The sequence below is a fragment of the Salvelinus namaycush genome, chromosome 37 (genome assembly GCF_016432855.1).
Source record: "Salvelinus namaycush isolate Seneca chromosome 37, SaNama_1.0, whole genome shotgun sequence".
NCBI lineage: Eukaryota > Metazoa > Chordata > Actinopteri > Salmoniformes > Salmonidae > Salvelinus > Salvelinus namaycush.
The window spans coordinates 29708141-29777941 of record NC_052343.1 but is presented as its reverse complement, the minus strand read 5'-3'; the positions used below and the strand labels follow the sequence as shown (position 1 = coordinate 29777941).

The 69801-nt window shown below is 45.1% G+C and overlaps 2 protein-coding genes across 2 annotated transcripts in view; one reads left to right on the top strand and one right to left on the bottom strand.

The window, feature by feature from the left end:
• Positions 1-8024, top strand: part of LOC120030968 (centrosomal protein of 192 kDa-like) — a 52013-nt gene extending 43989 nt beyond the window's left edge. Inside the window, exon 18 of the mRNA XM_038976474.1 lies at positions 7970-8024. Within this exon, the coding sequence (XP_038832402.1) occupies positions 7970-8024 (55 nt within the window). The remainder of the gene's footprint in view (positions 1-7969) is intronic.
• A 19311-nt stretch (positions 8025-27335) lies between these two features.
• On the bottom strand, positions 27336-59975 carry nek11 (NIMA-related kinase 11). The gene is made up of 13 exons (XM_038976473.1): positions 59971-59975; positions 58850-59015; positions 46906-47024; positions 46633-46697; positions 44549-44675; positions 41165-41314; positions 40457-40535; positions 37000-37085; positions 33070-33189; positions 31395-31488; positions 30916-31045; positions 27664-27683; positions 27336-27446 (listed from the first exon to the last, which is right to left on the bottom strand). The coding sequence occupies exons 1-13, from the start codon at positions 59973-59975 to the stop codon at positions 27336-27338; spliced, it is 1272 nt and encodes a 423-aa protein (XP_038832401.1).
• Between the last annotated feature and the right edge of the window lie 9826 nt (positions 59976-69801).

Below are 69801 nucleotides of genomic sequence, written 5' to 3'. Positions count from 1 at the left end.
CAGTAATCTAGTGCTTGGACACACAGGAGGAACTAGTCTGTCTGTTGTTAGTGACAGAACAGACAGTATCTAGTGCTTGGACACACAGGAGGAACTAGTCTGTCTGTTGTTAGTGACAGAACAGACAGTAATCTAGTGCTTGGACACACAGGAGTAACTAGTCTGTCTGTTGTTAGTGACAAGAACAGACAGTAATCTAGTGCTTGGACACACAGGAGTAACTAGTCTGTCTGTTGTTAGTGACAGAACAGACAGTAATCTAGTCGCTTGGACACACAGGAGTAACTAGTCTGTCTGTGTTAGTGGACAGAACACAGTAATCTAGTGCTTGGACACACAGGAGTAACTAGTCTGTCTGTTGTTAGTGACAGAACAGACAGTAATCTAGTGCTTGGACACACAGGAGTAACTAGTCTGTCTGTTGTTAGTGACAGAACAGACAGTAATCTAGTGCTTGGACACACAGAAGGAACTAGTCTGTCTGTTGTTAGTGACAGAACAGACAGTAATCTAGTGCTTGGACACAGGAGTAACTAGTCTGTCTGTTGTTAGTGACAGAACAGACAGTAATCTAGCGCTTGGACACACAGGAGTAACTAGTCTGTCTGTTGTTAGTGACAGAACAGACAGTAATCTAGTGCTTGGACACACAGGAGTAACTAGTCTGTCTGTTGTTAGTGACAGAACAGACAGTAATCTAGTGCTTGGACACACAGGAGTAACTAGTCTGTCTGTTGTTAGTGACAGAACAGACAGTAATCTAGTGCTTGGACACACAGGAGTAACTAGTCTGTCTGTTGTTAGTGACAGAACACAGTAATCTAGTGCTTGGACACACAGGAGTAACTAGTCTGTCTGTTGTTAGTGACAGAACAGACAGTAATCTAGTGCTTGGACACACAGGAGTAACTAGTCTGTCTGTTGTTAGTGACAGAACAGACAGTAATCTAGTGCTTGGACACACAGGAGTAACTAGTCTGTCTGTTGTTAGTGACAGAACAGACAGTAATCTAGTGCTTGGACACACAGGAGTAACTAGTCTGTCTGTTGTTAGTGACAGAACAGACAGTAATCTAGTGCTTGGACACACAGGAGGAACTAGTCTGTCTGTTGTTAGTGACAGAACACAGTAATCTAGTGCTTGGACACACAGGAGTAACTAGTCTGTCTGTTGTTAGTGACAGAACAGACAGTAATCTAGTGCTTGGACACACAGGAGGAACTAGTCTGTCTGTTGTTAGTGACAGAACAGACAGTAATCTAGTGCTTGGACACACAGGAGAACTAGTCTGTCTGTTGTTAGTGACAGAACACAGTAATCTAGTGCTTGGACACACAGGAGTAACTAGTCTGTCTGTTGTTAGTGACAGAACAGACAGTAATCTAGTGCTTGGACACACAGGAGTAACTAGTCTGTCTGTTGTTAGTGACAGAACAGACAGTAATCTAGTGCTTGGACACACAGGAGTAACTAGTCTGTCTGTTGTTAGTGACAGAACAGACAGTAATCTAGTGCTTGGACACACAGGAGGAACTAGTCTGTCTGTTGTTAGTGACAGAACACAGTAATCTAGTGCTTGGACACACAGGAGTAACTAGTCTGTCTGTTGTTAGTGACAGAACAGACAGTAATCTAGTGCTTGGACACACAGGAGTAACTAGTCTGTCTGTTGTTAGTGACAGAACACAGTAATCTAGTGCTTGGACACACAGGAGGAACTAGTCTGTCTGTTGTTAGTGACAGAACACAGTAATCTAGTGCTTGGACACACAGAAGGAACTAGTCTGTCCGTTGTTAGTGACAGAACAGACAGTAATCTAGTGCTTGGACACACAGGAGTAACTAGTCTGTCTGTTGTTAGTGACAGAACACAGTAATCTAGTGCTTGGACACACAGGAGTAACTAGTCTGTCTGTTGTTAGTGACAGAACAGACAGTAATCTAGTGCTTGGACACACAGGAGGAACTAGTCTGTCTGTTGTTAGTGACAGAACACAGTAATCTAGTGCTTGGACACACAGGAGGAACTAGTCTGTCTGTTGTTAGTGACAGAACAGACAGTAATCTAGTGCTTGGACACACAGGAGTAACTAGTCTGTCTGTTGTTAGTGACAGAACACAGTAATCTAGTGCTTGGACACACAGGAGTAACTAGTCTGTCTGTTGTTAGTGACAGAACACAGTAGTCTAGTGCTTGGACACACAGGAGGAACTAGTCTGTCTGTTGTTAGTGACAGAACAGACAGTAATCTAGTGCTTGGACACACAGGAGTAACTAGTCTGTCTGTTGTTAGTGACAGAACACAGTAATCTAGTGCTTGGACACACAGGAGTAACTAGTCTGTCTGTTGTTAGTGACAGAACAGACAGTAATCTAGTGCTTGGACACACAGGAGTAACTAGTCTGTCTGTTGTTAGTGACAGAACAGACAGTAATCTAGTGCTTGGACACACAGGAGGAACTAGTCTGTCTGTTGTTAGTGACAGAACACAGTAATCTAGTGCTTGGACACACAGGAGGAACTAGTCTGTCTGTTGTTAGTGACAGAACAGACAGTAATCTAGTGCTTGGACACACAGGAGTAACTAGTCTGTCTGTTGTTAGTGACAGAACAGACAGTAATCTAGTGCTTGGACACACAGGAGGAACTAGTCTGTCTGTTGTTAGTGACAGAACAGACAGTAATCTAGTGCTTGGACACACAGGAGTAACTAGTCTGTCTGTTGTTAGTGACAGAACAGACAGTAATCTAGTGCTTGGACACACAGGAGTAACTAGTCTGTCTGTTGTTAGTGACAGAACACAGTAATCTAGTGCTTGGACACACAGGAGTAACTAGTCTGTCTGTTGTTAGTGACAGAACAGACAGTAATCTAGTGCTTGGACACACAGGAGTAACTAGTCTGTCTGTTGTTAGTGACAGAACAGACAGTAATCTAGTGCTTGGACACACAGGAGTAACTAGTCTGTCTGTTGTTAGTGACAGAACAGACAGTAATCTAGTGCTTGGACACACAGGAGTAACTAGTCTGTCTGTTGTTAGTGACAGAACAGACAGTAATCTAGTGCTTGGACACACAGGAGTAACTAGTCTGTCTGTTGTTAGTGACAGAACAACAGTAATCTAGTGCTTGGACACACAGGAGTAACTAGTCTGTCTGTTGTTAGTGACAGAACAACAGTAATCTAGTGCTTGGACACACAGGAGGAACTAGTCTGTCTGTTGTTAGTGACAGAACAGACAGTAATCTAGTGCTTGGACACACAGGAGTAACTAGTCTGTCTGTTGTTAGTGACAGAACAGACAGTAATCTAGTGCTTGGACACACAGGAGTAACTAGTCTGTCTGTTGTTAGTGACAGAACAGACAGTAATCTAGTGCTTGGACACACAGGAGTAACTAGTCTGTCTGTTGTTAGTGACAGAACAGACAGTAATCTAGTGCTTGGACACACAGGAGTAACTAGTCTGTCTGTTGTTAGTGACAGAACAGACAGTAATCTAGTGCTTGGACACACAGGAGTAACTAGTCTGTCTGTGTTAGTGACAGAACAACAGTAATCTAGTGCTTGGACACACAGGAGGAACTAGTCTGTCTGTTGTTAGTGACAGAACAGACAGTAATCTAGTGCTTGGACACACAGGAGGAACTAGTCTGTCTGTTGTTAGTGACAGAACAGACAGTAATCTAGTGCTTGGACACACAGGAGGAACTAGTCTGTCTGTTGTTAGTGACAGAACAGACAGTAATCTAGTGCTTGGACACACAGGAGTAACTAGTCTGTCTGTTGTTAGTGACAGAACAGACAGTAATCTAGTGCTTGGACACACAGGAGTAACTAGTCTGTCTGTTGTTAGTGACAGAACAGACAGTAATCTAGTGCTTGGACACACAGGAGGAACTAGTCTGTCTGTTGTTAGTGACAGAACAGACAGTAATCTAGTGCTTGGACACACAGGAGGAACTAGTCTGTCTGTTGTTAGTGACAGAACAGACAGTAATCTAGTGCTTGGACACACAGGAGGAACTAGTCTGTCTGTTGTTAGTGACAGAACAGACAGTAATCTAGTGCTTGGACACACAGGAGTAACTAGTCTGTCTGTTGTTAGTGACAGAACACAGTAATCTAGTGCTTGGACACACAGGAGGAACTAGTCTGTCTGTTGTTAGTGACAGAACAGACAGTAATCTAGTGCTTGGACACACAGGAGTAACTAGTCTGTCTGTTGTTAGTGACAGAACAACAGTAATCTAGTGCTTGGACACACAGGAGTAACTAGTCTGTCTGTGTTAGTGACAGAACAGACAGTAATCTAGCGCTTGGACACACAGGAGTAACTAGTCTGTCTGTTGTTAGTGACAGAACAGACAGTAATCTAGTGCTTGGACACACAGGAGTAACTAGTCTGTCTGTTGTTAGTGACAGAACAGACAGTAATCTAGTGCTTGGACACACAGGAGTAACTAGTCTGTCTGTTGTTAGTGACAGAACACAGTAATCTAGTGCTTGGACACACAGGAGTAACTAGTCTGTCTGTTGTTAGTGACAGAACAGACAGTAATCTAGTGCTTGGACACACAGGAGTAACTAGTCTGTCTGTTGTTAGTGACAGAACAGACAGTAATCTAGTGCTTGGACACACAGGAGGAACTAGTCTGTCTGTTGTTAGTGACAGAACACAGTAATCTAGTGCTTGGACACACAGGAGTAACTAGTCTGTCTGTTGTTAGTGACAGAACAGACAGTAATCTAGTGCTTGGACACACAGGAGTAACTAGTCTGTCTGTTGTTAGTGACAGAACAGACAGTAATCTAGTGCTTGGACACACAGGAGGAACTAGTCTGTCTGTTGTTAGTGACAGAACACAGTAATCTAGTGCTTGGACACACAGGAGTAACTAGTCTGTCTGTTGTTAGTGACAGAACAGACAGTAATCTAGTGCTTGGACACACAGGAGTAACTAGTCTGTCTGTTGTTAGTGACAGAACAGACAGTAATCTAGTGCTTGGACACACAGGAGTAACTAGTCTGTCTGTTGTTAGTGACAGAACAGACAGTAATCTAGTGCTTGGACACACAGGAGTAACTAGTCTGTCTGTTGTTAGTGACAGAACACAGTAATCTAGTGCTTGGACACACAGGAGTAACTAGTCTGTCTGTTGTTAGTGACAGAACAGACAGTAATCTAGTGCTTGGACACACAGGAGTAACTAGTCTCTCTGTTGTTAGTGACAGAACAGACAGTAATCTAGTGCTTGGACACACAGGAGTAACTAGTCTGTCTGTTGTTAGTGACAGAACAGACAGTAATCTAGTGCTTGGACACACAGGAGGAACTAGTCTGTCTGTTGTTAGTGACAGAACAGACAGTAATCTAGTGCTTGGACACACAGGAGGAACTAGTCTGTCTGTTGTTAGTGACAGAACAGACAGTAATCTAGTGCTTGGACACACAGGAGTAACTAGTCTGTCTGTTGTTAGTGACAGAACAGACAGTAATCTAGTGCTTGGACACACAGAAGGAACTAGTCTGTCTGTTGTTAGTGACAGAACAGACAGTAATCTAGTGCTTGGACACACAGGAGTAACTAGTCTGTCTGTTGTTAGTGACAGAACAGACAGTAATCTAGTGCTTGGACACACAGGAGGAACTAGTCTGTCTGTTGTTAGTGACAGAACACAGTAATCTAGTGCTTGGACACACAGGAGTAACTAGTCTGTCTGTTGTTAGTGACAGAACAGACAGTAATCTAGTGCTTGGACACACAGGAGTAACTAGTCTGTCTGTTGTTAGTGACAGAACACAGTAATCTAGTGCTTGGACACACAGGAGGAACTAGTCTGTCTGTTGTTAGTGACAGAACAGACAGTAATCTAGCGCTTGGACACACAGGAGTAACTAGTCTGTCTGTTGTTAGTGACAGAACAGACAGTAATCTAGTGCTTGGACACACAGGAGTAACTAGTCTGTCTGTTGTTAGTGACAGAACAGACAGTAATCTAGTGCTTGGACACACAGGAGGAACTAGTCTGTCTGTTGTTAGTGACAGAACACAGTAATCTAGTGCTTGGACACACAGGAGGAACTAGTCTGTCTGTTGTTAGTGACAGAACAGACAGTAATCTAGTGCTTGGACACACAGGAGGAACTAGTCTGTCTGTTGTTAGTGACAGAACAGACAGTAATCTAGTGCTTGGACACACAGGAGGAACTAGTCTGTCTGTTGTTAGTGACAGAACACAGTAATCTAGTGCTTGGACACACAGGAGTAACTAGTCTGTCTGTTGTTAGTGACAGAACAGACAGTAATCTAGTGCTTGGACACACAGGAGTAACTAGTCTGTCTGTTGTTAGTGACAGAACAGACAGTAATCTAGTGCTTGGACACACAGGAGGAACTAGTCTGTCTGTTGTTAGTGACAGAACACAGTAATCTAGTGCTTGGACACACAGGAGTAACTAGTCTGTCTGTTGTTAGTGACAGAACAGACAGTAATCTAGTGCTTGGACACACAGGAGTAACTAGTCTGTCTGTTGTTAGTGACAGAACAGACAGTAATCTAGTGCTTGGACACACAGGAGGAACTAGTCTGTCTGTTGTTAGTGACAGAACAGACAGTAATCTAGTGCTTGGACACACAGGAGTAACTAGTCTGTCTGTTGTTAGTGACAGAACAGACAGTAATCTAGTGCTTGGACACACAGGAGTAACTAGTCTGTCTGTTGTTAGTGACAGAACAGACAGTAATCTAGTGCTTGGACACACAGGAGGAACTAGTCTGTCTGTTGTTAGTGACAGAACAGACAGTAATCTAGTGCTTGGACACACAGGAGTAACTAGTCTGTCTGTTGTTAGTGACAGAACAGACAGTAATCTAGTGCTTGGACACACAGGAGTAACTAGTCTGTCTGTTGTTAGTGACAGAACAGACAGTAATCTAGTGCTTGGACACACAGGAGTAACTTGAGCAATTTCTTCAAATATCAAATGGAGAACTTGAAAATAGAGGCAAAATAAGTGCTTACAGGAAATGCATTGAATGGGGTTGTGGTGAGCATGCTGGACGGTGAGAGAGGAGGATTTACACCTACCTATAGAACACACAACATCAACGTGTTCAACACGTCAGGAGGAAGAGGATGTAATGCAGGGAAAACATCCAAGCCCTATCCAGACATCGATATGAAGGTAAGCACAGTACATCTGATATAGCTACTCTAGCACCGGTAAATAGCAGCACAGTGAAAGACCTGATCAATGCTCCAACCAGACATGCTCTCAGCCCACCACAGGCCTTCCAGTACAGTTAATGTGAGAGTGTGTTCACGGCGTGGAAACACATCAATATCCTTCACATCGGTAGGCTGCAGCTACATCAATTACCACTGCAGAGCACTTGTAACCTGGTTTCTCACTACTCTGCTACCATTAGGACAAGTGCATTGACCCCCTGCATGGTGTGTTTGTGCGCACCTGTGTGTCTAACTCACCGCTGAGCTCTCCTTCCAGAACCTGCTCCATGTGTCTCATCATGGCCTCCAGGTCGCTGTCCTGAGGAAGAACAAAGGTCAGAGTTCACACTCAGTTATCGTTTATTATATTTACAGCTGTTAAACTTGGCATTTCGATGCAAACGACATGGTCAAACGGTCATCATAATACATGTGCTGGAGTATCCTGAGTATGTTTCACCGGTATAAAACAAACCTAGAGAATCATTTGAGCAGGTGTCCAAACAGTCCAACTACACACAGAGCGGTAGTGGATCTCAGGAGATGGAGGTCAGTGAGCTGAGCTGTACAACAACAACAAGCACACAGCAGCTCTCTCAGGGATTCCCCCGACCCTGTCAGATATGTCAGGTAGGGGTTCCGATCCCCTCCCCCTAGAGACAGCAACAGCCAATCACACTGTCTGTATAGACCTCACATCCCAGCATCCCCCTCTCTCCGTGGCCCCCAGGGTACCACACCACCAGGGCACCGCTGCTGAGGAGAAATGCAAACATCAGCCATGAGACATCTTTCAGCTGTCAGATTGTCAGAAGGAGCTCCTCTCCGTGGCGTCACAAGACAATTTCTCCATTGATGAGGCTCCAAGGGGCCAGGAAACAGCAGCTGCTGCATGGCCTCAGTGTGTGTTAGACCCTGGCTGGACTCTCGTGGGTACAGCAGTGTGATGTGTGCCACATCCATGTGACAAAGGAGGGGAAAGAGGGAGTCACCCCCGTTACCCTGCGTTACTGTCATCCAACAGGACGGCGTGGAGAGCCAAATGTCGCAGCGCAAGCTAAAAGGAGCTGGAGAAGATGAGTGAGTATTTGGATGAAGCCACACTGGCACCATCTCAGAGGTGAGGTGAGGCGTGCAGTGCCCTACTATAGAACTAATGAATCTGTGGGAAATGTGTCTTCATCTAGGAGGACAAACCTGTACAAACAGGGAGTGCATGGTTAAGAGAGAACTAGTCTAAACCGTCTCCACTGGATTCACTCTGACACCACCACAGCTGAAAGGCTACATCCAACTACCTGCCATGCGTATCCCTGGCAACACACTAATTTACCAACTCCCAAAGCTGAATTCTTCTTTTTTATTTGCTCGCTTTGTTCTTTTCTACCTTTCTCCTTTCTCCTGTCCTTTCTCCCAATAGTGACAAATAGTTTTAATCTAGCTTGGCCTTCCTTCTCTCATGGTGCAGTGGGAAGAGATTGGGTTGCAGCCTTGAGATATCCCCTTATGTGTGTGTCAGGGGAAAGAGGGAATATATTTTTTCTCTGCAAGGGGGGGGGGGGGGTAGAATGCTGAATGCAAATCATTGCATAAATAAATTAAGAATGAACTAGCTTCTCTCGGTTTGATGCAGTCAAGACAGGTATTATGTAATCAGATGGGATGATAAATAACTAGCAAGAAGTTAGTCTACTAGCGCGAGTTAACAGTACTTGCCTTCTCTCTGTCTCTCTCTGTGTCTCGGTCTCTCTCTCTGTCTCGGTCTCTCTCTCTGTCTGTGTCTCTCTCTGTCTGTGTCTCTCTCTGTGTCTCTGTCTGTGTCTGTGTCTCTCTCTCTGTCTCTGTGTCTCTCTCTCTGTCTCTGTGTCTCTCTCTCTGTCTCTGTGTCTCTCTCTCTGTCTCTGTGTCTCTCTCTCTGTCTCTGTGTCTCTCTCTCTGTCTCTGTGTCTCTCTCTCTGTCTCTGTGTCTCTCTCTCTGTCTCTGTGTCTCTCTCTCTGTCTCTGTGTCTCTCTCTCTGTCTCTGTGTCTCTCTCTGTGTCTCTAAGTCTCACTGTCTCTCTGTATTTCTGTGCCAGCTCCCATGTCACTCACATTGCACACACAAACACACCCACACCCACACAGCCTCTCCCCTGCTCCCTAGCAGCATGCTCTGTTTGTCTCCCTTCCTCTGCTCTGGTTAATAAAGTACCAAAAAAAATGCTTTTCTACTACTTCCCTCACTCAGATCGGACCGGACCTGGTGTGGACCCGGTTGAATGTTTTAAAAATGAATTGTGTCCAGCTGGGAAAGCCCCAAGTCCATTTCAAAACGGGACCTCTAAGTCCCATCAGCATTTATTCTCATCATTCAGACTATACAAATTAAAATCATGAAGTGTTTAATGTGATGTGATTTTCATTTAATTTGCATTGATGTCAGAGTGATTAGAGGGACAATAGAGTGCTGAGTACCAGACCATTCATTAGCAACCTGACAGAATAGGAGGAGACTACCGTGACTCAGTGGCAGTAGCGGTGCATTGGTAAAATCACTGGGGAAGCCCACACCCTCAAAAAGACCCATATTACAACCTATATGTTGTGATAATTGCGTTATTTGCTCTATGACCTGCTAGTTCACATGCCTTGCTACAGTGATATACAGGCCTAAAGGCCAAGACAATAAGAAGACACAGTGGCAGAATAAATTCAACCACACCTTTGTTTTATCACAAAACTGGAGAGCAACCTCTGTCTAGTGAAGTACACAAAGCATATTGCATGTACAGTAACAGACAGTTACATGACCTACAGCATGGTAAACCAAGTTAATGTTCCCGACATTTTCGGACCACTAAACAACTATTGCTTTAGAACCACAGAGTTACTGCAAGTCGCAAAGAAAACAGGAGCCTCCACTGTTCCAGCACCATTTCAACATCATCAAATCACCTCTGCTTAGTCTAATACAGTGACAACTAAAAGATACCAAAAAACAATTTAGTCCAATCAATGTAAGCTAAATATGATGTGGCTGTCCATGGTTCTGTCCATGGTTCTTGTGTGTGTGTGTGTTCATGCAAGTAGAAAAACATGTTGACTCACCCTACTTGTAGAGAAACGTCAATGCCATCCTCCTCTCTTTCATGTGGATGAAACTGTCTATCACTCTGTCATACAGTACACACTTTTATTATTTGTTGTCCTAGGCTACCTGGCTAAAATGCTTGCTCGCTTGCCTAACTTCTATTCATGGGCAAAGTTAGCTACTTAAAACTTCTTAGGGCTAGGTGTCCCTCCACCGGCACAGGTTCATACATTCACATACAACGATTAAATATTCACTTACTTTTTGAAAATCTTCCTCTGATTTGTCATCCAAAGGGTCCCAGCTAAAACATGTAGTGTCGTTTTGTTAGATAAAATCCTTCTTTATATCCTAAAAAGTTATTTTAGTTGGCGCCATCGATTTGAGTAATCCACTCGTTCAACTTGCAGAGAAAGGAATCCGAAAATCTACCCCTAAACTTTGTTTCAACAAGTCAAAATACATTTCTATTTACTCCTCAGACACCCTAAAATGTAATCAAACTATAGTATTTCTTTCGGAAAGAAGTATGTTCAATAGGAAACTGATTTTAGCAGGTGCATAATTCTTTAGCAGGTGCGATATTTCTTATTCGTTTTTGAAGTTACAAGCCTGAAACCTTGAACATAGACTGCTGACACCCTGTGGAAGACATAGGAATTGCATCCAGGGAGCTAATTGTCAATATGACCTTTCTCTTGCATTTCTAAGAGGATGTTCTCTCTCAAAAAAATTCCGCTTGGTTTTTCTTTGGATTTTCTCCTACCATATCTATTGTGTTATATTCTCCTACATTATTTTAACATTTCTACAAAGTTCAACGTGTGTTCTTTCCAATGGTACCAATTATATACATATCCTGGCTTCAGGGCCTGAGCTACAGGCAGTTTACTTTGGGCACGTCATTCAGACAGGAAGTGGAGAAAAAAGGGGCCTAGCCCTAAGAAGTTCATTGGCCTTCTACACCTAGCTACATATTGAAAACCAGCCCCGTCGCGGACCAGGATGTCTTGCTCCCAGACAGGCTAAATAACTTTTTTGCTCGCTTTGAGGACAATACAGTGCCGCTGAAACGGCCCGCTACCAAAACCTGCGGGCTCTCCTTCACTGCAGCCGAGGTGAGTAAAACATTTAAACGTGTTAACCCTCGCAGGGCTGCAGGCCCAGACGGCATTCCCAGCCGCGTCCTCAGAGCATGCGCAGACCAGCTGGCTGGTGTGTTTACGGACATATTCAATCAATCCTTATCCCAGTCTGCTGTTCCCACATGCTTCAAGAGGGCCACCATTGTTCCTGTTCCCAAGAAAGCTAAGGTAACTGAGCTAAACGACTACCGCCCCGTAGCACTCACTTCCGTCATCATAAAGTGCTTTGAGAGACTAGTCAAGGACCATATCACCTCCACCCTACCGGACACCCTAGACCCACTCCAATTTGCTTACCGACCCAATAGGTCCACAGACGACGCAATCGCAACCACACTGCACACTGCCCTAACCCATCTGGACAAGAGGAATACCTATGTGAGAATGCTGTTCATCGACTACAGCTCAGCATTTAACACCATAGTACCCTCCAAACTCGTCATCAAGCTCGAGACCCTGGGTCTCGACCCCGCCCTGTGCAACTGGGTCCTGGACTTCCTGACGGGTCGCCCCCAGGTGGTGAGGGTAGGTAACAACATCTCCACCCCGCTGATCCTCAACACTGGGGCCCCACAAGGGTGCGTTCTGAGCCCTCTCCTGTACTCCCTGTTCTCCCACGACTGCGTGGCCATGCACGCCTCCAACTCAATCATCAAGTTTGCGGATGACACTACAGTGGTAGGCTTGATTACCAACAACGACGAGACGGCCTACAGGGAGGAGGTGAGGGCCCTCGGAGTGTGGTGTCAGGAAAATAACCTCACACTCAACGTCAACAAAACAAAGGAGATGATTGTGGACTTCAGGAAACAGCAGAGGGAGCACCCCCCTATCCACATCGACTGGACAGTAGTGGAGAAGGTGGAAAGTTTTAAGTTCTTCGGTGTACACATCACGGACAAACTGAATTGGTCCACCCACACAGACAGCGTTGTGAAGAAGGCGCAGCAGCGCCTCTTCAACCTCAGGAGGCTGAAGAAATTCGGCTTGTCACCAAAAGCACTCACAAACTTCTACAGATGCACAATCGAGAGCATCCTGTCGGGCTGTATCACCGCCTGGTACGGCAACTGCTCCGCCCACAACTGTAAGGCTCTCCAGAGGGTAGTGAGGTCTGCACAACGCATCACCGGGGGCAAACTACCTGCCCTCCAGGACACCTACACCACCCGATGTCACAGGAAGACCAAAAAGATCATCAAGGACAACAACCACCTGAGCCACTGCCTGTTCACCCCGCTATCATCCAGAAGGCGAGGTCAGTACAGGTGCATCAAAGCAGGGACCGAGAGACTGAAAAACAGCTTCTATCTCAAGGCCATCAGACTGTTAAACAGCCACCACTAACATTTAGCGGCCGCTGCCAACATACTGACTCAACTCCAGCCACTTTAATAATGGGAATTGATGGAAATTATGTAAAAATTTACCACTAGCCACTTTAAACAATGCCACTTAATATAATGTTTACATACCCTACATTACTCATCTCATATGTATATGTATATACTGTACTCTATATCATCTACTGCATCTTGCCATCTTTATGTAATACATGTATCACTAGCCACTTTAAACTATGCCACTTTATGTTTACATACCCTACATTACTCATCTCATATGTATATACTGTACTCTATACCATCTACTGCATCTGGCCTATGCCGTTCTGTACCATCACTCATTCATATATCTTTATGTACATATTCTTTATCCCTTTACACTTGTGTGTATAAGGTAGTAGTTGTGGAATTGTTAGGTTAGATTACTTGTTGGTTATTACTGCATTGTCGGAACTAGAAGCACAAGCATTTCGCTACACTCGCATTAACATCTGCTAACCATGTGTATGTGACAAATAAAATTTGATTTGATATTGAACTTCCATCATCTCAGGCCAGGGGCACAACAATGTATTAATTCATGGTTGGATCAGAATCACCATTATGATCATTGGCCTGTACGGAGAATTAAGTAAAAGCACAACTCCAAATCCTTATCTCAGTCTAGGGCTGGGCGGTATACAGTTTTTTGCGATATACTGGTATTGATGCACGGACCGGTTTGGGTTTTTACTTTACCTTCTATAACGGTATTTGAATGTTTGGTTTGTTCAAATGTGATACGCAGTGTGTAATGTCCATTTTTATAGTTTACTACGCTACTTGAGTCATCTCTCAATGCTTTCCACACAGACCTAGCCACGCCCCCTGTCACTCAAGGAGCGCATTTGTTCCTCGTCCAGGAGACACATACAGTCTGCATGGTTAATGCAGCAAATGCAACAATGTTGACAACAACGATGCAGTTGTCACTTTGCTTCTTAATATAAATCTACTAGCATTCTATAATTACACTATTAGCTTGTGTTTCTTACATCTGCAAACAGCTAGTTTGTCTTTTCTTAGCAAGTTGTTCCTAAATCATGTTAGCCGCTAATGCTAATTGCTAGCTAGCTAATAAATGTACTGAGTAAGAGCAAGCGTAATTAGCTATACAGCCTGATAATACCAGTGATGGTGTAGACCTAAATCAGCAACAGTGTCTTCTAAATTAAATAGGTAAACGCAAAGCAAGAATATGTTAGCTACATGAAGTAGCTAAGAGAAAACATTCAATGTAGCCAAAGATAATAGGTCCCCTAGAAAACACATTACTTCCTACCCTGTCACAATAACTCCTCCCTTGCATTTTCATTCGTTGTCATGTCAAATAACACTGTATTAAAAGTGCCCACTATTATATTCTAACTATATAATTTGAATAGACATTCTATTTCCATGATTCCAACAGTTAACCCAAGTGTTTTTCTAAATCGCAAGTCAAATTGCAACATTTGGTTAAAAATAAGGCCCAGATTGCTTGCCCATATCGTGCAGCCCTACGTGGCAGTGTGGAAATGATCTCAAATGCAGAAACTGATGACAATGGGGTTTTTGGGGTTGAAGTTGAATTGAACAGTATAAAACAATCAGAATGGAGAAAGACCCATTGAAATCACTTAGAGTGTATGTGTTGCCAACCTAGAGTCACGCACTACTCTTAAAGCTAATTTAGAACTTTTATTATTAAAAAACATAAAATACCGTCAAATACCATCATACCGTCATTTTTCTATTTAAATACCGTGATATAATATTTTGACCATATCTCCCAGCCCTATCTCAGTCCATGACTAACTTAGGAAAGGGCCAATTTTAGCTAGCTGGCTAGCTAGCCACCGGAGGACAACAACACTACGAGATGCAACAATTCAAGATTTTCTGTCAATGATTTATGCTCTGAATGGGATTTGATAGGAGTGACGCAGTCTTTTTGGTGCGCCAGGACCATTCACATTTGAGCTCGCTCAGTTTAGCTCAACGCTGATTGGCACATTTTTTATACTTTTTTTGTCAAGGCAGGCCAGATGCTCGCTGGCTTCCCTTGCCTTCAATGCTACGGGCGGCATCAATGTCATACTCTTTATGACCAGACAGCATCAGAAAGATGGCCTACACGTAGAGAGACAGAGGGACACTGTTTCGCTCGCTCTGATGCTTTCTCCTGTGAGATACCTTCAGCCTCTTGCGAATTGAAGGAAAATTATGAAACACAGACAAAAGATAAATTATTTTATGTTTTTTCATTTTTTTCTTGGTACATTTTTTGGGGGAAGCCTGGCTTCCCTTGGCATCCATGAATGCACGCCACTTCTCAACGGTCACATGGAATTTGACTGCGGTCATGACAACAACCCTAGATGGTCTTGCCATTATAAAAGTTATGGTATTAAATGTATAAGATATTAAGGTTAAAATACTGATATTGACAAATGTACAGATGTAGGATCTTCATTTGATCACTCTTTTGTTGATGAGAATTTTCCTGCAAAGCAGGAAATGTCCATTAATTAAAATCCATGTCCATTAATTAAAATCCAAATAATAATTCACATTTCCTTTGGCTGCAGGATTATTTTCCTGCTGTAGCAAACTAGCTCAAATGAAGATCCTACATCTGTACAGTATATCCTGTGTCAGGGATTTGTTATCAGAGGTGTTCTGTTACTAAATGAGCTTGCAGTCTGGCTAGAGAAGCCTCAAGTCGCATAAGGTTTTGTATTGTGTTGTGTTCTATTGTATTGTATTGTGTTGCATTGTATTGTATTGTATTGTATTGTGTTGCATTGTATTGTATTGTATTGTATTGTTTTGTATTGTATTGTATTGTGTTGCATTGTTTTGTATTGTGTTGCATTGCATTGTATTGTGTTTCATTGTAGTATATTGTGGTGCATTGTATTGTATTGTGTTGCATTGTATTGTATTGTGTTGCATTGTATTGTATTGTGTTGTATTGTATTGTATTGTGTTGTATTGTCTAATAAGCCTGCAATTAGTAGGGATTAGATTGATCTGAATAATGTGGGATCATTACATTTCCATAATGCTGCATATGGGAGTTTGGACCCACAGCAGAGCGCAGCACATTAACACTCATTAACTACACAGTGAGGCTCGTGGCCTTAGGCAAGGTCTGGTGCTATCATTGTAGATGTAGGTCTTCAATTAATCACTCTTTTGTTACTGAGAATGCAAACTTGTAGTGTATTTAAGGTTTAAAAAGGCTTCTAAAGTTTGTAATATCCACTTCAAAATGTATCAACCCCTACAAAAAACAATCCATTCATAATAATCACATAATAATTCACATTTCCTGTTGCTGCAGGGTTCTTTTCCTACTGTAACAAACTGGCTCAAATGAAGATCCTACTGTACATCTGTAATGTAAAATCAACCTATAAAGACCAAATGTGTAAAGCACTTGTGTCGTGTTTATGACCAGGACAAGCAGAGGGAATAACCACCATGGTCATGTGTGATTTGAATATATTTATCATGCTAATCCAATGATGATGAGAATGTTGGTGTGTGTGTGTGTGTGTGTGTGTGTGTGTGTGTGTGTGTGTGTGTGTGTGTGTGTGTGTGTGTGTGTGTGTGTGTGTGTGTGTGTGTGTGTGTGTGTGTGTGTGTGTGTGTGTGTGAGAGTGTGTGTGTGTGTGTGTGAGAGTGTGTGTGTGTGTGTGTGTGAGAGTGTGTGAGTGTGTGAGTGAGAGAAATGAAAGTCCTCACACACCAGGACTACAAAGCCGGGAATCCCTGGGTAAAACCATAGAGTCTCATCCTGCCAAGGCGCCTTTCTGACATCCTGCCACAGAGGAAAATGACTCTCTGAATTCACATTGTTCTCGTTTGGATTTCATCAATGATGATTAGTGGTTGGCTTTTGTGCAACTCTGGATAGCAAAACCTGAGAGCCAGCAGAGGCAAACTGATTCAAATATTATCTCACTGATAAAGAGGCAAACACTAAAGTGTGCCAGTGAACAATGCTCCAAAATGCTCTGAGCCCCCTGAGCCAGCCCTCACAACAGACACATGTATCCCCCTGAGCTAGCCCTCACAACAGACACATGTATCCCCCTCAGCCAGCCCTCACAACAGACACATTTATCCCCCTGAGCCAGCCCTCACAACAGACACATGTATCCCCCTGAGCCAGCCCTCACAACAGACACATGTATCCCCCTGAGCCAGCCCTCACAACAGACACATGTATCCCCCTGAGCCAGCCCTCACAACAGACACATTTATCCCCCTGAGCCAGCCCTCACAACAGACACATGTATCCCCCTGAGCCAGCCCTCACAACAGACACATTTATCCCCCTGAGCCAGCCCTCACAACAGACACATTTATCCCCCTGAGCCAGCCCTCACAACAGACACATGTATCCCCCTGAGCCAGCCCTCACAACAGACACATTTATCCCCCTGAGCCAGCCCTCACAACAGACACATTTATCCCCCTGAGCCAGCCCTCACAACAGACACATGTATCCCCCTCAGCCAGCCCTCACAACAGACACATGTATCCCCCTGAGCCAGCCCTCACAACAGACACATGTATCCCCCTGAGCCAGCCCTCACAACAGACACATTTATCCCCCTGAGCCAGCCCTCACAACAGACACATTTATCCCCCTGAGCCAGCCCTCACAACAGACACATGTATCCCCCTCAGCCAGCCCTCACAACAGACACATGTATCCCCCTGAGCCAGCCCTCACAACAGACACATTTATCCCCCTGAGCCAGCCCTCACAACAGACGCATTTATCCCCCTGAGCCAGCCCTCACAACAGACACATTTATCCCCCTCAGCCAGCCCTCACAACAGACACATTTATCCACAGGCTCCAGCACAGGATTATTCAACAGTAATCCCACCTGAATCCCCACCCAGATGCACCAACACTACAGAATACAAACCAGAGCATTAGAACAGGCAGAAGTAAAGAATAGAACAGTTCAAAGCTGTGTTCCATGCTGTGTGGCCCGCCCCTCATAGTCTGTCAATCATTTTGAATGTATTAAATTAATTGGTGCAGACAGTCAGTCAAGCCTTCTCTCCTGTGTCAAGACAGACACATAGTCAATCAAGTCTTCTCTCCTGTGTCAAGACAGACAGACAGTCAGTCAAGCCTTCTCTCCTGTGTCAAGACAGACAGACAGTCATTCAAGTCTTCTCTCCTGTGTCAAGACAGACACATAGTCAATCAAGTCTTCTCTCCTGTGTCAAGACAAAACAGACAGTCAGTCAAGTCTTCTCTCCTGTGTCAAGACAGACAGACAGTCAGTCAAGTCTTCTCTCCTGTGTCAAGACAGACAGACAGTCAGTCAAGTCTTCTCTCCTGTGTGAAGATAGACAGTCAATGGAGGCTAGCTAGCTGCATCAGGACTAAGGGGAGAGGGTGTTAGCCACATCAGGAATGTTAAAATTGAGATCTATGCACCATCACATGTTTTTCATTCTCTTTCCACAAACACAAGGCTCATAATAGTTAATGAAAGTTAAGCTTCCCAGATGTGGCAATGAATGTTCCCATTCATAGTAATGGAATGACACCATACAGTAGCATGGAGGCTAGCTAGCCACATTAGGACTAAGTTATGGGGAGAGGGTGATAGCCACATCAGGACTAAGTTATGGGGAGAGGGTGATAGCCACATCAGGACTAAGTTATGGGGAGAGGGTGATAGCCACATCAGGACTAAGTTATGGGGAGAGGGTGATAGCCACATCAGGACTAAGTTATGGGGAGAGGGTGATAGCCACATCAGGACTAAGTTATGGGGAGAGGGTGATAGCCACATCAGGACTAAGTTATGGGGAGAGGGTGATAGCCACATCAGGACTAAGTTATAGGGAGAGGGAGATAGCCACATCAGGACTAAGTTATGGGGAGAGGGTGATAGCCACATCAGGACTAAGTTATGGGGAGAGGGTGATAGCCACATCAGGACTAAGTTATGGGGAGAGGGTGATAGCCACATCAGGACTAAGTTATGGGGAGAGGGTGATAGCCACATCAGGACTAAGTTATGGGGAGAGGGTACTAGCCACATCAGGACTAAGTTATGGGGAGAGGGTGCTAGCCACATCAGGACTAAGTTATGGGGAGAGGGTGATAGCCACATCAGGACTAAGTTATGGGGAGAGGGTGCTAGCCACATCAGGACTAAGTTATGGGGAGAGGGTGATAGCCACATCAGGACTAAGTTATGGGGAGAGGGAGATAGCCACATCAGGACTAAGTTATGGGGAGAGGGTGATAGCCACATCAGGACTAAGTTATGGGGAGAGGGTGATAGCCACATCAGGACTAAGTTATGGGGAGAGGGTGATAGCCACATCAGGACTAAGTTATGGGGAGAGGGTGATAGCCACATCAGGACTAAGTTATGGGGAGAGGGTACTAGCCACATCAGGACTAAGTTATGGGGAGAGGGTGATAGCCACATCAGGACTAAGTTATGGGGAGAGGGTGATAGCCACATCAGGACTAAGTTATGGGGAGAGGGTGATAGCCACATCAAGACTAAGTTATGGGGAGAGGGTGCTAGCCACATCAGGACTAAGTTATGGGGAGAGGGTGCTAGCCACATCAGGACTAAGTTATGGGGAGAGGGTGCTAGCCACATCAGGACTAAGTTATGGGGAGAGGGTGATAGCCACATCAGGACTAAGTTATGGGGAGAGGGTGATAGCCACATCAGGACTAAGTTATGGGGAGAGGGTGATAGCCACATCAGGACTAAGTTATGGGGAGAGGGTGATAGCCACATCAGGACTAAGTTATGGGGAGAGGGTGATAGCCACATCAGGACTAAGTATGGGAGAGGGAGATAGCCACATCAGGACTAAGTTATGGGGAGAGGGTGACAGCCACATCAGGACTAAGTTATGGGGAGAGGGTGATAGCCACATCAGGACTAAGTTATGGGGAGAGGGTGCTAGCCACATCAGGACTAAGTTATGGGGAGAGGGTGATAGCCACATCAGGACTAAGTTATGGGGAGAGGGTGATAGCCACATCAGGACTAAGTTATGGGGAGAGGGTGATAGCCACATCAGGACTAAGTTATGGGGAGAGGGTGCTAGCCACATCAGGACTAAGTTATGGGGAGAGGGTGATAGCCACATCAGGACTAAGTTATGGGGAGAGGGTGATAGCCACATCAGGACTAAGTTATGGGGAGAGGGTACTAGCCACATCAGGACTAAGTTATGGGGAGAGGGTGATAGCCACATCAGGACTAAGTTATGGGGAGAGGGTGATAGCCACATCAGGACTAAGTTATGGGGAGAGGGTGATAGCCACATCAGGACTAAGTTATGGGGAGAGGGTGATAGCCACATCAAGACTAAGTTACAGGGAGAGGGTTCTAGAGCATCATAGCCTACAGCTAGGTTTAAATGGTTATTGATATTCTACACAAAATGACAGGTAAAGTGCCATTATTGTCACCATAAATGACTGCATTACTTTATGAAAACATGTATGGCATCATAAAGGCACAGATGTTACATTGACAACATTTTAACCCAACTCTAAATAATGGATTCATAATCATGGTATGCTTATTCAATGGTTGCCACCAGAGATACCATAAAAAAGCTTTTCAACTTGAGAAAAAGGCTGAGAGACACTGATAGCTGTCAGTACCACTCTAAAGGGCCACACATCTCCACATCCTTCCTTGGAACTTTCCCCCTTTCACCTTCACACAGGAGAGAGGACTTGATTGGCTCTATGTCTGTCTGTCTTCACACAGGAGAGAGGACTTGATTGGCTCTATGTCTGTCTTCACACAGGAGAGAGGACTTGATTGACTGTCTGTCTGTCTTCACACAGGAGAGAGGACTTGATTGTCTGTCGGTCTGTCTGTCTCTGTCTCAGTCTTCAAGTAGCAGGGAGAAGTAATTCAAGTAGCAGGGAGAAGTAATTCAAGTAGCAGGGAGAAGTAATTCAAGTAGCTCCAGAGCTTGCATACACCGACACACACTCATGCAAACACACACATGCACACACACACGGACGCATGCACACACACACTTCACCTGTCCATAGGTATGACAGAGGGTTTCTGAGGTCAGGGTGTCCTCTTCCTCTCTTTCCTCCTCCTCTTCATCAGTGCAGGACTCAAATCCATCCATGTAATAATACACCTCTGCAGTCTGAGGGTCCTCTGGGATCTCTACACACACACACACACACACACACACACACACACACACACACACACACACACACACACACACACACACACACACACACACACACAGAGAGAGAGAGATACACACACACATACACACACATAAACACACAGACACACACACACACAGATACACACACAGTGGGGAACAAACAAAAACAAAATAAGTGACGCAATGTAGGGAGAATACAGAGAGATGGATCATGGATAATACAAGCCTGATTGATTCACAACACTGAAGCAAAGATAACGCAAGACTAATACTATGGGGGCCATTTTCTTCACGGAGAACAGTATTGAAATGTAGGGTGTATCCTTTTCCCTCTCCAGAGCACATTGGACAACACACACATCTCTCTGTCTGTCTGTCTGTCTGTCTGTCTGTCTGTCTGTCTGTCTGTCTGTCTGTCTGTCTGTCTGTCTGTCTGTCTGTCTGTCTGTCTGTCTGTCTGTCTGTCTGTCTGTCTGTCTGTCTGTCTGTCTGTCTGTCTGTCTGTCTGTCTGTCTGTCTGTCTGTCTGTCTGTCTGTCTGTCTGTCTGTCTGTCTGTCTGTCTGTCTGTCTGTCTGTCTGTCTGTCTGTCTGTCTGTCTGTCTGTCTGTCTGTCTGTCTGTCTGTCTGTCTCTCTCTCTCTCTCTCTCTCTCTCTCTCTCTCTCTCTCTCTCTCTCTCTCTCTCTCTCTCTCTCTCTCTCTCTCTCTCTCTCTCTCTCTCTCTCTCTCTCTCTCTCTCTCTCTCTCTCTCTCTCTCTCTCTCTCTCTCTCTCTCTCTCTCTCTCTCTCTCTCTCTCTCTCTCTCTCTCTCTCTCTCTCTCTCTCTCTCTCTCTCTCTCTCTCTCATATATATATATATATATATCTCACTCTCACTTTCTTTCTCTGAGATATTTCCAGCAGTTGTGTGCTGGTGGTGGTGGTGTGGGGAGTGTTGGGGAACAGCTGTGGTGGATGTCTGTGCTACTGGGAACATCCCTCTCTTGAACACTTCCATTTTCTCACTTAGTTCTCTGCACCTGAGCACCAGCCTGACCAGGGACTCCTCTCCACGGAGTGAAGTAGCGAGGGAGGGGGGAAGAGAAAGGGTGCGGAGAAAGAACAAGAGAAAGAGATAGGAAAATAAGAGAGTGACAGCTGTATGGCGTTGAGTTACTTTTGCAGCAGCTTACTGTCTGCCTGAATGAGAGGGAAACGGGTAGAGAGAGAGCGAGAGAAGAGAGATAGAGACAGAAAAATAGAAAGACAGAGAGCACTGAGGAGCGAGACAGAGAAAGAAAATGTGTGGAAGAGAGTGGAAATCACTTTTATTTCATTTTCAATAATTGTTTCTTTCCTATCTACCGCAGAAGCCTGTAATATACAGTGTTGACTGGTATTGGAGACAGAAGTTCAATTTCAAACCGGGACTATCTCCAACATAAATCTGTACACTTTCCAAAGACTTATCCTTAATCCTTCAAGACAAAACCATATCTTCTGAGAAATATGGCTACTAAAAATGGGGGAAGCAGATAAAGAGACAGAGGGAATGAAATGGAGATAAAGAGACAGAGGGAATGATATGGAGATAAAGAGACAGAGGAACTAAAATGGAGATAAAGAGACGGAAGGAATGAAATGGAGATAAAGTGACAGAAGGAATGAAATGGAGATAAAGTGACAGAAGGAATGAAATGGAGATAAAGAGACGGAAGGAATGAAATGGAGATAAAGTGACAGAAGGAATGAAATGGAGATAAAGAGACAGAAGGAATGAAATGGAGATAAAGTGACAGAAGGAATGAAATGGAGATAAAGAGACAGAGGGAATGATATGGAGATAAAGAGACAGAGGGAATGATATGGAGATAACTTCTTATGGCTAGGGGCAGTATTGAGTAGCTTGGATGAAAAGCGTGCCCAGAGTAAACTGCCTGCTACTCAGTCCCAGAAGCTAAGATATGCATATTATTAGTATAATTGGATAGAAAACACTCTGAAGTTTCTAAAACTGTTTGAATGATGTCTGTGAGTATAACAGAACTCATATGGCAGGTAAAAACCTGAGAAAAAAATCCATCCAGGAAGTGGGAAATCTGAGGTTTGTAGGTTTGCCTATCCAATATACAGTGTCTATGGGGTCATATTGCACTTCATAAGGCTTCCACTAGATGTCAACAGTCTTTAGAACCTTGTTTGATGCTTCTACTGTGAAGGAAGGGGGAATGGGAGTCAGGGGTTTGGCAGAGTGCCACGAGCTCACTCAGGTGCGCCCCCATGAGAGTTAGCTGCGTTCCATCGCATTTCTACAGACAAAGGAATTCTCCGGTTGAAACATTATTGAAGATTTATGTTAAAAACATCCTAAAGATTGATTCTATACATCATTTGACATGTTTCTACGAACTGTAATGGAATTTTTGGACTTTTCGTCTGGCCTGCGCGTCATCAATTTGGATTTTGGAACTAAAAGCGCGAACAAAAAGGCGGTATTTGGACATAAATTATGGACGTTATCGAACAAAACAAACATTTATTGTGGAACTGGGATTCCTGGGAGTGCATTCTGATGAAGGTCATCAAAGGTAAGTGAATATTTATAATGCTATTTCTGACTTCTGTTGACTCCACAACATGGCGGATATCTGTATGGCTTCTTTTGGTCTCTGAGCGCTGTACTCAAATTATAGCATGGTGTGCTTTTTCCGTAAAGTTTTTTTTAAATCTGACACAGCGGTTGCAAACCTGTTATGGCTGCAAGGGAAAGTATTGAGTAGCCAGATAAAAGATGCCCATTTCAAACGGCCTCGTACTCAATTCTTGCTCGTACAATATGCATATTATTATTACTATTGGATAGAAAACACTCTCTAGTTTCTAAAACCGTTTGAATTATTTCTCTGAGTGAAACAGAACTCATTCTGCAGCACTTTTCCTGACCCGGAAGTTCAAAGTCTGAAACCGAGGCTCTCTTCCTCTTCCTGCCTATAAATGGGCAATGAACGTAAGAGTCTACGTACACTTCATACACCTTCCTCTGGGTGTCAAGAAGGCTGTGAGAGAAGAAAGGAGGTGATTATCTCGATCTGGGATGGAATAAACCCTCTTGGAATGACGTGTACCCAATTTCCGGTACTCTGAAGGACGCAATTTGGACAGTGGGGTTGACTTTTATTTTGCTGACGTTATATGCGACTATTATTTTCGGCTTTGATTTTATTTGATACATGTCACCATATCATCGTAACGTATGTTTTTTCAATATAGTTTCATCAGATTATTGAAATTTTTTCGGGAGTTTTACCGTGTTCCGTTCTCTTCCGTTTGTTTACATGGAGAGATCCGTGCAACCCGGCTAGCGCGCTTGCTAAATGGAGAGAGAAAGTCGCCATTCTGAATCCAAACAACGACTCATCTGGACAAAGGACACCTTGTTCAACATTCTGATGAAAGATCAGCAAAAGTAAGACCCAATTTATGATGTTATTTCATATATCTGTCGTAGTCGCCGGCGCCCAAGTGTTTCTATTGTGCTAAGCTAAGCTAATATAACGCTACATTTTGTTTTCGCTGTAAAACACTTAATAAATCGGAAATATTGTCTGGCATCACAAGATGCCTGTCTTTCATTTACTGTACACTATGTATTTTTCAGAAATGTTTTATGATGAGTAATTAGGTATTTGACGTTGGTGTCTGTAAATATTATGGCTGCTTTCGGTGCAATTTCTGATTGTAGCTGAAATGTAAACTATGATTTATACCTGAAATATGCAAATTTTTCGAACAAAACATATGCTATACAATAAATATGTTATCAGACTGTCATCTGATGAGGTTGTTTCTTGGTTAGTGGCTATTTATATCTTTATTTGGCCAAATTTGTGATAGCTACTGAAGGAGTCAAAAACTGATGGAGTAAGAATAGTGGTGTCTTTTGCTAACGTGGTTAGCTAATAGATTTACATATTGTGTCTTCCCTGTAAAACATTTTAAAAATCGGACATGTTGGCTTGATTCACAAGATGTGCACCTTTCATCTGGTGTCTTGGACTTGTTAATGTGTGAAAGTTAAATGAATTTCGCGCCCTGCACTTGAGCTGGATGTTGTCATAAGTGTACCGGTGTCGGGCTGCAGCTCAAGCAGGTTAAGGAGAAGTTTATCTAAAGTTCCATGTATAATACTTGTGTCTTTTATCAAAGTTTATTATGAGTATTTCTGTAAATTGATGTGGCTCTCTGCAAAATCACCGGATGTTTTGGAGGCAAAACATTACTGAACATAACGCGCCAATGTAAACTAAGATTTTTGGATATAAATATGAACTTTATCGAACAAAACATACATGTATTGTGTAACATGAAGTCCTATGAGTGTCATCTGATGAAGATCATCAAAGGTTAGTGATACATTTTATCTCTATTTCTGCTTTTTGTGACTCCTCTCTTTGGCTGGAAAAATGGCTGTGTTTTTCTGTGACTAGGTACTGACCTAACACAATCAGATGGTGTGCTTTCGTCGTAAAGCCTTTTTGAAATCGGACACTGTGGTGGGATTAACAACAAGTTTATCTTTAAAATGGTGTAAAATACTTGTATGTTTGAGGAATTTTAATTATGAGATTTCTGTTGTTTGAATTTGGCGCCCTGCACTTTCACTGGCTGTTGTCAAGTCGATCCCGTTAACGGGATCTCAGCCATAAGAAGATAAAGAGACAGGAATGAAATGGAGATAAAGAGACAGGGATGAAATGGAGATAAAGAGACAGGAATGAAATGGAGATAAAGAGACAGGAAAGAAATGGAGATAAAGAGACAGAAGGAATGAAATGGAGATAAAGAGACAGGAATGAATTGGAGATAAAGAGACAGGAATGAAATGGAGATAAAGAGACAGGAATGAAATGGAGATAAAGAGACAGGAGTGAAATGGAGATAAAGAGACAGGAGTGAAATGGAGATAAAGAGACAGGAATGAAATGGAGATAAAGAGACAGGAGTGAAATGGAGATAAAGAGACAGGAATGAAATGGAGATAAAGAGACAGGAATGAAAAGGAGAAAAAAAACAAGCGGTCTCTAAAAATTGACCAAAGTATCATAAAGGAACCAGGTAAATAATGTCTCAGTCAAGTCATACAACTACAGTACACTAATACAACATAATACCCTGATTACATCACACAAACTATAAGCCTCCTAAAAGCCTTCCCTTTTGTGGCTTTCTTAGAGTGAGTCCAACAAAGCCCGAAGCAGATCAGATCAGTGACCTATGACCAGGCATCCCACAGTCCAACCAGCCGGCAGACTCTCCACGACAGAAAATGGCACACAACTGCACACACAAACACACACACACCCTGTCTGTCTGGTGCTGATAACCTGATGGCGATTTCTGTCAGTGGTTTCTGTCCCATCTCACCTGATTCAGTGCTTCATTGATTTTAATTAGCAATGTTAATACCAGACCAGAATAATCATTTATGCAAACAAGCTCTAACAGTTTTTGTAATCCAGAATGTTTCATTCATGTGCCCTCCGCTGCCCCAGGTATCATTCATATTGGCCTCCTGCACCAGCAGTACCACAGCCAAGGTTACAGAGGGCCAGGTACTCCCATCAGTCAATCTATCCTCCCTCCCTGTCCAACAGACTCTGCAACTCTCTGAGACCGACTGCAAAGAGTTCTGAGACTTTGAAAAAGTGCTTCACTGGGCAAATTGGGACTGTCAGAGAGAGAGAGAGAGAGAGAGAGAGAGAGAGAGAGAGAGAGAGAGAGAGAGACCTCTGTCATCTGACTTCAAACTCAGATAATATAATCTTCTTTCACCCCTATATCCTACTACACTGTGTTGAAACCTGTGAGCATGTTGCATCTGTGACTGCCTGTGGCTCTCAGTGATACTGTATGTTTATTTATACTAAGGATGGAGGTCGTCGGCATGCATAATTCAATGTTTATTTCCTAATTCATTTCTGTCTAATACTTGCCTTTATTCCCCAGTGAGGCTGCTTGAGGTATGTTTAATGTCAGACCATGTCTACAATTGAAAGGGGAAAGGGGGCAATGGGCCATTGAGATTTGGTTTAATGTGGTTTAATAAAAATAACAAAGCACTTTTCTCTTGTCTTTCTTATTTGCATGTGTGTTCCTTGAGGGTGTGTGTGTGTGTGTGTGTGTGTGTGTGTGTGTGTGTGTGTGTGTGTGTGTGTGTGTGTGTGTGTGTGTGAGATGTGTATGTGTGCTCCTTGAAGCATGTTCACTCTGCTCCTCAGCCTTTGATGATACTGCCTGGGCTGCTTTACCTTATGGCTGGTCTGTCAGAGTAGGAGAGGTTTCATGCCACCAGGGGCTCTCGGTGTCTCTGATCCCAGCCGAGATGAGGGAATCTGGGGCATTGGAGATCTGAGGGACCCCCTGGATCTCCCACCATGGGGGTCCAACAGTGAAGTGGAAGTGGGGCGAGTGTTAAGCAGGGGGTTGGTCTATGGGTTTGGACATTCGACTGCTTTTTCACCAAGGAATATTGGATATTGAACAGTCATTTAAATTAATGACGGATTCCAACGTGAATTGCAGACATTATTTTCAACTGAAATCACTTGCCCACTTCTACACTTGAGTTCAAACTTACCCGGGCCTCGTCGACGTTCCCTAAAATGGGAGGCGTGACAATGGCATGATTTTGGAGGTATAGCAACACGAGACTAAACTGACCCCAATCCTGAAGGGCACTACAGTTGCAACAGTACAACAGTTGTTGAAGTCTCCTATTTTCTTATTCTTACATTCTGGTCTTCACCGATCTGAGAGGATTGGGTGAAGGGCCGGACCTGATTGGGTGTGTGATTGGGCGCGGGGCCGGCCCTGATTGGGCGTGTGATTGGGCGCAGATTAAATAACAGTCCCAGAGCACAGCAGACAATAATCTCCTAACCTCCCTGGATCCCACAGTTTATAGACAAGGTGTTTAGCTGTTTATTATGGCATGTTTCTATTGGCAGTGTGGACAGATACATTTACATTTAAGTCATTTAGCAGACGCTCTTATCCAGAGCGACTTACAAATTGGAAAGTTCATACATATTCATCCTGGTCCCCCCGTGGGAATTGAACCCACAACCCTGGCGTTGCAAGCGGCATGCTCTACCAACTGAGCCACACGGGACCGTGTGGATACAGAGATGTGTGTGTGTGTGTGTGTGTGTGTGTGTGTGTGCGTGTGTGTGCGTGTGTGTGTGTGTGTGCGCTCGTGCGCGTGTGTATTCCTCCAAAGTGCCTGAGCGTTTGGCGAAGATTCAAGCACACAATACATTTTAAGGTGGTCTTGGATAATGGGAACAGATGTTTATTTGCCAAAGAAACATTTTCATCGGGGTTTACATAAGGTTTCATTTCAACAAACTTTTCTGCAGTTGCTACATGCAGTACATTTTATAAATGAATGGTATCCATTGATTCTTGAAGAATATAACTTAGAAATGCATCATGATCTTAGTTTAACTGTCGTACCCCATCAGAACAACAAATATAAACTTGTTTTACTCCCATGTTTGTAAACAAAGTCAATATAAACAAAACTGTATAGCCTCAAAACATGGTTACAACTATCATTTTGATATCATGGATGATCAGTCCTTGCATCCATATCCCTTTCTATGAATTTGAGAGTGGTTATTTTTCTCCAGCCCCATCCCTCAGCTTTTTACCGAAACAGTGGCGGGGAGATGTACTGCAGGCCAACCAAGATGTACTGCAGGCCAACCAAGATGTACTGCAGGCTAACCAAGATGTACTGCAGGCCAACCAAGATGTACTGCAGGCTAACCAAGATGTACTGCAGGCCAACCAAGATGTAATGCAGGCTAAACAAGATGTACTGCAGGCTAAACAAGATGTAATGCAGGCTAAACAAGATGTACTGCAGGCCAACCAAGATGTACTGCAGGCTAACCAAGATGTACTGCAGGCTAACCAAGATGTACTGCAGGCCAACCAAGATGTACTGCAGGCTAACCAAGATGTACTGCAGGCTAAACAAGATGTACTGCAGGCTAACCAAGATGTAATGCAGGCTAACCAAGATGTACTGCAGGCTAAACAAGATGTACTGCAGGCTAACCAAGATGTACTGCAGGCTAACCAAGATGTACTGCAGGCTAACCAAGATGTACTGCAGGCCAACCAAGATGTACTGCAGGCTAACCAAGATGTACTGCAGGCCAACCAAGATGTACTGCAGGCTAACCAAGATGTACTGCAGGCTAACCAAGATGTACTGCAGGCCAACCAAGATGTACTGCAGGCCAACCAAGATGTACTGCAGGCCAACCAAGATGTACTGCAGGCTAACCAAGATGTACTGCAGGCTAACCAAGATGTACTTCAGAGCAACCAAGATGTACTGCAGGCTAACCAAGATGTACTGCAGGCTAAACAAGATGTACTGCAGGCCAACCAAGATGTACTGCAGACTAACCAAGATGTACTGCAGGCCAACCAAGATGTACTGCAGGCTAACCAAGATGTACTGCAGGCTAACCAAGATGTACTGCAGGCCAACCAAGATGTACTGCAGGCCAACCAAGATGTACTGCAGGCTAACCAAGATGTACTGCAGGCCAACCAAGATGTACTGCAGGCCAACCAAGATGTACTGCAGGCCAACCAAGATGTACTTCAGAGCAACCAAGATGTAATGCAGGCTAACCAAGATGTACTGCAGGCTAACCAAGATGTACTGCAGGCTAAACAAGATGTACTGCAGGCCAACCAAGATGTACTGCAGGCTAACCAAGATGTAATGCAGGCTAACCAAGATGTACTGCAGGCTAAACAAGATGTACTGCAGGCTAACCAAGATGTACTGCAGACCAACCAAGATGTACTGCAGGCTAAACAAGATGTACTGCAGGCCAACCAAGATGTACTGCAGACTAACCAAGATGTACTGCAGGCCAACCAAGATGTACTGCAGGCTAACCAAGATGTACTGCAGGCCAACCAAGACGTACTGCAGGCCAACCAAGATGTACTGCAGGCCAACCAAGATGTACTGCAGGCCAACCAAGACGTACTGCAGGCTAACCAAGATGTACTGCAGGCCAACCAAGATGTACTGCAGACTAACCAAGATGTACTGCAGGCCAACCAAGATGTACTGCAGGGCTAACCAAGATGTACTGCAGACCAACCAAGATGTACTGCAGGGCTAACCAAGATGTACTGCAGACCAACCAAGATGTACTGCAGACCAACCAAGATGTACTGCAGGCCAACCAAGATGTACTGCAGGCCAACCAAGATGTACTGCAGGCCAACCAAGATGTACTGCAGGCCAACCAAGATGTACTGCAGGCTAACCAAGATGTACTGCAGGCTAACCAAGATGTACTGCAGGCTAACCAAGATGTACTGCAGGCCAACCAAGATGTACTGCAGGCTAACCAAGATGTACTGCAGGCTAACCAAGATGTACTGCAGGCAAACCAAGATGTACTGCAGGCCAACCAAGATGTACTGCAGGCTAAACAAGATGTACTGCAGGCCAACCAAGATGTACTGCAGGCTAACCAAGATGTACTGCAGGCTAACCAAGATGTACTGCAGGCCAACCAAGATGTACTGCAGGCCAACCAAGATGTACTGCAGGCCAACCAAGATGTACTGCAGGCTAACCAAGATCTACTGCAGGCTAACCAAGACGTACTGCAGGCTAACCAAGATGTACTGCAGGCCAACCAAGACGTACTGCAGGCTAACCAAGATGTACTGCAGGCTAACCAAGATGTACTGCAGGCCAACCAATATTTATTGCATAACAACATGATCCTCTAGTAGGTCATCGTTAACAGAAATAAAAGGTACAAGAAGAAAGTATACTCACCACGCCCCACTGGCTCAGACATTCGCATCTTGTCCTGCTGCTGCCTTCCCATTGGTTGTGAGCAACCCAGCGACCGGTAGTCCTCAGCTGTGATTGGTGCAGTCTGGTGGACTGCATCTCCTGCACTCTCCTATTGGGTGGAAGTGATGGAGTTTTCAATTCAATTAGTCATAAGTATCTATTTAATTTTTTAACAAGACAAATGTTTTTTAGTTTTTTTAGGGGAAGTTTCAATTATGAAGCGAGTGATTGGCTAATGAGACCATAAGGGAATACCAAACGAGGTTTACGGAGAAGGGACACCCTTAGAGTTTAATTTAACTCAGGCCAAAGAACCGGCTACTAATTGCACTTAAACAATTTGTTAATTCAAGTAATTAAAGTCGTAGAGGGTAAAAACGAAACATTTTTCATCCAATTATATGCATTATTTCCTAAGAGAGCTTTTGATTCAACTTTTAGAATTGTGTCTCTCTTACATTCAAGACGTCCAAACTGACTTTCTCGAAATGGCGGCTCCTCAGCTCCTGCATTCGGAAGTGGTTTTCCTGGTATTTCTCCTCAGCAAGTCTCCTGTAGTGTTACATTATATTATAAACTGGCTGGTTCAAGCCCTGAATGCTGATTGTCTGACAGCTGTGGTATATCAGATTGTATACCACGGGTATGACAAAACATTTATTTTTACTGCTCTAATTACGTTGGTAACCAGTTTATAATAGCAATAAGTCACCTCGGGGGTTTGTGGTATATGGCCAATATACCACGGCTAAGGGCTGTATCCAGGCACTCCGCGTTGCGTCCCGCTTAAGAACAGCCCTTAGCCGTGGTATATTGGCCATATATACCACACCCCCCGTGCCTTATATCTTAATATACAGGTAACTGCCAAAATAATGGAAACACTTGAGATCATGAGGGATACAAAGTATAATGAAAGCAGGTGCTTCCAAACAGGTGTGGTTCCTGAGTTAAACATCCTTAGGGTCATGTATAAAAAATTATTTTGTCTACCATGGCTATTCCCCCATAGGATGACAATGCCCCCATCCATAGGACACAAGTGGTCACTAAATGATTTGATGAGCATGAAAATGATGTAAGCCATATGCCATGGCCGTCTCAGTCACCAGATCTCAACCCAATTGAACACTTATGGGAGATTCTGGAGCGGAGCCTGAAACAGCGTTTTCCACCACCACAAAAACACCAAATGATGGAATTTCTCATGGAAGAATGGTGTCACATCCCTCCAAGAGTTCCAGACACTTGTAGAATCTATGCCAAGATGCATTGAAGCGGTTCTGGCTCGTGGTGCCCAACGCCCTATTAAGACACTATGTTGGGGTTTCCTTTATCTTGCCAGTTACCTGTAGATGAATGATGCAACACAGTATAAAAGTGAGATGGCAGTGGGTTATGTTGATCATTAAGACTAGGAGGTCATAACACTGTAGTTATCAACCAGAAACAACAGAGTGTGGGAAAGAGAGGGAAAGAGGGAGAGAGAGGAGGAAGGACATAGATAGAGAGAGAGAGAAAATGAGAGAGAAAGAAACAAAACAGGTAGATAGAGACCCACAGAGAGAGAGAGAGAGAGAGAGAGAGAGAGAGAGAGAGAGAGAGAGGGAGAGAGAGAGAGAGAAAAAGTGAGAGCCAGAAGAGGGAGAGAGAGGGAAGGGAGAGAGGAGAGGAGGAGAGAGAGAAGGTCATGGCTTGTATACTATCAGCGTCCTGCTAAAAGTTGGAACTCCATAGAGCACATCAATAGCCCTGTTGCCTGGCCTGTTGTCCTTCCCATCCAACACCCCTCTGTCGCTCTCAGTACCGTTCCCCGTAGACAGGTCTCCAACACAGTTCAGCCCAAGGAAACTAGGGCAGGGGAGAATGCATTTACACAAATCTCTCTTCATCTTCAAAGGGAACCCAGCCATGCATCAGCCCCAGAAGAATCCCAACGGGACCTCACAGGCTCTATACTGGTCATGGACCGAATAACTGTGGTGTGTGTGTGTGTGTGTGTGTGTGTGTGTGTGTGTGTGTGTGTGTGTGTGTGTGTGTGTGTGTGTGTGTGTGTGTGTGTGTGTGTGTGTGTGTGTGTGTGTGTGTGTGTGTGTGTGTGTGTGTGTGTGTGTGTGTGCACGCGTGTCCTACCTAAGCCTCCTGGCCTTGTCGTCAGCAGCCTGCAGCTTCCTCAGCCTCATTCTCTCCCTGGGGGTCATTCTGTCTAGCTCGGACTTCTCCCTCAGTGTCTGAAGGTGCACCTTTCTCTGCCTGTTCAAAGGGCAAAGGTCAAAGGGCAACGGTCAGAGGTTGGGAGGGCTGGAGTGTTGGCGAGTAAGATAGGTCAGAGGTCAGATACTCCTACACACAATTACCTCTGCACTGTTAAAAACAATTGCTGCCTTAATGGGATTTTGAATTTACCATGGCAAAAAGAGATACTGTGCACTGTAAACACCTCAGTGTGGTGGATTTGATTGAATTCTAGCGTTTACCTTTTGTAGGTCACTTCCTATGTGAATGTAAATACTTCTTTCAACATGTAATGTATGTAACAAGGTCATTTAGAGTGAGATGGGCAGTAATCAGACATAAACAATATACATATGAAAGAGACGATCTAATCAAGAGGAATATCAATTGGAGACCCTGATTCAGATATGTCTCCCACTGTCCTCTAACCATAACTTAAACCCTAACCTTAAACCTAACCGAAAGCCTAACCCTCAACCTAGCTTCATGTCCACATCCCAGTTCAACCCTAGCCTCATATTACCTCGATTTACCTCGACTAACCTGTACCCCTGCACATTGACTCGGTACCGGTACCCCCTGTATATAGCCTCGTTATTGTTATTTTATTGTGTTACTTTGTTCTTCTTCTTTAGTTAAAAAAATGCATTGTTGCTTGTAAGTAAGCATTTGATTTGATTTGAACCCTAACCCCAGCTTCATGTCCGCATATCAGCTCAACCCTAACCAGGGGCTCTCGAGTGGCGCAACGGTCTAAGGCACTGAATCTCAGTGCTAGAGGCATCACTACAGACCCTGGTTTGATTCCAGGCTGTATCACAACCGGCCGTGATTGGGAGTCCCATAGGGCGGCGCACAATTGGACCAGCATCGTCCGGGTGAGGGTTTGGCCAGGGTAGGCCGTCATTGTAAATAAGAATTTGTTCTGAACTGACTTTCCTAGTTAAATAAAGGTTAAATAAAAAAATAAAAACAACCCAAGCTTCATGTCCACATCCTGGTTCAACCCTAACCTTAGACCCAACCCTAAACCTAGCTCAATGTCCACATCCTGGTTCAACCCTAACCTTAGACCCAACCCTAAACCTAGCTCAATGTCCACATCCTGGTTCAACCCTAACCTTAGACCCAACCCTAAACCTAGCTTCATGTCCACATCCTGGTTCATCCCTAACCTTAGACCCAACCCTAAACCTAGCTCAATGTCCACATCCTGGTTCAACCCTAACCTTAGACCCAACCCTAAACCTAGCTCAATGTCCTCATCCTGGTTCAACCCTAACCTTAGACCCAACCCTAAACCTAGCTTCATGTCCACATCCTGGTTCAACCCTAACCTTAGACCCAACCCTAAACCTAGCTTCATGTCCACATCCTGGTTCAACCCTAACCTTAGACCCAACCCTAAACCTAGCTCAATGTCCTCATCCTGGTTCAACCCTAACCTTAGACCCAACCCTAAACCTAGCTTCATGTCCACATCCTGGTTCAACCCTAACCTTAGACCTAACCCTAAACCTAGCTCAATGTCCACATCCTGGTTCAACCCTAACCTTAGACCTAACCCTAAACCTAGCTTAATGTCCACATCCTGGTTCAACCCTAACCTTAGACCCAACCCTAAACCTAGCTCAATGTCCACATCCTGGTTCAACCCTAACCTTAGACCCAACCCTAAACCTAGCTCAATGTCCACATCCTGGTTCAACCCTAACCTTAGACCCAACCCTAAACCTAGCTCCATGTCCACATCCTGGTTCAACCCTAACCTTGGACCCAACCCTAAACCTAGCTCAATGTCCACATCCTGGTTCAACCCTAACCTTAGACCTAACCCTAAACCTAGCTCCATGTCCACATCCTGGTTCAACCCTAACCTTAGACCCAACCCTAAACCTAGCTCCATGTCCACATCCTGGTTCAACCCTAACCTTAGACCCAACCCTAAACCTAGCTTCATGTCCACATCCTGGTTCAACCCTAACCTTAGACCCAACCCTAAACCTAGCTCCATGTCCACATCCTGGTTCAACCCTAACCTTAGACCCAACCCTTACCCTAGCTTCATGTCCACATCCTGGTTCAACCCTAACCTTAGACCCAACCCTAAACCTAGCTTCATGTCCTCATCCTGGTTCAACCCTAACCTTAGACCCAACCCTAAACCTAGCTCCATGTCCACATCCTGGTTCAACCCTAACCTTAGACCCAACCCTAAACCTAGCTCAATGTCCACATCCTGGTTCAACCCTAACCTTAGACCTAACCCTAAACCTAGCTCAATGTCCACATCCTGGTTCAACCCTAACCTTAGACCCAACCCTAAACCTAGCTCCATGTCCACATCCTGGTTCAACCCTAACCTTAGACCCAACCCTAAACCTAGCTCAATGTCCACATCCTGGTTCAACCCTAACCTTAGACCCAACCCTAAACCTAGCTTCATGTCCACATCCTGGTTCAACCCTAACCTTAGATCCAACCCTAAACCTAGCTCCATGTCCACATCCTGGTTCAACCCTAACCTTAGACCCAACCCTAAACCTAGCTCAATGTCCACATCCTGGTTCAACCCTAACCCTCAACCACAATCCTAACCCTAGCTTCATGTCCACATCCCAGTTCAACCATAACCCTGGCTTCAACTCTAACTATAAGGTGTGTAGAATTCCATTCGACAAGTCATCATGGTAAGTATGTAAAAAGTGGAATAACACGATCATATCACTAGTTAATAAGCCTAACATCAGATCAGAGAATCATATCATGCATAATCCCAAGTTAATCACAATTTCTCACAACCATATCGCATTGTCCACATGCTACCAAGGCACCTTGGCAAGTCATTACAGATGCAGTCTGCCAGGCAACAAATTACATGATCGTGTCAATCCTAAAGAGATGGGTGTGGCTATTGCTAAGACCTAGACCTAATCTGGTCTTTCTCTGCAGCATTTTACACCTGGCTACTCTGACATATTGGCCAGCTAAGCTAATGATGACAGGCACCCTACCTGATTGGTGCCAGTTTCAATCAGTAACGGTCTGGTTTGTTTAAGAGACAGCTGCTACTAACTGTGCTTCCATGTCTGAGTGAGTGAGAAAATGTGAGTGTGAGGAAGTGAGAGAGAGAGAGGGAGATTGAGAGAGAGAGAGGAGAGAGGACAGAGAGAGTGAGAGAGAGCGAGAGAGAGAGGGGAAGTGAGAGAGAAAGAGAGAGGGAGATTGAGAGAGAGAGAGGAGAGAGGACAGAGAGAGTGAGAGAGAGAGAGAGAGAGAGAGAGAGAGAGAGAGAGAGAGAGAGAGAGAGAACACTGTATATATACAATATGACATTTGTGATGTCTTTATTGTTTTGAAACTTCTGTATGTGTAATGTTTACTGTTAATTTTTATTGTTCATTTAACTTTTGTATATTATCTACCTCACTTGCTTTGGCAATGTTAACACATGTTTCCCATGCCAATAAAGCCCCTTGAATTGAATTGAATTGAATTGAATTGAGAGAGAGAGGACAGACAGAGAGTGAGAGAGAGAGAGGGGGGTTATGGAGAGGGACAGAGTATGGCAATATTAGTGTGTGTTTGGGTAAATGCTTAAAAATCCCTCTGTCCTGATGCAGCCACATTGCGCTAAGCTAAGGAGCCAGTGTTCATTCTTCATGTCTGAGGATGATACTGGTGTGTAACTGCAGCCACGTAGCTCTAAACTGAGGATCCAGTGTTCATTCTTCTTGTCTGAGGATGATAGTGGTTTTAGTTCTCCCTCTTCCTTCTTAATAACCCAAACCACAGACAAACCATACAGAATATAGAGCATGTCCTTACACCGCTTTCAATATCTGTGCTGCGTCTCGTTCTCCCGCCGATGTCTTGTCTCTCAGTGTCAGACTACAGAACTTGTGTTTTAAGATCTGTAGAGAGTGAGTGAGACAGAGAAAAAGAAAGGGAGGGGGAAAGAGAGCGAGAATAAAAGAGAGAGAAAAGAAAGAGCGAGATAAAGGTTAACATTATCAATATTATTGCTTTATTACTAACAGACTAGTATATCCCTGTCTTCACCATCGTTGATATGTTTACCTCGCTCGCTCTCTCTCTCTCTCTCTCTCTCTCTCTCTCTCTCTCTCTCTTTCTCTCTCTCTTCCTCTCTCTCTCTCTCTCTCTCTCTCTCTCTCTCTCTCTCTCTCTCTCTCTCTCTCTCTCTCTCTCTCTTCCTCTCTCTCTCTCTCTCTCTCTCTCTCTCTCTCTCTCTCTCTCTCTCTCTCTCTCTCTCTCTCTCTCTCTCTTCCTCTATTTCCCTCTCTCTTCCTCTATTTCCCTCTCTCTTCCTCTATTTCCCTCTCTCTTTCTCCCTCTTCCTCTCTTTCTCTTTAGAAACTCTGTGCTTTCGGCATAATAGAGGGTGGTGCCCTATCTCTATGTCCCTCATTCTCTCACTGAAATCTGTCAACAAGAGAAAAGAGGGACATGGAGGGTAAACCACTGAGGGAGGGAGGGAGGGAGGGAGGGAGGGAGGGAGGGAGGGAGGGAGGGAGGGAGGGAGGGAGGGAGGGAGGGAGGGAGGAGAAATAGAGGAGGAGGGAGGAGAGATGGAGGAGGAAGAGGAGGGAAGAGATGGAGGAGGAGGAGGAAGAGGAGGAGAGAGGAGAGATGGAGGAGAGATGGAGGAAGAGAGATGAGGAGGAGGAGGGGGAGAGACAGATGAGGAGAGATGGAGGAGGGAGAGATGGAGGAGGGAGAGATGGAGGAGGAGGAGAAGGAAGAGGAGGAGGGAGGAGATATGGAGGAGGAGAGATGGAGGGAGAGATGGAGGAGGAGGGGGGAGAGATGGAGGAGGAGAGATGGAGGAGGGAGAGATGGAGGAGATATGGAGGAGGGAGAGATGGAGGGAGAGATGGAGGAGGAGAGATGGAGGAGGGGGAGATGGAGGAGGGAGAGATGGAGGGAGAGATGGAGGAGATATGGAGGAGGGAGAGATGGAGGAGGGAGAGATGGAGGAGCTGGAGGGAGAGATGGAGAAGATATGGAGGAGGGAGAGATGGAGGAGGGAGAGATGAAGGAGCAGGAGGGAGAGATGGAGAAGATATGGAGGAGGAGGAGATAAAACAAGAGACATCAAAGAACCACTGTGTTTTATGTCAACACAGAACAGCCAGGCAACACCAATTACCATGTTTACTGAGGAGGAGACACAACAGTGTCAGGCTAGCATACAGACATAAAAGGGGATAGCCACATCATATACTTATACATATACTTTACATGTGCATTCAGCCATAGGTGCTAGAGAGAAATGCAATACATAAAATGCAGTGCTGACAGAAAGAAAGCTCAACAGAATACATCATGTACAGTCAGGTTACCATACTGCACAAGGCAGAAACTAAACACAGACCACCAGATGTGTATCCATGTAATGTGTACATTTACATACGGTGCCTTCGAAAAGTATTCAGACCACTTGACTTTTTACACATTTTGTTACGTTACAGCCTTATTCTAAAATTGTTTTTTTTTTAAACAACTTCAGCAATCTACACACAATACTCCATAATGGAAAAAAACTCAAACAGAAATAGCTTATTTACATAAGTATTCAGACCCTTTGCTATGAGAATTGAAATTGAGCTCAGGTGCATCCTGTATCCATTGATCATCCTTGAGATGTTTCTATAACTTGATTGGAGTCCGCATTGGTGAAATTCAATTGATCGGACATGATTTGGAAAGGCATAACCCTGTCTATATAAGGTTCCACAGTTGACAGTGTATGTCAGAGCAAAAACCAAGCCATGAGGTCGAAGGAATTGTCCATAGAGCTCCAAGACAGGATTGTGTCGAGGCACAGATCTGGGGAAGAGTACCAAAAAATCTCTGCAGCATTGAAGGTCCCCAAGAACAATCGGGGAAGAAGGGCCTTGGTCAGGGAGGTGACCAAGAACCCAATGGTCACTCTGACAGAGCTCTAGAGTTCCTTTGTGGAGATGGGAGAACCTTCCAGAAGGACAACCATTTCTGCAGCACTCCACCAATCAGGCCTTTATGGTAGAGTGGCCAGACGGAAGCCACACCTCAGTAAAAGGCACATGAAAGCCGCTTAGAGTTTGACAAAAGGCACCTAAAGACTCTCAGACCATGAATACCAAGTATCACGTCTGGAGGAAACCTGGCACCATCCCTACGGTGAAGCATGATGGTGGCAGCATCATGCTGTGGGGATGTTTTTCAGCGGCAGGGACTGGGAAACTAGTCAAGATCGAGGCAGAGATGAAATGTGAAAAATACAGAGAGATCCTTGATGAAAACCTGTTCCAGAGCACTCAGGACCTCAGACTGGGGAGAAAGTTTACCTCCCAACAGGACAACGACCCTAAGCACACAGCCAAGACAACACAGGAGTGGGTTCAGGACTTGTCTCTGAATGTCCTTGAGTGGCCCAGCCAGAGCCCGGACTTGAACCCGATCAAACATCTCTGGAGAGACCTGAAAATAGCTGTGCAGCAACGTTCCCCATCCAACCTGACAGAGCTTGAGAGGATCTGCAGAGAAGAATAAGAGAAACTCCCCAAATACAGGTGTGCCAACCTTGTAGTGTCATACCCAAGACGACTCGAGGCTGTAATCACTGCCAAAATTGCTTCAACAAAGTACTGAGTAAAAGGTCTGAATACTTATGTAAATGTGATATTTCAGTTTTAATTTTTTTATAAATTTGCAAAAATGTCTAAAAACCTATTTTTGCTTTGTCATTATGGGGTATTGTGTGTAGATTGATGAGGGGGGAAAATGAATAATGTAATCAATTTTAGAATAAGGCTGTAACCTAACAAAATGTGGAAAAAGTCAAGGAGTCTGAATACTTTCCGAAGGCACTGTTCATGCTTGTCAGACACAGTACATTATTTGACATCTCACTTGAGCTTAGCTGGCTTTACGTTTCAGTGAGCTTCATATTCCTGTCTGAGTGTGTGTGTGTGTGTGTGTGTGTGTGTGAATTGTCAATAAGAATGTGGACGACAGATGAAATACTGACTTTCTAACCTGTCATGGTAGAAAAGGTTATGAACACAGAACATGTGCTGTGGAAAAAAGTGAACTATGACAGGAAGTCAATTTAGCATTGAGTAAATCCAACCAGCCAGTAGGTTTGATTAGTCTGTGATTCTGGTACCATAGCACCGCCCATTTGACCTTTGGAGCCACCCCAATCAATCAACCAATCAATCAGCCTTAGGAAGTATTTATATTACTGTGATATATGTTATGTTTCCAGGATAGGTCTAACCTGCATACTGTCCTCAATGAATTTAGTCTTCAGAGCTTCTGCAGCAGAGAGCCTGGATGACGGGGTTTTCTCCAGCATCCTAAAAGAGAGATAGCACATGGTTCTGGATAAGTTAAGGGTTAGGGTTTGTAGCTAAGTTAAGGGTTAGGGTTTGTAGCTAAGTTAAGGGTTAGGGTTTGTAGCTAAGTTAAGGGTTAGGGTTTGTAGCTAAGTTAAGGGTTAGGGTTTGTAGCTAAGTTAAGGGTTAGGGTTTGTAGCTAAGTTAAGGGTTAGGGTTTGTAGCTAAGTTAAGGGTTAGGGTTTGTAGCTAAGTTAAGGGTTAGGGTTTGTAGCTAAGTTAAGGGTTAGGGTTTGTAGCTAAGTTAAGGGTTAGGGTTTGTAGCTAAGTTAAGGGTTAGGGTTTGTAGCTAAGTTAAGGGTTAGGGTTTGTAGCTAAGTTAAGGGTTAGGGTTTGTAGCTAAGTTAAGGGTTAGGGTTTGTAGCTAAGTTAAGGGTTAGGGTTTGAAGCTAAGTTAAGCGTTAGGGTTTGAAGCTAAGTTAAGGGTTAGGGTTTGTAGCTAAGTTAAGCGTTAGGGTTTGAAGGAGGGTAAGAGACTCTTTATCCTGTATTATCCTTTTGTACACTTTGAAGCACAATGTGAGAGGGTTGAACTCTGACCTATGTGTTACTGAGTTGACCCTTACATTCTCCAGCTAATGCCTTCTCACCTTTGCATGAGTGTGTTGAGCTCCAGAGAGTAACTGGCTGTCAGTCTGGGGGTTTCTCCCTCCACTATCTTCATCACAACTGACAAGAAGTTGTGTCCTTCAAAGGCGTGTGACAGGCAACACATCTCATACAGGATACAGCCTAGAGCCCTGAAACACACACACACACACACAATCAGCCAACACACACACACACAATCAGCCAACACACACACACACACACACACACACACACACACACACACACACACACACACACACACACACACACACACACACACACACACACACACACACACACACACACACACACACACACAATCAGCCAACACAGTTTGCAATGGTAGTGATATCATCAACACCTCTGGGTACACCTGCATTGGTTAAGGATACAACTGCACCAGGATCCTCTGGTCCTGACCTGAAGTCCAGTCGTACGGAACAGTCAGTGCCAGTTGAGATAACCTTTGAGGTCCCCATCCATCTGAGCAGTGATAAGGTCACCTACTGTGTCAAAACTGTCATTCCATTCCATATTCATTACTGCACTTGGAAGGGGTGTGCGACCTGACACTCTGATCTACTGTGTAATTGAATCGATAAATCAATGTCGTCTCATATTTCCAATATGACTAATACCCCACATGGACTCTAAACAGATGAGTAAGAAGTGAGAACATGAACACATCTGGTAATGGAACTGTACACATCTTATACTGAGGTGGAATAAAGCTCCCTTCTCCTGCAGGTTGTTTGGCATCAAAGGAAAGTGGCCATGAATAAACAGATTAGATGGGAGAATAATAAATGCCCGCCAGACATATGTGAATGAATATATTAGCTCCCGTTATTACTCTTGATGGAATAGAGAGATAACCAAACGATGACAGGAAGCAGATGGAAGTTAGAGTTAAAGGTATTATTTGTCAATCATCCACCTCTTTGTCTTTAATATCACTCTCTCTTAATCTCTTGTTTTATTGCATCCTGCCACACAGTACACCAGAACAACAATGCAAGTAATACAAATGGACAGAGTGATTCTACAATGAATATGAATGTATCCAGATACCATAATGGAGGATAAACAAACAATATGATCTACATTTCCCTGGAAGCCTCCATCTTATTTTCCATATCAAATGTTCCATTGTTTTTATATCAAGTAATAATTGTATTATTTGATGTAAAATAAGAAGAAGGGATTGGGAAGAGGAGTGGACTACCATGTATTACAGGGATTTCAAACATCAATCACCAGTCAATGTCTCATTGTGACCTAACAGAGTTGTGACTCTACTTGTTGCTCTAATCCTCATACTCTTTCTAAACCTTAAAGTCCATCTGCCACTTCCTGTCTTTACTTATTACCTACAGTGAGCCCTCTCCTCCTGTGAGATCAGCTAAACGGCCGTGCATGGTACAGTAGAGCGGTCGAGGCGTGAGGTGACCACTTCCTGTCTTTACTTATTACCTACAGTGAGCCCTCTCCTCCTGTGAGATCAGCTAAACGGGCCGTGTGTGGTACAGTAGAGCGGTCGAGGCGTAAGGTGACCACTTCCTGTCTTTACTTATTACCTACAGTGAGCCCTCTCCTCCTGTGAGATCAGCTAAACGGGCCGTGCGTGGTACAGTAGAGCGGTCGAGGCGTGAGGTGACCACTTCCTGTCTTTACTTATTACCTACAGTGAGCCCTCTCCTCCTGTGAGATCAGCTAAACGGGCCGTGTGTGGTACAGTAGAGCGGTCGAGGCGTGAGGTGACCACTTCCTGTCTTTACTTATTACCTACAGTGAGCCCTCTCCTCCTGTGAGATCAGCTAAACGGGCCGTGCGTGGTACAGTAGAGCGGTCGAGGCGTGAGGTGACCACTTCCTGTCTTTACTTATTACCTACAGTGAGCCCTCTCCTCCTGTGAGATCAGCTAAATGGGCCGTGCGTGGTACAGTAGAGCGGTGAGGCGTGAGGTGACCACTTCCTGTCTTTACTTATTACCTACAGTGAGCCCTCTCCTCCTGTGAGATCAGCTAAACGGCCGTGTGTGGTACAGTAGAGCAGTCGAGGCGTGAGGTGACCACTTCCTGTCTTTACTTATTACCTACAGTGAGCCCTCTCCTCCTGTGAGATCAGCTAAACGGGCCGTGTGTGGTACAGTAGAGCGGTCGAGGCGTGAGGTGACCACTTCCTCTCTCATTAGTGCGGTCTATGGGAAGAGACGCTGAGCCTTGCGGAGTGAGGAGTGGGAGGCAACAGACTACCCAGAGGGCTGTGTATCAGTGTCTGAGATCACCACCATCTCCTCAATTGGCTTCTTGTTCTCTTCCTCTCTGTCCGTCTCTCTTCCTCTCTGTCGGATAAAATAAGCCAATTTTCCACTCCCACTCTGGGATTAGTGGTAATTTCCTCTTGAAAACAGATGAATAGGGAAAGAAGGGAGGAAGGAAGGCCAGGGGTGGAACGAAGCTGCTGGCAGCTGGGAGGGATAGTGCAGAGTTGCCAGTGCTTTTGTCTCCATTCAGTACTATGTTCTACCGGCTGTACTTATTTTTCTCCAAGAAATCAGATTCTTCTTCATGAATAACTTCTCAAAAAGACTTTTATTTGAAACCATGGACCACTGGTGCTGAAGGAAGTCATGTACAGTTACCACTGTTGCATTCTTTTCAAAGCACTTTGAGTTCAGTAGATGCTTGCACTTCAGACTGCAGTGGAAAATGAGGGATCTATAGTCGCTCTTGGTATTAAAGGTGTTCTTTATGCTCTCCTGCTGATCAGACCAACGGCCGTATCGACTCCATTCATCATTATACATGAATCCATTTCTACCCCTCTTCTACACTTCATTACTCATCAGATATTCCAGTCCATATCCAAAGTGCCTCTTAGCCATGCTCCTTCTGGACTGCTTTGAAGTGAGTAGCAAGTTCTCAGGAAATGCCAGCCAAATCTCACAATGAGAGTCTGCCTTGATACGTGACAGCATTACACAGCATTCTGAAATCAGCACTGTAGCCTTAGCAGGAAGCAGAGAGACGGAGGAGGAAACTGGATGTCAACAGCTCTCTTGAGGTTCGGAGGGGAATGAGAATCAAAAAAGAACTCATCTTCAAAATGCAGAGCTCTAAACAGGTGTTTGTTTCATTAAAAGTTTTAAACATGACAAACATTCACATAATAAAACTTGTGGTGGCTGCCACCACACAAAACAAGCGTTACAAGTGTTAAGAAAGTTACTACACACATAAACAAACAGTGCAGCATCAAGATAAATGTCAATGTCCACTCACCGTTCAACCTATCTAACCTTACCTTTCTTTACATTTTAACTTTAACCTAACTTTGACCTTTCTGTCTTTGAGCCTCAGTGTGCTGCTCCACCTTCCTACCAGATATCAGACTTGGAGTCGTAACCGTGGTGGTTCAGGACTTCAGGGCTCATGTAGTAAGGCGTGCCCGTGAAGGTGGTGGCCAGGTCACATGACCCCATCAGCAGACAGGACACCCCGAAATCACCTGAACGGAGGAAGAACAACACTTATAATAATCATATATTATATTTGTAGAGTGCAATTTGCATAAGGTAGGAAACAAAACAAAGAACAATAAACAGCAACAATACATGACCTAATAATGCTAAACCTAGACTTTAAGCAGATTAATTGATCAAGCATTATGTGGTGATTATTTCCAAACTGGAACCTGTTCCTATTTCCTGTGCCCTCATTGATCCCATCTGAAAGGACCAGGGGGATGGGTGTGAGCACTATGCAGAAGGACAATAAAAAGGCTGAAAGAAGTGTCCTTCATATTGTTTTCACCTATCCAGTCCTCTTTCAAGTGACAAGGATGAGTCATCATAGGAAGAGGAAAGAAAGACAGTATTCTGTTTGGAATTGAACCATTAGCACATTAAAGTAGACCGTTTTCTGTTTGGAATTGAACCATTAGCACATTAAAGTAGACAGTTTTCTGTTTGGAATTGAACCATTAGCACATTAAAGTAGACAGTTTTCTGTTTGGAATTGAAACATTAGCACATTAAAGTAGACAGTTTTCTGTTTGGAATTGAACCATTAGCACATTAAAGTAAACAGTTTTCTGTTTGGAATTGAACCATTAGCACATTAAAGTAGACAGTTTTCTGTTTGGAATTGAACCATTAGCACATTAAAGTAGACAGTTTTCTGCTTTGGAATTGAACCATCAGCACATTAAAGTAGACAGTTTTCTGTTTGGAATTGAACCATTAGCACATTAAAGTAGACAGTTTTCTGTTTGGAATTGAACCATTAGCACATTAAAGTAGACAGTTTTCTGCTTTGGAATTGAACCATTAGCACATTAAAGTAGACAGTTTTCTGTTTGGAATTGAACCATTAGCACATTTTCCATTTGGAATTGAACCATTAGCACATTAAAGTGCATGCCCTTATTATGTTCTTGTCAAGTGTCAATGTGCAGCGGGTAGGAAGGAGTCAGGCGCAGGACACAGAACTGAGTAAATAACGTACTTTACTCGAATAAACAACAAAATAAATTCCACGCAGGGAAAATACTCCAGCTCACAGATAATAGCGAACACTTCACAACGAACAAACACGCACAAAACCATGTGGGAACCAGAGGGTTAAATAGGGAAATAAATAATAATGTAATGGAAATCAGGGGTGTACAATAAAGACAAAACAAATGGGCAATGAAATATAGATCGGTAGTGGCTAGAAAACTGGTGACGTCGACCACCGAACGCCGCCCGAACAAGGAGAGGCACCAACTTCGGCGGAAGTCGTGACAGTTCTATTGTCTTAATTTGTTAAAGTGAATTACATATTTGATCTAAATCTTGTAAGCAAACAATGGTGTGCTGTGTATAAACTGTGTGCTGTGTATAAACTGTGTGCTGTGTATAAACTGTGTGTACTTTCAACAGTTTTGTATTCATGTAAGGGGTGCGTAATCGGTGGCAGGGAAGTCAGACGCACGAGAGCAGAACTTAGTAATAGCCGGAGCAGTTTAATAGTAAAACCCACGGCATAAAAATAACAAGTATATTGGGTACAAAACCCGTCGCGCACCAAACAGCACGTGCACAAGCACTTACAATAAACAATCCCACACAAAGACATGGGGGGAACAGAGGGTTAAATACACAACAAATGATTGAGGGAATTGAAACCAGGTGTGAGGAAAAACAAGACAAAACACATGGAAAATGAAAAGTGGATCGATGATGGCTAGAAGACTGGCAACGCTGACCACCGAGCGCCGCCCAAACAAGGAGAGGACCCGACTTCGGCGGAAGTCGTGACAATTCATCCATTACCTTTGTAGATAATTGTATGCCGCAGACATATGGAGAGAGCCTTAGAATTTAACAGGAGTGACACAGCCTCCCTGCATTTTTAAGGACTAGCAAAGATTTCAAACAAACAAAAAAACTCCCATGGGCCCCTGCTGCATTGGAACTCACCGATTTTAACTATGTTCCTTTTCAGGAAGATATTTTTGGCCTTCAGATCTCTATGGAGGATGCGCCTGGGACGGAGGAGGCAGGACAAACAGACATCAGCAGACAGGCAGGAGTTTAATAAAGAAATAAACCTTGCACAATGCAATCATGATACTTTGAAGTCCAAAATATATCCTTGTTTAGATCCCTGTGGTTCTTAGACCTCCCCTTTATGTACTCTTAATTTTTGACAAATGGAGTCTTGGACTTTAAAAGTATAAATACAGTATGAACCTGTTATGGATGTAGTGGAGTCCAAGCAGTAGCTGGATCAGCCAATCAGTGACCTGGGTCTCAGGCAAGCTCTGCCCTGCTTCTCTCACTTCCTCCAGATGACAGTCCAAGTCCCTGTCCTAGAGCAAAGAGTATTATAGCAACAGACTCAGATATTCATACAGATACCCACATCACAATAAATGTATGCAAGCGTACACAGGCGCGTACACAGGCGCATGCACGCACACACCCACCAACACACTATTGTGGATACACATTGTGGAAAACCTTTTACAAAATACCCATTCCGATACGTCCATAAGTTCATTAATTTCCATTCTGGGTGGAACCCAGGTCATTAATTTCCATCAACTCTAACTGTAAGAGCTAAGTGCATCAACACTACGAGAGCTCTGAATCCTCATCTCTATTTTACACTCCAGACAGATTGGTCCTCTGTCAGCTGCCATTGTGACCATTTAACTGTGTGTGAGGATAAGCTGGAATGAGATCTGAGCTAGCTTCATTCTCTCTAATGGGACTTCCAGAGAGAACAGAACAGCACCAGTGAACTTCTTAATGGAACTGTGGGGGTGTGGGACGGGTAATGTCCTCATTGGTTCATTCTGAGAAGCACTGAGTAGGTTATGATGCCCTGACAGTGTGTGTGTGTGTGTGTGTGTGTGTGTGTGTGTGTGTGTGTGTGTGTGTGTGTGTGTGTGTGTGTGTGTGTGTGTGTGTGTGTGTGTGTGTGTGTGTGTGTGTGTGTGTGTGTGTGTGTGTGTGTACATGCCTACGAGCATGCCTGCATGCATCTGAGCTTCTGTGTAGTGGGGAAAAGTCTATTATGTGTGTATATGGGGGGTGATGGAACAACATAAGCTGCATCTGTGTCAGGTAGGGCTGTCCCCGGCTAAAAATGCTTTAAGCGAACTGTTTAATTAAATCATTAAGACACAGAAATGACTAGAGGGAGTCCGACCGCAATTGATTTGATTATGCCTCCTGGATCAGACTTGCTGCGCTGTGTTAAAAAAAGCACCCGTTGTCTCTCTCTCCTCCCTGCTGCAGTGACCACCACAGAACATCAACAGTGTGTATTGTGCTGTCCGTGTTGCTGCAACATAACTACAGCCATTTCTGACTGAAAAGGTATGTTACCGAAATTCCTAATTTGTTTAGGAAAAACACTATTCCCTCAACCCTTGCTCTCTTTACGTGACACATGTAAGCATCACATGCACGTGACTAATAGGGCTTGACCTATAGCATATCATAATCACATCAATAAATTGGTTATAACAAACTCTGAACACCGTAACGCATGACAGCAAAATGGATGCACAGGATGTGACAAACAAACTCGATACGGGAGAATGTTTACTGGTGGCTCAGGAGGTAAAAGGGGAGTTCAGATGTGAGGAATAAATTTGACAAGTTGTGGAAAATACTGGAGATAAAGAAAAAGAAGGTAAGGAGCAAGCACTGCATGCATATTATGTGTGTTAAACAGGTGCTGTTAGATTACAATACAACATTTCTTACCATTTGGAACAATGTAAACAACATAAAATAAATTACAAGCGTAATAGGAGAGTCTATTGTAACAATTTTCTTTTTTTTTCTTTTAAAGCCTTTATTACAGCAAAGACAAAAAACAGTCACATTTTTTCAGAACGCAATTTCCGCAATGGGGGAGTTTAGGCCTATTTATTGGAGTAGCCTATATAAGTGTTGAAATGTAGGCCTAAGGCCTCAGTAAGTTACAGTATTAAGACTAAACAGGAGGCGCTCTTAGGCCTACAGCTCGATGGTGGTTATACAAGGCTGCTATACTAAACCTACTAATGATAATGACATGACTTATTATTATTATAATAATGCTGATCATAATAATAGTAATAATAACAACAAGAAGGAGATCAAGGAAATATAATTTTGGGGACAATTTGGAACAGAGTAAACAACATTAAATAAATGATAAATAATGCCAGAGAGGCTGGTCTAATGAAAAAAAGTGTAAAACCTTTATTACAGCATAGCAAAGATTAAAAACAGACGAATTTGTGGAATTGTTTATCCGACATGTGGTTTGCGTAAGGCTTATTGCTCACAGAATCAGTAGGCTATTAAACAAACAGTCAAACAGACAACAGAAGCAGGATCTGTGTTATTTCTGTAGATATATATGGAAGATTTACAAAGCCAGGCACATTTAACAGTTAGGCTGTTGATTATAGACTTAATTAAGTTGGGGTTTCCTCTCTCCTCACTTTTCTTAGACAAGTAAGGCTGTTTTCTCATCTCCTAACTCCTCTGCTGCCTCGGCCGCATTGTTCTCAACGCCAATATGCTGGTTAACTTTGCTATTATGCACATAGCAACATGGTCTAGGAAAAAATGCAAATTCAACAGCACACTGATGTGTTTCAGAACCTGATGTGTTTCAGGACAGTAACCACTATCCAACGTGGGAGAAAGAGCATTTGTTATAAAATAATATAATTTTGATTTGTGTTGCACCATGGTTCTTACATAATATAACCATACACAATTTCAGTAGCACATCTCTTAAGCTGATGGACTGTGCCATCCCCACGGCCTCCACAATGCATCAGTCCACTCAGACAGGCGCCAATCAGACAGGTGTCATGTACACCATGATATTTTTGAGAAAGACTGGAGGACAGGACCCCTACCTGCTGTAATCTACTGTAGTAGGAGGAAGACTGGAGGACAGGACCCCTACCTGCTGTAATCTACTGTAGTAGGAAAAAGACTGGAGGACAGGACCCCTACCTGCTGTAATCTACAGTAGTAGGAGAAAGACTGGAGTACAGTACCTCTACCTGCTGTAATCTACAGTAGTAGGAGAAAGACTGGAGTACAGTACCCCTACCTGCTGTAATCTAGGGGGGGGTCCTCCACATGTATCGATCACATTTTTACTAATACTGTAGAACTTTGTTCTAGAGCTGTATCCGTACCCATTGGATGCAGTGATCACAATATAGTGGTTATATCCAGGAAAGCCACAGTTCCAACAGCTGTCCTTAAAATAAGGTATAAGAGATCATACAAAATATTTTGCTGTGACTCTTTTGTGATTGATGTAAAAAAAAATTGTTGGTCTGATGTGATTAATAAAGAGCATCCAGACGCTGCACCTGATTAATTTCTTAAATTGCTTCTTCCAATTATTGATAAACATGCACCTGTTAAGGAACTGACTGTTAGAACTGTTAAGGCTCCATGGATTGACGAGAACTTGAAAAACTGCATGGTTGAAAGAGATGGGGCAAAAGGAGTGGTTAAATAAGTCTGGCTGCTCATCTGACTTACTGCAAATTGAGAAATGATGTGACTAAACTCAACTAAAAGAAGAAGAAACTGTATTAGGAAGCAAGATCAATGATATAAAGAATGACGGAAAAAAAACTTTGGAGTACTTTAAATGAAATTATGGGCAGAAAGACAAATTCAACTCCATCTTTCATCGAATCAGATGGCTTATTCATCACAAAACCATTTGATGTTGCCAACTATTTTAATGATTACTTCATTGGCAAAGTGGGCAAACTTAGGAAGGAAATGCCAACAACGAACCGTGAGCCATCGTACTCATGTATAAAAAAAAAAAATAATGAAAGAAAAGCATTGCTTACCGCCACAATAGGTCCACAGACAACGCAATCGCAATCACACTGCACACTGCCCTAACCCATCTGGACAAGAGGAATACCTATGTAAGAATGCTGTTCATCGACTACAGCTCAGCATTTAACACCATAGTACCCTCCAAACTCGTCATCAAGCTCGAGACCCTGGGTCTCGACCCCGCCCTGTGCAACTGGGTCCTGGATTTCCTGACGGGCCGCCCCCAGGTGGCAACATCTCCACCCTGCTGATCCTCAACACTGAGGCCCCACAAGGGTGCGTTCTCAGCCCTCTCCTGTACTCCCTGTTCACCCATGACTGCGTGGCCATGCACGACTCCAACTCAATCATCAGGTTTGCAGACGACACTACAGTGGTAGGCTTGATTACCAACAACGACGAGATGGCCTACAGGGAGGAGGTGAGGGCCCTCGGAGTGTGGTGTCAGGAAAATAACCTCACACTCAATGTCAACAAAACAAAGGAGATGATTGTGGACTTCAGGAAACAGCAGAGGGAGCAGCCCCCTATCCACATCGACGGGACAGTAGTGGAGAAGGTGGAAAGTTTTAAATTCCTCTGGGGGACACATCACAGACAAACTGAAATGGTCCACCCACACAGACAGCGTGGTGAAGAAGGCGCAACCGCGCCTCCGGGGGCAAACTACCTGCCCTCCAGGACACCTACACCACCGAATGTCACAGGAAGGACAAAAAGATCATCAAGGACAACAACCACCCGAGCCACTGCCTGTTCACACCCGCTATCATCCAGAAGGCGAGGTCAGTACAGGTGCATCAAAGCGGGGATCGAGAGACTGAAACAGGTTCTATCTCAAGGCCATCAGACTGTTAAACAGCCATCAGTAACATTGAGTGGCTGCTGCCAACATACTGACTCATCTCTAGCCACTTTAATAATGTAAAAATGTATGTAATAAGTGTATCACTAGCCACTTTAAACAATGCCACTTTATATAATGTTTACATACCCTACATTACTCATCTCATATGTATATACTGTACAATATACCATCTACTGCATCTTGCCTATGCAGTTCGGCCATCGCTCATTCATATATTTTTATGTACATATTCTTATTCATTCCTTTACACTTCTGTGTATAAGGTAGTTGTTAGATATTACTGCATGGTCGGAACTAGAATCACAAGCATTTCGCTACACTCGCATTAACATCTGCTAACCATGTGTATGTGACAAATAAAATTTGATTTGATTTGATTTATCTGTCATATCTTTAATCTGAGCCTAGAGGAAAGTCCTTGTCCTCAGGCCTGGAGGGAAGCCAAAGTAATTCCGCTACCCAAAAGTTTGTAAAGCTGCCTTTACTGGTTCTAACAGCAGACCTATAAGCTTGCTGCCAGCTCTTAGCAAACTGTTGGAAAAAATTGTGTTTGAACAAATACAATGTTATTTCTCTGTAAACAAATTAACAACAGACTTTCAGCATGCTTATAGAGAAGGGCACTCAACATGTACTGCACTAACCCAAATGACTGATGATTGGTTGAGATTTGAGGAGAAACTGACTGCATCACTTCTTCTTTTTATAAGAAACATTGATGTGTTGAAAATCCCAAATTGTTTGAATTGTCAATTTACACACAGCTCTGACACACAGACTTACCCCACAAGACATGCCACTAGGGGTCTTTTCACAGTCCCCAAATCCAGAACAAATTCAAGAAAGCGTACGGTATTATATAGAGCCATTATTGCATGGAACTCTGTTCCATCTCATATTGCTCAAATAAACAGTAAGCCTGGTTTCAAAAAACAGATAAAGCAACACCTCACGGCACAACGCCTCTCCCCTATTTGACCTGCATTGATATGTAGTCCCAGTGTGCCTTTTTTTTTTAAGTATGTAGTTCTGTCCTTGAGCTGTTCTTGTCTACAGTCGTGGCCAAAAGTTTTGAGAATAACACAAGTATTAATTTTCACAAAGTCTGCTGCCTCAGTTTGCATGATGGCAATTTGCAAATACTCTTGAATGTTATGAAGAGTGATCAGATGAATTGCAATTAATTGCCAAGTCTCTCTTTGCCATGCAAATTAACTGAATCCCCCAAAAACATTTCCACTGCATTTCAGCCCTGCCACAAAAGGACCAGCTGACATCATGTCAGTGATTCTCTCGTTAACACAGGTGTGAATGTTGACGAGGACACGGCTGGAGATCACTCTGTCATGCTGATTGAGTTCGAATAAAAGACTGGAAGCTTCAAAAGGAGGGTGGTGCTTGGAATCATTGTTTTCCTCTGTCGACCATGGTTACCTGCAAGGAAACACGTGCCGTCATCATTGCTTTGCACAAAAAGGGCTTCACAGGCAAGGATATTGCTGCCAGTAAGATTGCACCTAAATCAACCATTTAACGGATCATTTAGAACTTCAAGGAGAGTGGTTCAATTGTTGTGAAGAAGGCTTCAGGGTAACCAAGAAAGTCCAGCAAGCGCCAGGACCGTCTCCTAAAGTTGATTCAGCTGCGGGATCGGGGTACCACCAGTACAGAGCTTGCTCAGGAATGGCAGCAGGCAGGTGTGAGTGCATCTGCACGCACAGTGATGCGAAGACTTTTGGAGGATGGCCTGGTGTCAAGAAGGGCAGCAAAGAAGCCACTTCTCTCCAGGAAAAACATCAGGGACAGACTGATATTCTGCAAAAGGTACAGGGGTTGGACTGCTCAGGACTGGGGTAAAGTCATTTTCTCTGATGAATCCCCTTTCCGATTGTTTGGGGAATCCGGCAAAAAGCTTGTCCGGAGAAGACAAGGTGAGCGCTACCATCAGTCCTGTGTCTTGCCAACAGTAAAGCATCCTGAGACCATTCATGTGTGGGGTTGCTTCTCAGCCAAGGGAGTGGGCTCACTCACAATTTTGCCTAAGAACACAGCCATGAATAAAGAATGGTACCAACACATCCTCCGAGAGCAACTTCTCCCAACCATCCAGGAACAATTTGGTGACGTGACAAACAATGCCTTTTCCAGCATGATAGAGCACCTTGCCATAAGGCAAAAGTGATAACTAAGTGGCTCGGGGAACAAAACATCGATATTTTGGGTCCATGGCCAGGAAACTCCCCAGACCTTAATCCCATTGAGAACGTGTGGTCAATCCTCAAGAGGCGGGTGGACAAACAAAAACCCACAAATTCTGACAAACTCCAAGCATTTATTATGCAAGAATGGGCTGCCATCCGTCAGGATGTGGCCCAGAGGTTAATTTGCAGCATGCCAGGGCGGATTGCAGAGGTCTTGAAAAAGAAGGGTCAAAACAGCAAATATTGACTCTTTGCATCAACTTCATGTAATTGTCAATAAAAGCCTTTGACACTTATGAAATGCTTGTAATTATACTTCAGTATTCCATAGTAACATCTGACAAAAATATCTAAAGACACTGAAGCAGCAAACTTTGTGGAAATTAATATTTGTGTCATTCTCAAAACTTTTGGCCACGACTGTATTAATGTTTTGTATTATGTCATGTTTCATCTTTTGTGTGGACCCCAGGACATTTACATTTACATTTAAGTCATTTAGCAGACGCTCTTATCCAGAGCGACTTACAAGTACATACATTCATACTTTTTTTTGTACTGGCCCCCCGTGGGAATCGAACCCACAACCCTGGCGTTGCAAGCGCCATGCTCTACCAACTGAGCCACACGGGACTACAGGACGAGTAGTTGCTGCTTTTGCAACAGCTAATGGGGATCCTAATAAAATACCAAATACCAAATCTAGTAGGAGAAAGACTGGAGAACAGGACCCCTACCTGCTGTACTCTACTGTAGGAGGAGAAAGACTGGAGGACAGGGCCCTACAGCTGTAATCTAGTAGGAGAAAGACTGGAGGACAGGACCCCTACAGCTGTAATCTAGTAGGAGAAAGACTGGAGGACAGGACCCCTACCTGCTGTAATCTAGTAAGAGAAAGACTGGAGAACAGGACCCCTACCTGCTGTAATCTAGTAGGAGAAAGACTGGAGGACAGGACCCCTACCTGCTGTAATCTAGTAAGAGAAAGACTGGAGAACAGGACCCCTACCTGCTGTAATCTAGTAAGAGAAAGACTGGAGAACAGGACCCCTACCTGCTGTAATCTAGTAGGAGAAAGACTGGAGGACAGGACCCCTACCTGCTGTAATCTATACAGCAAACACTTTGACAAGATGAAAAGAAAAACGGAGAGAGAGCGAGAGCGAGAGAAGGGGGGCGGAGAAGGAGGGAGCACAGATCAATCACTTGTTCCATGCTCTGACACTTCAGACATTCCCCCGCGACCTCTCTCTAGCTTGGAACACCTAGAGGGCTACAGTTTGAAAAGAGGTGTGCTGCTCTGGTGCAGAGAACCACAGTGACCATGTAATCATGTTAGCGCTGTATGGAGTGATTCCAAGCCATGGTGTTATATAAGAAAATCACGAAGCCATGACTTTATAACATGATAAGTGCATGACAGGATCAAAACAACCATATACACATGTAGGATCTTAATTTGAGCCAGTTTGCTACAGCAGGAACATAATCCTGCAACAACATGATTATAATACATGGACATTTTTGTAGGGGTTGATACATTTTTCATAAAGGAAAATCAAGTATGACATTTCAAAGGGGAAATTACAAACTTCAGAAGTATTTTTAAAAACACACTACACATTTTACATGTCCTGGAAAGTTCTCCTGCAACATGGTGATCAAATTAAGATCATACATCTGTGGTCTTCTATAGTCCCATTTTAATGCTGTGATAATGCAGTATTGAATAAGGTGTGTGTAGACGATTCTGTACATTTGTTGTACCTTGAATAACAATGACATGCTATGTTGAAATATACACTGAGTATACCAAACATTAGGAACACCTTCCTAATATTGAGTTGCACCCATCCCACCCCCCACCAGGCACCTACTACCATACCCCGTTTAAAGACACTTAAATATTTTCTTGCCCATTCACCGCCTGAATTGCACAAATAGACAATCCATGTCTCAATTGTCTCAAAGCGTAACAATTTAACCTGCCTCCTCCCCTTCATCAACACTGATTGAAGTGGATTTAACAAGTGACATCAACAAGGGATCATAGCTTTCACCTGGATTCACCTGGTCAGTCTATGTTATGGAAAGAGCAGGTGTTAAGGATTGGACCCTTTTTTCAAATTTCGCCTAAAATGACATACCCAAATCTAACTCCCTGTAGCTCATGACCTGAAGCAAGCACAGTTGACGTCGGAAGGTTACATACACCTTAGCCAAATACATTTAAACTCAGTTTTTCACAATTCCTGACATTTAATCCTAGTAAAAATTCCCTGTCTTAGGTCAGTTAGGATCACCACTATATTTTAAATATTTGAAATGTCAGAATAATAGTAGAGGGAATTATTTATTTCCGCTTTTATTTCTTTCATCACATTCCCAGTGGGTCAGAAGTTTACATACACTCAATTAGTATTTGGTAGCATTGTCTTTAAATTGTTTAACTTGGGTCAAACGTTTCGGGTAGCCTTCCACAAGCTTCCCACAATAAGTTGGGTGAATTTTGGCCCATTCCTCCTGACAGAGCTGGTGTAACTGAGTCAGGATTGTAGGCCTCCTTGCTCGCACATGCTTTTTCAGTTCTGCCCACAAATTTTCTATAGGATTGAGGTCAGGGCTTTGTGATGGCCACTCCAATACTTTGACTTTGTTGTCCTTAAGCCATTTTGCCACAACTTTGGAAGTATGCTTGGTGTTATTGTCCATTTGGAAGACCCATTTGCGACCAAGCTTTAACTTCCTGACTGATGTCTCGAGATGTTGCTTCAATATATCCACGTAATTTTCCTTCCTCATGAAGCCATCTATTTTGTGAAGTGCACCAGTCCCTCCTGCAGCAAAGCACCCCCACAACATGATGCTGCCACCCCCGTGCTTCACGGTTGGGATAATGTTCTTCGGCTTGCAAGCCTCCCCCTTTTTCCTCCAAACATAACGATGGTCATTATGGTCAAACAGTTCTAATTTTGTTTCATCAGACCAGAGGACATTTCTCCAAAAAGTACGATCTTTGTCCCCATGTGCAGTTGCAAACCATAGTCTGGATTTTTTATGGCGGTTTTGGAGCAGTGGCTTCTTCCTTGCTGAGCGGCCTTTCAGGTTACGTCGATATAGGACTCGTTTAACTGTGGATATAGATCATTTTGTACCTGTTTCCTCCAGCATCTTCACAAGGTCCTTTGCTGTTGTTCTGGGATTGATTTGCACTTTTCACACCAAAGTGCGTTCATCTCTAGGAGACAGAACGCGTCTACTTCCTGAGCGGTATGACGGCTGCGTGATCCCATGGTGTTTATACTTGCGTACTATTGTTTGTACAGATGAACGTGGTACCTTCAGGCGATTGGAAATTGCTCCCAAGGTTGAACCAGACTTGAGGAGGTCTACAATTATTTTTCTGAGGTCTTGGCTGATTTCTTTTGATTTTCCCATGATGTCAAGCAAAGAGGCACTGAGTTTGAAGGTAGGCCTTGAAATACATTCACAGGTACACCTCCAATTGACTCAAATGGTGTCAATTAGCCTATCAGAACTTCTAAAGCCATGACATCATTTTCTGGAATTTTCCACCCTGTTTAAAGGCACAGTCAACTTAGTGTATGTAAACTTCTGACCCACTGGAATTGTGATCAAATTAATTATAAGTGAAATAATCTGTCTGTAAACAATTGTTGGAAAAATTACTTGCGTCATGCACAAAGTAGATGTCCTAACCGACTTGCCAAAACTATAGTTTGTTAACAAGAAATTTGTGGAGTGGTTGAAAAACAAGTTTTAATGACTCTAACCTAAGTGTATGTAAACTTCCGACTTCAAATGTATATGCATATTCTTGATACCATTTGAAAGGAAACACTTTGAAGTTTATGGAACTGTGTAATGAATGATGGAGAATATAATTAGATCTGGTAAAAGATAATACAAAGAAAAAACATGTTTTTTTAGTTTTTTTGTACCATCATCTTTGAAATGCAAGAGAAAGGCCATAATGTATTATTCCAGCCCAGGCACAATTTAGATTTTTTCCACTTAGATGGCAGCAGTGTATGTGCAAAGTTTTAGACGGATCCAATGAACCATTGCATTCTGTTAAAAATGTTGTATCAAGACTGCCCAAATGTGCCTAATTGGTTTATTAATAACTTTTCAAGTTCATAACTGTGCACTCTCCTCAAACAATAGCAAGGTAGCTACTGTAAATTGGTCAGTGCAGTTCGATTAACAAGAATTTAAGCTTTCTGCCAATATCAGATATGTCTATGTCCTGGGAAATGGTCTTGTTACTTACAACCTCATGCTAATCACATTAGCCTACGTTAGCTCAACCGTACCGAGGGGGACCCACCAATCCTGTAAAGGTTAATGTTTTGTATAGTGTTTGTTGTCTTATTTTCATGAATTACTTTTCAGTGAAACCAAGTTTCTACTTCTAACTTTTCCCATTTTTAAACCTGACTATTAACAGCTGGGGGAAATAGGCTAGCCCTGGTAGACAGCTAGCAACGGACCATAGAAAGATGAAGGCTCTGTGTTGGACTGTTTTTTAAATGTATTTTTAATCTTCTGGAGAGAGTGGGAAAATATAATAATATTGGTAAAATAGCTGTTGGCCATTACTGTATAACACCAGGCTCTGAATATATGAGAAACAACCTGGGGTGAAATATAGGTTAAGAGACCAAGCTACGCTTTAAACCACCACAGTCAGGACCATAAATCCACCACAGGTTTCTGACAGAAAATAACAACTGAGAATGCAGTGGCAAGGTACACACGATCCCTGCCCAAGGTCAAACGAGGAAACTGAAAACGGACCGATGGCGGAGAATATTTCCTCACTGCATGGTTGATGCCCTGACCTGATGCCAGTCCAGCTGACAGAGGGAACTCGAGAGTGAATGCATTATTCAAGGTTGTGGATGAGAATGCAACAGCACAAAAGATTCCAAGAGATCTGGAGACATGCCAGGTTTACAAAACATTAAATTAACAACAGAAATAATTAGAGAATTCATAGAGGTTTCAAAAAAACTCACTAAAATCATTTATGTTCTTTCAGGGGCCAGTTCACGATTTGAAATGCCCTCATAAAAAATAAACAGCACTTTATCAACACGTATTTGACTTAGGCCATGATTCAATCAGATCGCCCCTTTTCAGCTATGCACCTTTTAAAGGCAAAGATCTAGGCCTTAAGTGCAAAGGAATGGATATTTGTGTCCAGTCCTACCTCACAGTACTCAGTGATAATGCAGAAGGAGTCTCTATGCAGAAAGCTGCTGTAGAAAGTGATGATGGCTGGGTGGTGGAGCTGGGACAGGAGCTGAGCCTCTTGGGATGCCTGGACCGTCTCGTTAGGATGCAGGTCCCCCAGAGGGATCTCCTTCAGCACCTTACTAGGGATCAAAGGTCAGAGGGCAGAGGAGAGAGAAAGGTCATAGTAAGGGGTTTTTCCAAAATGGGCAACACATGTACGTAGTAGCAAGTTCTTTTTATTTTTTATTTAACCAAGCAAGTCAGTTAAGAACAAATTCTTATTTAAAATGACAGCCTAGGAACAGTGGGTTAAAAACTTCTTATGGCTGAAGGGGCAGTATTGAGTAGCTTGGATGAAAGGTGCCCATTTCAAACGGCCTACTCCTAAGTCATAGTTCCTAATATTTGCATATTATTATTAGTATTGGATAGAAAACCCTCTAACGTTTCTAAAACTGTTTGAATTATGTCTGTGAGATTAACAGAACTCATATTGGCAGGCAAATTCCTGAGTTGAAATCAAAACAGGAAGTCAGAAATCTGAGCTTGTCTGTATTCACCAGAGTCCCTTAAGAAATCCAATTGAGTTATGAATGATGTTGCACTGCCTAGGGGTTCCACTAGATGTCAACCATCAATAGAAATTCCAATGAGACTTCTATGATGTTATGGGAGAGAATGAGAGCAGAATCAGTCAGGTGTCCATCAAGCAGCCATTTCCTGAACATGCTTTTTCTTCATGCAAGACACTGACGTTCCATTGCTCACGCAGACAAGAACGAATACTCCGGTTGGAACTTTATTGAAGCTATATGTTAAAAACATCCTAATGATTGATTCAGTACTTAGTTTGAAATGTTTCTTCGACCGGTAATATCACATTTTTAAGTTTTTGTCCGATATAACGCTGACCAGAATTAGCGTTTGGATATGTAAACCAGACGCGCTAACAAAAGAAGGTATGTGGACATAAATAACGGATTTTTTCAAACAAAACAAACATTTATTGTGGACCTGGGATTCCAGGTGTGCTTTCTGATCTAGATCATCAAAGGTAATGGAATATTTATCATGTATTTTATTGTTTATAGTGACGCCATCTTTGCAGTTGTGGTATGCTACTTTTGAGCGCCGTCTGGACAGGATGTCAGGGTCTTTGGTCATTACAGAGGGACAGGACAGGATGTCTGGGTCTTTGGTCATTACAGAGGGACAGGACAGGATGTCTGGGTCTTTGGTCAGTACAGAGGGACAGGACAGGATGTCTGGGTCTTTGGTCAGTACAGAGGGACAGGACAGTAATCTGGAGATGTGTTGAGTTGTGTTTGAAGGACAGGGGAGGGACCCTGTGGGAAGGACTCAGCACAAGGAAAGGATGCCATTGTTGTTATTCTCCTAACTGGACACATTAGCCTGTTGTCCAAGATTGTCCTTCAAGTGGAAAAACATCCACCTCACAGTGGTGGGTACATGTAATCTTGCTGCAGGAATTAACAAATGTAAAACAAGTTCCATGTACTTCTCATCAAACCCCCCAAAAAGGAACAACAAAAATATATATTTTCTCAAACATTGAAAGTGTGGTAAATAAAACCTGCACTGTGGGAAAAAATGCCATCATCCCCTCATAGAGACATTTGCATCAAGTGTCTTTGGACATTTCAAAAACGACTCTTATTAACTTAACCTAGTCTTGCCGGTCATATGACCTAAAAAAAAGAAATACAGTTTTGTAGCAGATGAACAATAATCCTTTTCACATTGCGGGTTTGCTTGAATCCCAGCATAGGTCTGTACTCAAATCCAGGGGGATACATGGTAATGAGCCTGAGACTCGGAGAGCAGCTGTTTTTTCAAGTGTTCTCCTCCTCTCTACCTCTCCTCCTCTCCTCTTCTCTACCTCTCTACCTCTCCGCCTCTCCTCCTCTCCTCCACTCTACGTCTCCTTCCCCTCTTCCTTTCCTCCCCCTCTACCTCTCCTCCTCTCTACCTCTCCTCCTCTCTACCTCTCCTCCTGTCCTCCTCTCTACCTCTCCTCCTCTCTACCTCTCCTCCTCTCTACCTCTCTACCGCTCCTCCTCTCTACCTCTCCTTCCCCTCTTCCTTTCCTCCCCCTCTACCTCTCCTCCTCTCTTCTGCTCCTCCTCTCTACCTCTCCTCCTGTCCTCCTCTCTACCTCTCCTCCTCTCTACCTCTCCTCCTCTCTACCGCTCCTCCTCTCTACCTCTCCTCCTCTCTACCTCTCCTCCTCTCTACCTCTCCTCCTCTCTACCGCTCCTCCTCTCTACCTCTCTACCGCTCCTCCTCTCTACCGCTCCTCCTCTCTACCTCTCCTCCTCTCTACCTCTCCTCCTCTCTACCTCTCCTCCCCCTCTACCTCTCCTCCTCTCTTCCTCTCCTCCTCTCTACCTCTCTACCTCTCCTCCTCTCTACCTCTCCTCCTCTCTACCGCTCCTCCTCTCTACCGCTCCTCCTCTCTACCTCTCCTCCTCTCTACCTCTCCTCCTCTCTACCTCTCCTCCTCTCTACCTCTCCTCCTCTTCTACCTCTCCTCCTCTCTACCTCTCCTCCCCCTCTACCTTTCCTCCCCCTCTACCTCTCCTCCTCCTCTCTCCTCCTCTCTACCTCTCCTCCTCCCTCCTCCTCTACCTCTCCTCCTCTCTACCTCTCCTCCTCTCTACCTCTCCCTCCTCTCTACCTCTCCTCCCTCTCCTCCTCTCTACCTCTCCTACCCTCCTCCTCTCTACCCCCTTCCTCCTCTCTACCTCTCCTCCTCTCTACCTCTCCTCCTCCTCTCCTCCTCTCTAACCGCTCCTCCTCTCTATCCTCTCCTTCCCCTCTTCCTTTCCTCCCCTCTCCTCTCCCTCCTCTCTTCCCACTCCTCCTCTCTACCCTCTCCTCCTTCCTCCTCTCTACCTCTCCTCCTCTCTTACCTCTCCTCCTCTCTACTACCGCTCCTCCTCTCTACCGCTCCTCCTCTCTACCTCTCCTCCTTCCTCCCTCTCTCTCTCCTCCTCTCTACCCCTCTCCTCCTCTCTACCTCTCCTCCTCTCCTCCTCTCTACCCTCTTTCTCCTCCTCTCTACTCTCCTTCCCCTCTCCTTTCCTCCCCCTCTACCTCTCCTCCTCTCTCCCCTCCCCCTCTTACCTCTCTCTCCTCTCTACCTCTCCTCCTCTCTACCCCCCCCCCCCTCCTCTCTCTCTCTCCCTCCTCCCTCTCTACTCTCCTCCTCTCTACCTCCTCCCCCTCTACCTCTCCTCCTTTCTACCTCTCCTCCCCCTCTACCTTTCCTCCCCCTCTACCTTCCTCCCCTCTACTCTCCTCCCTCCTCTTCTCCTCTCCTCCTCTCCTCCTCTCTACTCTCCTCCTCTCACCTCTCCTCCTCTCTACCTCTCCTCCTCTCTACCTCTCCTCCTCTCCTCCTCTCTACCCCTCTACCGCTCCTCCTCTCTACCGCTCCTCCTCTCTACCTCTCCTCCTCTCTACCTCTCCTCCTCTCCTCCTCTCTACCGCTCCTCCTCTCTACCTCTCCTTCCCCTCTTCCTTTCCTCCCCCTCTACCTCTCCTCCTCCTCTTCCACTCCTCCTCTCTACCTCTCCTCCTGTCCTCCTCTCTACCTCTCCTCCTCTCTACCTCTCCTCCTCTCTACCCCGCTCCTCCTCTCTACCGCTCCTCCTCTCTACCTCTCCTCCTGTCCTCCTCTCTACCTCTCCTCCTCTCTACCTCTCCTCCTCTCTACCTCTCCTCCTCTCCTCCTCTCTACCGCTCCTCCTCTCTACCTCTCCTTCCCCTCTTCCTTTCCTCCCCCTCTACCTCTCCTCCTCTCGTCCCCTCCCCCTCTGTACCTCTCCTCCTCTCTACCTCTCCTCCTCTCTACCTCTCCTCCTCTCTACCGCTCCTCCTCTCTACCTCTCCTCCTCTCTACCTCTCCTCCTCTCTACCTCTCCTCCTGTCCTCCTCTCTACCTCTCCTCCTCTCTACCTCTCCTCCTCTCTACCTCTCTCCTCTCTACCTCTACTCCTCTCTACCTCTCCTCCCCCTCTACCTCTCCTCCCCCTCTACCTCTCCTCCCCCTCTACCTCTCCTCCCCCTCTACCTCTCCTCCTCTCTACCGCTCCTCCTCTCTACCTCTCCTCCTCTCCTCCTCTCTACGTCTCCTCCTCTCTACCTTTACTCCTCTCTACCTCTCCTCCTCTCTACCTCTCCTCCCCCTCTACCTCTCCTCCTTTCTACCTCTCCTCCCCCTCTACCTTTCCTCCCCCTCTACCTTTCCTCCCCCTCTACCTCTCCTCCTCTCCTCCTCTCTACCTCTCCTCCTCTCCTCCTCTCTACGTCTCCTCCTCTCTACCTCTCCTCCTCTCTACCTCTCCTCCTCTCTACCTCTCCTCCTCTCCTCCTCTCTACCCCTCTACCTCTCCTCCTCTCTACCGCTCCTCCTCTTTACCTCTCCTCCTCTCTACCTCTCCTCCTCTCCTCTCTCTACACCGCTCCTCCTCTCTACCTCTCCTTCCCCTCTTCCTTTCCTCCCCCTCTACCTCTCCTCCTCTCTTCCACTCCTCCTCTCTACCTCTCCTCCTGTCCTCCTCTCTACCTCTCCTCCTCTCTACCTCTCCTCCTCTCTACCGCTCCTCCTCTCTACCTCTCCTCCTCTCTACCTCTCCTCCTCTCTACCGCTCCTCCTCTCTACCTCTCCTCCTGTCCTCCTCTCTACCTCTCCTCCTCTCTACCTCTCCTCCTCTCTACCTCTCCTCCTCTCTACCTCTCCTCCTCTCTACCTCTCTACCGCTCCTCCTCTCTACCTCTCCTTCCCCTCTTCCTTTCCTCCCCCTCTACCTCTCCTCCTCTCTTCCCCTCCCCCTCTCTACCTCTCCTCCTGTCCTACTCTGTACCTCTCCTCCTCTCTACCTCTCCTCCTCTCTACCTCTCCTCCTCTCTACCGCTCCTCCTCTCTACCTCTCCTCCTCTCTACCTCTCCTCCTCTCTACCTCTCCTCCTGTCCTCCTCTCTACCTCTCCTCCTCTCTACCTCTCCTCCTCTCTACCTCTCCTCCTCTCTACCTCTCCTCCCCCTCTACCTCTCCTCCCCCTCTACCTCTCCTCCCCCTCTACCTCTCCTCCCCCTCTACCTCTCCTCCTCTCTTCCTCTCCTCCTCTCTACCTCTCCTCCTCTCTTCCGCTCCTCCTCTCTTCCTCTCCTCCTCTCTACCTCTCCTCCTCTCTACGTCTCCTCCTCTCTACCTCTCCTCCTCTCTACCTCTCCTCCTCTCTACCTCTCCTCCTCTCTACCTCTCTACCTCTCCTCCTCTCCTCCTCTCCTCCCCTCCTCTCTCCCTCTCCTCCTCTCTAACTCTCCTCCTCTCTACCTCTCCTCCCCCTCTACCTCTCCTCCTCTCTACCTCTCCTGCTCTCCTCCTCTCTACCTCTCCTCCTCTCTACCGCTCCTCCTCTCTACCTCTCCTCCCCCTCTACCTCTCCTCCTCTCTACCTCTCCTGCTCTCCTCCTCTCTACCTCTCCTCCTCTCTACCGCTCCTCCTCTCTACCTCTCCTCCTCTCTTCCTCTCCTCTTCTCCTCCTCTCTACCTCTCCTCCTCTCCACCGCTCCTCCTCTCTACCGCTCCTCCTCTCTACCTCTCCTCCTCTCTACCTCTCCTCCTCTCTACCTCTCCTCCTCTCTACCTCTCCTCCCCTCTACCTCTCCTCCTCTCTACCTCTCCTGCTCTCCTCCTCTCTACCTCTCCTCCTCTCTACCGCTCCTCCTCTCTACCTCTCCTCCTCTCTACCTCTCCTGCTCTCCTCCTCTCTACCTCTCCTCCTCTCTACCTCTCCTCCTCTCTACCTCTCCTCCTCTCTACCTCTCCTCCTCTCCTCCTCTCCTCCTCTCTACCTCTCCTCCCCCTCTACCTCTCCTCCTCTCTAACTCTCCTGCTCTCCTCCTCTCTACCTCTCCTCCTCTCTACCGCTCCTCCTCTCTACCTCTCCTCCTCTCTACCTCTCCTCCTCTCTACCTCTCCTCCTCTCTACCTCTCCTCCCCCTCTACCTCTCCTCCTGTCCTCCTCTCTACCTCTCCTCCTCTCTACCGCTCCTCCTCTCTACCTCTCCCCCTCTCTACCTCTCCTCCTCTCCTCCTCTCTACATCTCCTCCTCTCTACCTCTCCTCCTCTCTACCTCTCCTCCCCCTCTACATTTCCTCCTCTCTACCTCTCCTCCTCTCTACCTCTCCTCCTCTCTACCTCTCCTCCCCCTCTACCTCTCCTCCTTTCTACCTCTCCTCCCCCTCTACCGCTCCTCCCCCTCTACCTTTCCTCCCCCTCTACCTCTCCTCCTCTCCTCCTCTCCTCCTCTCTACCTCTCCTCCTCTCCTCCTCTCTACGTCTCCTCCTCTCTACCTCTCCTCCTCTCTACCTCTCCTCCTCTCTACCTCTCCTCCTCTCTACCCCTCTACCTCTCCTCCTCTCTACCGCTCCTCCTCTCTACCTCACCTCCTCTCTACCTCTCCTCCTCTCCTCCTCTCTACCGCTCCTCCTCTCTACCTCTCCTTCCCCTCTTCCTTTCCTCCCCCTCTACCTCTCCTCCTCTCTTCCGCTCCTCCTCTCTACCTCTCCTCCTGTCCTCCTCTCTACCTCTCCTCCTCTCTACTCTCCTCCTCTCACCGCTCTCCTCTCTACCTCTCCTCCTGTCCTCCTCTCTACCTCTCCTCCTCTCTACCTCTCCTCCTCTCTACCGCTCCTCCTCTCTACCTCTCCTCCTCTCTACCTCTCCTCCTCTCCTCCTCTCTACCGCTCCTCCTCTCTACCTCTCCTCCCCTCTTCCTTTCCTCCCCCTCTACCTCTCCTCCTCTCTTCCGCTCCCCCTCTCTACCTCTGCTCCTGTCCTCCTCTCTACCTCTCCTCCTCTCTACCTCTCCTCCTCTCTACCGCTCCTCCTCTCTACCGCTCCTCCTCTCTACCTCTCTTCCTCTCTACCTCTCCTCCTCTCTACCTCTCCTCCTCTCTCTCCTCCCTCTCTCTCCCTCTCCTCCTCTCCTCCTCTCTACCTCTCCTCCTCTCTACCTCTCCTCCTCTCTACCTCTCCTCCCCTCTACCTCTCCTCCTCTCTTCCTCTCCTCCTCTCTACCTCTCCTCCTCTCTACCGCTCCTCCTCTCTACCTCTCCTCCTCTCTACCTCTCCTCCTCTCCTCCTCTCTACCTCTCCTCCCCCTCTGCCTCTCCTCCCCCTCTGCCTCTCCTCCCCCTCTACCTCTCCTCCTCTCTACCTCTCCTCCTCTCTACCTCTCCTCCTCTCTACCTCTCCTCCCCCTCTACTCTCCTCCTTTCTACCTCTCCTCCCCCTCTACCTTTCCTCCCCCTCTACCTTTCCTCCCCCTCTACCTCTCCTCCTCTCTTCCTCTCCCCCTCTCCTCTCTACGTCTCCCCTCTCTACCTCTCCTCCTCTCTACCTCTCCTCCTCTCCTCCTCTCTACCTCTCCTCCTCTCTACCTCTCTCCTCTCCTCCTCTCCTCCTCTCCTCCTCTCCTCCCCTCCTCTCTACCTCTCCTCCTCTCTACCTCTCCTCCTCTCTACCTCTCCTCCCCCTCTACCTCTCCTCCTCTCAACTCTCCTGCTCTCCTCCCTCTCTACCTCTCCTCTCTCTACCTCTCCTCTCTCTCTACTCTCTCCCCCTCTACTCTCCTCCTCTCTACTTCTCCTTCTCTCCTCCTCTCTATCCGCTCCTCCTCTCTTCCTCTCCTCCTCTCTTCCTCTCCTCCTCTCCTCCTCTCTTCCTCCACCTCTCCACCTCTCCTCCTCTCTACACCGCTCCCCTCTCTACCTCTCCCCCTCTACCTCTCCTCCCCCTCTACCTCTCCTCCTCTCTACCTCTCCTGCTCTCCTCCTCTCTACCTCTCCTCCTCTCTACTGCTCCTCCTCTCTACCTCTCCTCCTCTCTACCTCTCCTGCTCTCCTCCTCTCTACCTTTCCTCCTCTCTTCCTCTCCTCCTCTCTACCTCTCCTCCTCTCTACCTCTCTACCGCTCCTCCTCTCTACCTCTCCTCCTCTCCTCCTCTCCTCCTCTCTACCTCTCCTCCTCTCTACCTCTCCTCCCCCTCTACCTCTCCTCCTCTCTAACTCTCCTGCTCTCCTCCTTTCTACCTCTCCTCCTCTCTACCGCTCCTCCTCTCTACCTCTCCTCCTCTCTACCTCTCCTCCTGTCCTCCTCTCTACCTCCTCCTCCTCTCTACCTCTCCCCCTCTACCTCTCCTCCTCTCTCCCTCTCCTGCTCTCCTCCTCTCTACCTCTCTTCCTCTCTACCTCTCCTCCTCTCTACCTCTCCTCCTCTCTACCTCTCCTCCTCTCCTCCTCTCTACCTCTCCTCCTCTCTACCGCTCCTCCTCTCTACCTCTTCTCCTCTCCTCCTCTCTACCTCTCCTCCTCTCTACCTCTCATCCTGTCCTCCTCTCTACCTCTCCTCCTCTCTACCTCTCCTCCTCTCTACCTCTCCTCCTCTCTACCGCTCCTCCTCTCTACCTCTCCTCCTCTCTACTTCTCCTCCTCTCTACCGCTCCTTCTCTCTACCTCTTCTCCTCTCCTCCTCTCTACCTCTCCTCCCCTCTACCTCTCCTCCTTTCTACCTCTCCTCCTCTCTACCTCTCCTCCTCTCTACCGCTCCTCCTCTCTACCTCTCCTCCTCTCCTCCTTCTCTCCTTCCATACCTTTTAAGGAGCTCATCAGGAACCACCCAGAGAAAGGACTGATCTGTCGCAGCACAAAGAGCCTCTGGCTAAATTGGTTCTCAGGTCATTGATGTGAAGTCTACGTTCTCATTTAGTCTCTCTCTATTCAGCTTCCTACTTCACTTTCTCTCACCTTCTGCAAAGGTTAGGCAGCGGAAACGCAATGTCCTAAATGACATTCTGCTATGCTGCTCTGAGACTGAGAGCTCCTTTGGCTTCTGACATGATTAACCAAAACACATGGCCCTAACTATGACACATGTTGGGTTGGGTTGGCATCCAGGGTTAGTGTGGTTGGTGATATGTGTTACATCTGGTGTTGCGTCTTCTCAGCTCTCTTCACAGGTTCCCGGTGGCAGCTGGCAAGACATTTAAGACCTAACTTACACTTTCTTCCTTCCTGCCGGAAAACATATTTTACACCCTCTTCTGTTGGCTCTCTGCAATGAGTCATGGTCAAGCTTGGCTGTGTCTGATAGTCAGTCAGATTATTTGTCTTCCTGGAATGAAATGATTGTCTGCAGATTGAGAGCGTTCTTTGACTTCTTGTTAATGTCAGCGTAGGTATGGGCTTACTGTTGTTCTGAGCTAGCCAGTGATCCCAGGTTGAAGTAACTTCCGGGTCACTACCACATCAGTGGGCAGGGCTGAGAGGTCATCCAGGAGACAGTGGAGGGATGGGATCATTCATGACAAAGCTGTGGTTTGATGTACTACATGGCCAACACTGCCTAAGACTACTGTTTGTGGAGATTTCCAACACTGCCTAAGACTGCTGTTGGTGGAGATTTCCAACACTGTCTAAGACCGCTGTTTGTGGAGATTTCCAACACTGTCTAAGACTGCTGTTTGTGGAGATTTCCAACACTGTCTAAGACTGCTGTTTGTGGAGATTTCCAACACTGTCTAAGACCGCTGTTTGTGGAGATTTCCAACACTGTCTAAGACTGCTGTTGGTGGAGATTTCCAACACTGTCTAAGACCGCTGTTTGTGGAGATTTCCAACACTGTCTAAGACTGCTGTTGGTGGAGATTTCCAACACTGTCTAAGACCGCTGTTTGTGGAGATTTCCAACACTGTCTAAGACTGCTGTTGTGTGGTAGATTTCCAACACTGTCTAAGACCGCTGTTTTGTGGAGATTTCCAACACTGTCTAAGACCGCTGTTGGTGGAGATTTCCAACACTGTCTAAGACCGCTGTTTGTGGAGATTTCCAACACTGTCTAAGACTGCTGTTTGTGGAGATTTCCAACACTGTCTAAGACCGCTGTTTGTGGAGATTTCCAACACTGTCTAAGACTGCTGTTGGTGGAGATTTCCAACACTGTCTAAGACTGCTGTTGGTGGAGATTTCCAACACTGTCTAAGACTGCTGTTGGTGGAGATTTCCAACACTGTCTAAGACTGCTGTTGGTGGAGATTTCCAACACTGTCTAAGACTGCTGTTTGGTGGAGATTTCCAACACTGTCTAAGACTCGCTGTTTGGTGGAGATTTCCAACACTGTCTAAGACTGCTGTTGGTGGAGATTTCCAACACTGTCTAAGACCGCTGTTTGTGGAGATTTCCAACACTGTCTAAGACCGCTGTTGGTGGAGATTTCCAACACTGTCTAAGACCGCTGTTTGTGGAGATTTCCAACACTGTCTAAGACTGCTGTTGGTGGAGATTTCCAACACTGTCTAAGACCGCTGTTTGTGGAGATTTCCAACACTGTCTAAGACCGCTGTTTGTGGAGATTTCCAACACTGTCTAAGACTGCTGTTGGTGGAGATTTCCAACACTGTCTAAGACCGCTGTTTGTGGAGATTTCCAACACTGTCTAAGACTGCTGTTGGTGGAGATTTCCATTTTTTCTCCAACACTGTCTAAGACCGCTGTTTGTGGAGATTTCCAACACTGTCTAAGACTGCTGTTGGTGAGATTTCCAACACTGTCTAAGACTGCTGTTGGTGGAGATTTCCAACACTGTCCTAAAGACTGCTGTTGGTGGAGATTTCCAACACTGTCTAAGACCGCTGTTTGGTGGAGATTTCCCAACACTCTAAACCGTAATTCCAACATTCAGACCTTAGTTCCAAACAAACTGCTAGACTGTGTGCTGTTGGTGTGATTTCCAACACATGTCTAAGACCTGCTGTTTGTGTGAGATTTTCCAAACACTGTCCTAAACGCTAAAGACTGCTGTTTTGTGGAGATTTCCAACACTGACACTAGG

Bases quoted from the DNA above. Each gene is read 5' to 3' on its own strand.
- nek11 (XM_038976473.1), bottom strand. The intron at 44,676-46,632 runs GTGAGTTCCAAT...TCCTCCGTTCAG, and splicing joins AAGGAACATAGTTAAAATCG to GTGATTTCGGGGTGTCCTGT. The intron at 31,046-31,394 runs GTAAGAGAGACA...TCCACCCAATAG, and splicing joins TCAGTTTGGACGTCTTGAAT to GAGAGTGCAGGAGATGCAGT.